Source organism: Hemiscyllium ocellatum, chromosome 28, assembly GCF_020745735.1.
Source record: "Hemiscyllium ocellatum isolate sHemOce1 chromosome 28, sHemOce1.pat.X.cur, whole genome shotgun sequence".
In the NCBI taxonomy this organism is placed as follows: Eukaryota; Metazoa; Chordata; class Chondrichthyes; order Orectolobiformes; family Hemiscylliidae; genus Hemiscyllium; species Hemiscyllium ocellatum.
The window spans coordinates 42383336-42455424 of NC_083428.1; the positions used below are offsets into that span (position 1 = coordinate 42383336).

A 72089-nucleotide genomic window follows, 5' to 3' on the forward strand; every position below is an offset into this window, starting at 1 on the left:
TGTGATAGCAAAATTTGCTGATGACACAAAGACATTGAAGTAATTTGTCAAGAGGTAATGGAGAATCTGGAAAGCGACTTAGATAAACTAAGTGAATGGGTAAAATTTGAAAGATGAAATATAACACAGGAAAATGTGACCTCATCACTGTGGCAAGAAAAATTACGTGAATGGAGAGACACAGCCGTTCTTTTTGGTACAGAAGGATCTCCGTACAAAAAGAACAAAACGTTAATAGTCAAGTTCAGAAGGCAATTAGGAAAGCAAATGGAACGTTGGTGATTATTGCATGCGGGATCGATTATAAAAGGAGTACAAGTTGTTATAGGGTCGGAGCTGAAACTGTACATGGAATACTGTGTACAGTTTTGGTCTTAATACAAAAATGACATATATGCTTCATAATCAATTCAATAAGGGTTCACTTGATCAATCCCTGGGATAAAGGAATTCTCTTATGAGGAAACATTGAAAACATTGATCCTAAAGCCTTTAGAATTCAGAAGAATGAGAGGTGATCTTATTAAAACATGTAAAATTCTAAGGATACTCTTGACTGGATGTGTGTTAAGAGGGTGGTTCCCCTTATACGGAAGTTCAGAATGTGGGGAGACAGTTTAAAAACTGGAGTTCTCCTATTTAAAACTGTGATACGTTTATTTCAAATCCTTACAGGCCATCTGGCCCAATATGTCCACACTGACCCTCCAAAGAGCAACCCATCCAAACCCATTCCCCTACCCTATTACTTTACATTTACCCCTGAATAATGCACCTAACTTACACATCCCTGAACACAATGGGCAAAGTAGCACGATCAATACATCTAGCCTGCACATCTTTGGACTGTGGGAGGAAACTGGAGCACCTGGAGAAAACCCACGCAGACACGGAGAGAATGTGCAAATTCCACACAGTTGGCGGAGGCTGAAATCGAACCCGGGTCCCTGGTGCTGAGGCAGCAGTGCCACTACTGAGACACCATGCTATCCGTTTTCTTTCAGAGGTTGTCTTCCCCAGAAAGTAATGGAGGTTAGATCATCATATCCATTCAAGACAGAGAAACCTTTGATGACAAATTCTTTAGAGGTGGTGGTGGTGGTAGGGGCTGTGCAGTGGAAAGGCAAGAAAATGGAATTGAGGTCACAATCAGATTAGCTATCCAGGCTCGTGGGGCCCAACTGCCAAATACTGCAAGGAAGTTCTTACAAACAAGTGCATTAGGAATGGAAATAGGAAGACATAATTGAAAAGCTCAAATGGGGCAGATGAAGAATCAACACCATTACCCAGGGTGAGCAGTCTGCTTTGATGTTATATTTACTTAACTAACGCCTGTTTACACTGAAAACTTTTAGATTTACACGAAGCTTTACTGCTTTCAAGAAAACAAAAGTGACTTGCATTTGACAATACATTTTATGATGTCAGGGTGATTCAAAGTGCTTTACAGACAATGAAGTACTTTTCAAGTATTGTCAATCATGTATGACAGGAAATGTGGCAGTCATTTTCTGCACAGGCAACTCCTATAAATAACAATATGACAACAGCAAATAATCTGTAGTTTTAATAAAGTTGGCTAAGAGATACATATTGGTTAGAAGATCAGAAATAACTCCCACTTTCTTCGACACTGCATCATGGGATCTTGAAAAGTTACAACTCAGCTGGAAGAGCTTGTTCAGCACTGCAATGGAACATCAAACTAGGGATATGCGCTCAGGGTTCTGGAGTGGAAATTGAACACATACCCGTATTCAGGTGTGATATTGTGACCACTGGCACCAAGTTAACAATTGGAGTTTTCTATTATACATACAAACGCAGTAATTGTAACACTGAACAGAATTCAAGACAATTAAAAACATAGGATTAAGTTCACTCAATTGGAATTGATAAAGTTTGCTTATGATCCAATGCATTAGCATTGAATTATTCAATATTTATTTGGTTTCACATTTGTTGTTAGTTGGGCTTGTCTGCATAAAAATCAGAGCACTTTAATGTGTGAAATCCTTTGAGACTATGACATGATTATCTGCTACATAATTTGAAGTACAGAATCAATATTCACTCATAGCAGATTAACTTTTGGGAAATAAATTTATAAAAAAGTTACTGGCATCTGTAGAGAAATTAAATTTAAATCTGAATGGGAAATATCACAATGAAAAGCACGGTGCCCAGATTATAAATACATGAGTAACCTTCAAATCAAAACCAAAAAGTAATTTTATCAAGCGGATGACTAATTCAGCTTAATTGTACTTTAAGGAAACTGGCTCAATGGGCTGGAAATTAAAGGAGGCATCAAGTCCCTTGTTAGACCTTAATTTCATGTGACTCATCTGAATGAGCAAAATCCTGTCAAATGTTGGTGTTTAACTTTATAATTCACAACACTCCAAACATCATTCTTCTGCAGCACCATACTGTGGCCATGGATGTATGACAAGTGCAGAAAGCTTAAAGCACTGAACAGAAAAAAAAATCTTTGTTACTTAAAAAAGTATCAAACGTACCACCATCACAGATGATGTAGCTGTAAAATCCCAAAGCCATCCTTGACATTACATAAACTCCAGGTCTGCAGCTTGCTATTTAAATCTGTATAAATCATACTAATTAATGCTCAAATATTCCTAACGTCCCCTTTAGCATGCTTCAGAATGAAGGTTCCAGTGGTGCTTTCTTTAGATCTACAATTAAAAAGGACCCTTTTGCCTTAGGGTTCAACTTATTCTTCCTTTAAAAACTGTGGAAAGTCACCAGCAGCCAGATTTGCTGCATTTAGCACAGAGTTTAACACAGTTAAATATAAAGATACAATTAAACATTCATATTTGTAGAAAAAAAGTCCTGAAGTATTGCAAAAACATATTTCACACCATAACAGGTTCGAGTTTGATGCGTTTAGAATCAAAAGTGTTACAGTCCATCTCTTGGCAATCTTGCTTAAAGGAGCCATTGGGCTTTGAAGAGTCCAGCAGCAGTGATTCGGATCCACTTGCCCCTTCTTCCTCAGTGTCTCTACTTTGTCTCCTGACCTTGATTTTAGGTTTACTGTCGAGGTCGGTCTTGACAGGAAGTAGCATTCCCATTTCAGGTTTAATTGCCTCTGCTGTCTCCACCACCTGTGGCCCTTCCCATTTGGGAATTTCGATGCCAAGATGCTTCATTAGTTTGCCCATCACTTCATCAACATAACTGAATATCCGAAGATCTGAATGTCTGTCCTGTGGTTACAAGGAGGAAACAATTTAAAATGCTGTACAGAGGGTGGATTAGGCTAATGAAATAATCAGTATCATGTCATTGAGCATGAGAGATCCAAGATTAAATACTGTAATAATTTTCACGAATTAGGTGACTAAACACAACTCACTTTGATATCTGGCTGAACAACTGAGTGTTAAAGGTGGCACAAACTGCCCAGGAAATCTTCATTTTCACAAAACCCTTCTGATAACTAACGCTATCAGCTTTAGGTTTCAAATTCCACCCAGTTCCCAACTCGGCCACAGATAAAGCATTAAAACCGTAGAAACTTGTATATGACCATTTAGCCCATCATGCAGCAATGACAAACTTTTCTTTTCATGTATCTGTTCAATTCCTTTTGGAAATTACTACTGAATCTGCTTCACTGCCCTTTCAACAAAAGAAACTGAGCAAAAAATTTGTGTTTCTACAGTTATCAAAAAGCACAGTATCTAAACATGTCAATGAAAAATTCCAAACATGCAAAGTGCAATCCTTGATAAATTCAACGAACTAAGGCTGCTCATGGCTACACATAAACTAGCATACAAGGTTCACATTGGACACTGGTGAAGTGACATAATTACAGTATTGACAGATAGGTCAGATAACAAAAGGTGCCATGTCAATCTACATGTTCGATGCAGGAAGGAATATCAGCTTTGTTGCTGGGAACCAACCCTGAGTTTTATTGGTATGTACACTTGCGTCCTGGTGGCTCAATGGTTAGACTGCTGCCTCACAGCGCCAGGGACCCAAGTTTGACTCTAGCTTTGGACATCTATCTGTGTGGAATTTGCACATTCTCCCTGTGTCTGCGAGGCTTTCTTCTGGGTGTTCCAGTTTCCTCCCAAATCCAAAAGATGTGCAAGTTAGGTTAATTGCCTATAGTGTACAGGGATGTGTAGATCAGGTGCATTAGTCAGGAGTAAACATAGAGTAATTGAGAAGGGCATGAGTCTGGGTGGGCTACTGTTTGGAGGGTCAGTGTGGACTTATTGAGCCAAATGGCCTGTTTAGACAGTGTAAGGATTCTATTCCATTCTTATGTTGGATGAATGCACTCAGCATCCAAAAACCTTTCTGACTGGCACTGGAGAGGATATTACACTGAAATGTACAACTTAACTTACAAATCCATATACAGAATGGAAAAGGAGACTTGCATGCACATTTCCCATGATTTCAAAACAGCCTAAAGTTTTTTTAATAGCCAATAAAGCACTTTGAAGTTTAGAACATAGAACAATACAGCGCAGAACAGACCCTTTGGCCCTCGATGTTGCGCCGACCTCTGAACTATTCTCAGTTCTTCCCCTACACTATCTCATCATCATCCGCGTGCTTATCAAAGGATTGTTTAAATCTCCCTAATGTGGCTGAGCTGACTACATTAGCAGGTAGGGCACTCCACGCCCTTACCACTCTCTGCGTAAAGAACTTGCCTTTGACATCTGTCTTAAATCTATCACCCCTCAATTTGTAGTTACGCACTCTCATACAAGCTGACGTCATCACCCAGGAAAAAGGTCTTTCTCTGTCAACCCTATCTAATCCTCTGATCATCGTGTATGTCTCTATCAAATCCCCCTTAGCCTTTTTCATTTCAATGAGAACAGACCCAAGTCTCTCAGCCTTTCGTCATAAGACTTTCCCTCCAGACCTGGCAAAATCCTGGTAAATCTCCTCTGCACCTTTTCCAATGCTTCCACATCCTTTCTGTAATGGGGTGACCAGAACTGTACACAATATTCCAAGTGTGGCCGCACCAGTGTTTTGTATAGTTTAGCTACGGTTGCTAATGTAGGAAACCATGTAGCCATCTTAGGTAAACAGGGGGTTGCTCAAACAGCAATGAGATAATAACCAAGTCATTTTTAACAATTCATTTACTGGGCGCAGCTAACTGAATGGTTAAATCAACTTTCATTGCAAATCTTGAACTGCCCTTAAAGTGGTACTGAGCCACTTAGTTGAATACAGCTCAGTGCCCTGTCTGGCTATTTCTGACTGAAGTCAAGAGTCAAATTGTTGGGGTCCAGAATCATATGTAAGCTAGACTGGGAAAGAACGAGATATTTCTTTTCCCCAAATCATTTGAGTGTCACTGGTAAGCACAGAATTTATTTGCCATCCTTAGTTTCCCTAGACACAACTGACAGGCAACTCTACTTCAGTCAACAGTTGAGAGTGTGGCATTTTCAAATGGATAAGAACGACATGCTCCCACAATCCCGACATATACTTGAACTGGTTATGTTTGTTTCCAGATTTCTTTTAAAAACCAACTTCAAATTACAAATCTTCACAGTGAAACCTGAACCCTCACTCCCTGAATTATTTACACTTACCAGTTTTGTGGCCTGAAGGTTTACAATAACCAGCTTTCCTCCTCTCTTTTTTGTACTGAATGGCAGATTGCTGCTTGGTTTGATCTGAAGAGAACTCCCCAGTGCAATGGCTAGATCAGACTTTCTGTAACAGGGGGAGGGAGAGAAGAGGAAACATAAAATCTGCAAAGATCTATTTTTGCAACAGAGGATTTAAAAACTTGGTATTCACATCACAATTCATACATAACTATTTAACAAAGCACAGCAGCACTCAGACTGAAATATTTGAATTTTAAAATGTTGAACATATTAAAAATACTTTTTAAAAAAGATTTCTATTTTATTTTATGACTTCAGTGGTAAAATTAACTACAGATTTTCAAATCCATTGGTACTTAGTATAATTCCCCACTGCAGTCTTTTATGATTGCTCTGAAAAATACCAACATATTTCCCAACTTATACAAGTTGCTCTAAATAATGTTTTTGATTAAAGTTTATGCTGTCTGAGATTAATTTTGCTAGCTTCTTTCTCAAAGGAAAGAAAGAGTGAAGTGTCACATGTAGTGAACATTGCACAGTTGAGACACAGGATTGAGTGGGGAAGCTGATGACTGCAGTGGGGAATAGCACAACAATCAGCTTAAAGTAAAGGCAGAAAGAATGATTGAATCAAAGAATCCCTACAGTGTGGAATAAGGCCCTTTGGCTCAATATGCTCACTCTGAAGAATATCCCACCCAGACCCATTTCCCAACCCAATTACTTGACATTTCCCATGACTAATGCACCTAACCTACACATCCCTGAACACTATGGGCATTTAGCATGGCCAGTTCACCTAATCTGCACATCTTTGGATTGTGGTAAGAAACCAAAGCACCCAGAGGAAGCCCACACAGACACGGGGAGAATGTGAAAACTCAACACAGACAATTGCCCGAGGTGGGAATTGAAACCATGTTCCTGGCGCTATGAGGCAGCAGTGCTAACCACTGAGCCACCGTGCCAAATCACGGGAAAACAAAAACATCAGCTTATTTATCAAATTGCTGTTTGTAGGACTGCACTGTACAATTTACTGCCTACAAAGCAGTTTGCAATCATTCTGACTTTGGTCATGGAGGGCTATTTAAAAACCCTTCTTTTTTGGAAAACAAGAATGAGATGAAAACAGAGGGTAGCCAGGTCTGAGATAAGATCATCAAAAGAATGGTGAAGTTATACAGTCATAGAGTCCTACAGCAGTGAGACAGGCCCTTCAGCCCAAACTGGTCCATGCCGAACAAAATGTCTATTCACGCTAACCCCATTTCCCTTCACTTGGCCCATATTCTTCTAAACCTTTCCTATCGATTATTTGTCCAAATGCCTTTTAAATGTTGTTAATGTACCCGTCTCAACCACTTCTGCTAGCAGCTCATTCCATATGCGTACCATATTCTGTGTAAAAAAAAATCTTAAACTGATGCCCTTTCGTCTTTAACTCCCCAAAGCTGGGAAAAAGACTGAGTGCATTCACTCTAGCCATGTCTCTCATGATCTTATACATTCCTATAAGGTTACCCCCTCAGTCTTCTATGATCTAAAGAAAAAGAAATCCTAGTTGGTTCAACCTCTCCCTATAACTCAGACTGTCGAGTCTTGGCAAAGTCCTTGTACATTTCTTCTGCACTCTTTCCAATTTAATAACATCCTTCCTACAGCAACGAGACCAAAAGTGAACACAATACTTCAAGTGTGGCCTCACCGTTCCCCTGTACAACTGCAACATAACTTCCCAACATTTATACACAATACCCTGACTGATGAAGGTAAGTGTGCCAAAAGTTTTCTTCGCTGCCCAGTCTACCTGTGACTCCACTTTCAGAGAACCATGCACCTGAACTCCAAGATCCCTTAGTTCCACTACATTCTTTAAGGCCCTACCACTCACCATGAAACTCCTACCTTGATCTGGCTTTCCAAAATGCACTACCTTAAACTTATCTATATTAAACTCCATTTTCCATTTCTCAGCCTATTTTCCCAGCTGATCAAGATTCTACTGCAATTTCTGATAACCTTCCTGGAACCCTGGGCTGCTGACAGTAAACTGGAAACATCCGTTTCCAAGCCCTTTTAGATAGTGGTACCTCCACTGTTCACTGGTGATACAGAATAGTTGTTGGACTCAGAACCATAACTCAATGAATAAAGAAGTGGAGGGGATTACTGGGAACTGAAATAAGCCATTCAGCCCTTCAAACCTGTTATGATCTCTACTAGATCATGGCTAAAATGTTTGTGCAATTTTGTGGTCATCTGAAAAAAGGCAGCAAGAGTATTTTGACTAACATCAGAAGGACCTTCAGGCTTGATTTTGTGAATGAGGCGTTGTTTGAAGAATGGGTAAAATAGCTAATGAATAGATTAAAAGAGGGTTTGGACAAATGTGACATTTTTCCAGAATTGAAATGTTATTTAGTATTTATGCAACAAATTTTATTTTCAGGTCTATGATAAGTGGGTAAGGAAATGCCATGGTAGCACCATCTGAACATTGTAATTGGTACACAGACATGTTGACAATGTACCAGAAGAAAAAGCTTTTGTGGCATGTGACTAGCACATGATGGAAGTCCAGGATAACTAGATAGAAAGATAACAATTAAACACGCGACAAATGAGAAATAGAAAAATTGACCAAAGAGCTCAACTGGCACAACTGACTTGATACACCATTCGAAACAAGAAATTTTAATCCAAATTTCAAACTGCCTGCTGGCTTAGAGAAGAACTAAACCACAGTTTGGCATCACTGTCAGAGAATCATTTGCCCAGAGGCAAACACTCGGGCAGTGATGCATATATTAATCTGATTCAGAATAGAGCTAGTGGCACCAGAACTCTCATCAGTAGCCTGGTTAGCGGTGAGAAATAGAAAAAATATCTCAAGAGTTCACAAACTGCACTGGTCCGCAGAAGTTCTAACTGGGTTGTGTGGATAGCTTCAAAGACGTTATGAGTTCCTCAAGGTAAACAGTCCTTTGATATTGTGGTTAGATTATCTGTTTGAGTTACGCTGGTTAAAAACATAGTCTGCCAATCAGGTGATGTCCACAAGGCACTGGACAAAGTGGATGCTGCTGTTGAATTGGTCTATTAAGTCAGTTTGTTAAAACTGAAAGAACTGTGAATATTCTAAATCAGAAACAAAAACAGATATTACTGGAAAAACAATGGAGTTAATGTTTTCGGTAGCTGACTCTTCCTCACAGGATGCTGCCAAGTCAGTTTGTTCTACAGTGTTACTGGCATCTCAGAACAATGAGAAACACATGAGATTCTTAAGAGGCTTGACAGGGCAGTTGCAGAGAAGTTGTTTCCCTTTATGGGAGGATATATTTTAAGAGTAAGGGGTCACCCATTTAAGATAGAGATGAGGAGGACTTTCTCAAAGGGCAATGAATCTATGGGAATTCTTTATTGCACAATGCTGTCAAGGCTGGGTTGATTTTTAATTAGTAAGGAAATCAAGTGTTGCGGGGATAAGACAGGAATGTGGAGTTGAGGATTATCAGATCAGCCATGATCTCATTGAATAACTGACTAGACTTGATGCACTGAACCTCAAACTGATGCCAAAAATGTTGTCAAGATTTAGCAATGGAACCTGCAAGTTCACCTGTGGGGAATAATACCCAAACTAATTAGGAGAACAACTGCCCTTACTTAAAAAAAGGACCATTCTCTTCAAAATTAGTAAATAAAAGAAAACAGAAGTTAAAAACGTCCCCAACATTCTGGCAATGTCTGCCACTGATTTGTGTTGTATGTACCTGCAAGCTTCATCTGCCAAACTGAGGTCCCGTTCAGGTAATGCATCTTCCCAATCCAAAATTGTATCTCGTAACTTTCCTCTGGAAACAAAAGTTTAAAACATCAATTTCTGCAGCACCATCAAGACTTCTGCTGCTAGAAACACAATGACCATCATAAAAGCATTAATCAAGAAATACTCACAGGCAGCAATAACTATGCTGCATTTGGAACTAATAGGAGTCATAGTAAGTAATGTGGGATTGTGTTCAAATAACGACAGAAATCAATGTTCATCAATCGCAAGTTGCACAAAGTTCAAGGCACAATAGAACCCCGGAATACAGTTCTTACACAAGCCTATTTATGCACAGTTCTTAAATATATTAAAATTCCATTATTATTTTGCAAGGTTTGTAGCTCAGGTTGAGGTTTAGGGTGTAGGTTTGCTCGCTGAGCAACTTCTGTTTTCCGAAGTTCGTCTGTGCTGCAGATTCCTGGACGTCACAGTTGAAAGAAAGGACAATGGAGAACTACAAACCTGTGTATACAGAAAACCAACAAACACTGACCAAATACGTAACTACACCAGCAGCCATCCCAACACACACAAACAAAGCTATATCAGAACACTATTCCAATAAGCTACCACACACTGAAGCACAGACGAACTTCGGAAAACAGAGGAGAACCACCTATACAACGTATTCAAGAAGAACGGATACTCAAAAGATACAGTCCACAGATTCCTCAAGAACAAACCACGACAAGCAGACCAAACACAGCCAGAAACCCTAACCACCTTACTATACATCAAGTAATTTCAGAAATGACAGCCATACTACTAAGACCCCTTGGAATCCTAGTAGCACACAAACCCACCAACACACTCAAACAAAAACTTACAAACTTAAAAGACCCAGTACAACCCATGGACAAAACCAATGTCATCTACAAAATTCCATGCAAGGACTGCCACAAACACTACGTAGGACGCACAGGAAGAAAGTTAGCCACCAGGATACACAAACACCAGCTAGCCACAAAAAGACACGACCCTCTCTCCCTCGTAGCCCTCCACTCGGATGAAAAAAAACATTTCGACTGGGACAACACATCCATCCTGGGACAGGCTAAGCAAAGACATGCCATAAAATTCCTCAAGGCCTGGCACTCCAACCACAACGCCATAAACAAGCACCTTGATCGAGATGCCATCTATCAACCCCATAGAAAACAAACAGGAAATGACATCACCACAAACCCCAGGAACCCCATCCAGGAGAAAGATATAAATAGAAAGCAGGAGACAACAGCTTCGCTTCACTTGGAGGTCGCCACTGATGATGTTACCGAGCCAGGTAATGAAACGTCTGGATATCAAACCTACAGCTCAGCGAGCAAACTTACACCCTATTCCATTACTATGGTGTTACATTGTTTTATTTATAATACACAAAGGTTTGAGGGCCTTCTGTCCTGGGACACAGGAGATGGATTAAAATATGTGCTAAGTGCTGGATGCTACTCCTGATAGGATTAAGAGCGTCTGTCCAGTTTGCTTGCTTAATTAAGAGGTGTTGGTCCTTTTGTCTTTTAAGTTAGTAAATGTTAGTAAAAAATACAGTATATGCTCCACGCGCTAAACAAGTTAGAAATTTTACCTGTACTTAATAAAACAATGAAGGATATTAAACTGATTACTGCAACTGGGTTGTGAGATTTGTTTTTTTATTTGCTGGTGTGAGTTTCATTCATTCATGCATTTTCACATGTTTTGACAGTTAATTTCTTAAAAGAATAATGGCCCAGTTAAAAGGTATTTAACAAGTACATACCAATTGGGGAAAACGTTTGACATTCTGTCATCTATTCAGATCCGAGAAACAGTTGGTAAGGGTTGATTACATTATAATCTTTCATAAAGAAATGATAGCAGGGATGGTGTTGCTCTGAATATGCTACACTTATACAGAGGTAAATAAGCCTAAACCCGGCTTGTAGCAAGGACTGATAGGGTGTAAAAATGCAATAGAGAATTTGAAAGGGTTGTTTTGATTAGAAAGGATTGTTTTAATTCAGTCCATCCTATGATAGTAAAATATACTACAGAACCGCGGTTTTATGAATGAATAAAATCATGTTATAGCAGGGAAATGTGAACAGTGTTTGCTTAGTGAGTGGGTTAGTAAAGGAGTTATGAATGAATGAACATGAAGCACTTGAAACTAGGAAATATAAAACGCTTGTGAGTGGGTTAGTTACGTTAGTTAGTTACTGCTAGTATGCAATATCTCACAGTTACCAATGTTAGGAGTGAGTATATCTGTTTAATTATGGTTTAAGCTCTCTATTAATGACATTTGTCCTGTATGCAGGGATTATAACCATTGAGACTGCACATGCAGGTACAGACATCACCACATATTGTGTTAAGTCTTTGCTGCATCTTGTCATTGCATTTTTTTCAAAACATTTGAAATTAAACATGTCATACAACTACGTTTTGCAGATTTTTGAAACTGTATAAATAAAAATTATTGTAATCATCACTTATCAACCAACAGATTACTGTAGGCACATTTGAGCTATCTTGACTTCTGGTCGGGAGTGTGTAGTGATATGCTACGTTTGATGTATATGTACATGCGCCCAGCTCCCAACGTATATAATAACATCTCTGAACAGGTTGATAGACAACATCTATATTCACATAAACTTTATAAACATAAATTTATACACCCTTAACTTTGGGGACTGAGGCCATGTCCTAGTTGGCTTTGAACGATAAAATTGAAAAACCTCAAATGCAGGCAGAGGGGTTTTGGAAAAAGAAGGAAATGAAAAGACTATTTTGTTTATTAAAGGAAGCTGAAAATGCTTTAAGCTTTCGCTGAAGTGGAGGTGGTTAGAAGTGCTGAAGAATAGTTATAAACCATCAAGAAAGATGGCCGATTCACATGAGAAGGTGAGAATTCTTGTTTTGCTTTTCTTTGTGAAGATAAGTTGTGGAAATGAAATTGAGCAAGTCTAATGGAAATCAAGTATCATCCTCCTATCATTATAGACCAGTTAGTTTAATATCTGTTGTCGGGTAAGTGTTAAAATCAATTATCAAGGAAGCAAGATAAGAACATTTACAAAGTCGAAACTCTATCCATCAGAGTCAGTATGGTTTATGAAGGGAAAATCATGTTTGACTGATTTGCTAGAGTTCTTCGAAGATAAAACAAGCAAAATGGAGAATGGGGATTCTATAGATGTAATATATCTGGACTTCTGGAAGGCATGAAGGTAAGGTACCACACAAAAGGATAATTCACAAGATTGGATCATAAGGGATTAGGGTGAATTTATTAGCTTGCATAGGTGACTGGCTGATGGACAGAAGGAAGAGTCGCAATAAATGGCTTTTTTTTCAGGATAGCAAGTAGTAACTAGTGGGTTTGGTCCTTGGTCCCCAGCTATTTACAATTTACATCAACGACCTGGAAATATGATTAGAAGGCATCTTAGTCAAATTTGCAGATGACACAAAAGTATGTGGGACAGTAAACTGCAATGAGGAAATAAGAACCTTACAAATGGATATAGAACTCAGGATGCTCCAGTGTAGAGGGAGCTGGAAGGTCTCGTTCATGAGTCACAGAAAACCAGCATGCAGATACAGCAGATAATAAAAAAAGCAAAAGACATGTTGGGTTTATAGCTAAAGGAATAGAATATAAAAGGTAAGGAAGTACTGTTGCAACCATCCAAGCCATTGGTGAGACCGCACCTGGAGAACTATGCACAGTTTAGGTCCCCTTATTTGAGAAAAGATATACGGGCATTGGACGTAGCTCAGAAGAAGTTCACTAGATTGAGCTCAGAGAGGAAGAGTTTGTTGGATGAAGAAAGGTTGAACAGTTCAGGCTTATACACTCACGAATTTAAAAGAATGAGGGGAGATCAAATTGAGCTATCAAGATGATAAAAGATATGGATAAAATATACATGGAGCAGATCCTCTTCAGTAGAAGAGTTGAGGAGAAACTACTTCTCCCAAAGGGTTGTGAATCTGTGGAATTCGCTAGCCCAATATGCAGTGGATGCTGGGACAGTGGGTAAATTTACGGAGGAGTTAGACAGATTTTTAATTGATAATGGGTTGAAGGGTTATGGGGAGATGGCAAGAAAATGGTAAGGAGCATATCAGTCATGATCGAATGGCGGAATAGTCTGAATGGGCCAAATGGCCTAATTCTGTCCCTATTACCTTATGAACTTATGAGGCAGTGATGCTCTCTACAGTTAATGAACCTGCCAGCATTCAACATTTAACCTAACTTCCAAATGTGCCCTTTTTAGGTGCGTTTTAGGTAAATGATCGATATCTGTAGAACTCTACACTAGCAAGACTAACAGTTTAAGGTGGATGCAAACAAAAAAGTGCAATGAAATGAAGTAAAAATTAACTGAGATATGAAAGGTGACCTGCCAAAGTACCAAAATACACCACAATTATTCAACATATGAAGACAATATATTATATAACATGAACAGGAATCCCATACCTGCACGCTCGAAGACCACGTGCCTTTTTAACATCGCATAATCGGCCAGTTGTTTTCAATCCCATTGTTCCCACTACTGTCTCTCGAACATACTGCCTGCAGGAGAAGAACCAGTGGATTGTCAAACTACCTTGTGGGAAAACTCGTGTCAAAATATCATATCTTTATGCACGATACTGTTGGCCTTCATTTCCATCTGGCATTCCACCTGGTAACAAAGTTTACAAATCGTTCTTAAAACCTAAAAAAAAGTAAACAAATTACTTTACGAACAGAATAAAACCTAGACAAGAGGGTCAAACGGGTGATCAAAATGAACACTTTAAAAGATTTGATAATGAGAAGGAAATACTTTTAATTGGGAGTACAAAACAAGAAGATGCATCTTCAAAAGTAGAGTAGGGCATTGAAGTGCAATGTCAGGAAAAAGTAGCAAACATCTGGAATGTTGTTCCCAAAAAGCTGATGTTGGGACTCGACAGAAAATTGAGTGACAGGTTTTTGTAACAAAGGAAGTGAAGCCAAGATACAAAATAGAGTGAGGATGAAGATCAGCCATGATCTAAATGAATCACTATTTCCTGTTCAAAAACAGAAATTGCTGGAAAAGCTCAGGAAGTCTGGCATTTTTGGGAAGAGAAAGCAGAATTAATGTGTTGGGTCCAGTGATCCTTCTTCAGAACAGATGTTGCTGCTCTCCACAGATGCTGTCAGACTTGCAGAGTTTTGCCAGCAATTTCTGTTTTTGTTTCCGATTTCTAGCATCATTTCTTTACATTTTTGAAAACTCCTGTTCAAAATTGTCTCTCTCTAACTCTTGCCAACAACTACTGATCTACAGGCTTTCTGTCTTTAGTTCTGCAAAAACAACAGGGCTTGTTAACATCCCACCTCCTAACAAACAGTGAGTGGTAAATGCATCCTGAGAAGTAGCTAATTGGAATAGATGGTGTTTATGTGCAGGCTGTGCCTAGCTCACATGAACACAGAAACCAACAGACCTTGATAAAAATATTACATGCTGAGTTATTGACTCACAAAAACACAAGAGATGCACATACTGAATGGATAGTCCCACCAGGAGCATCAGTTAGCTGACTTAACTGTAGCTGAAGTTATTAAAGCCAATTTAACACATCTAGAAACAAACAAAACAGATTTAAATTCTTTCAAGTGTTTTCCTTTTACTGTCTCTATTGCATTACTCTCTTGCCTCACCTTAACATTGGTGGCAGCGTTTCAGTACTCTTGGGCTCACACTTTGAATTTTCTCTCCCTAAACTTATCCACTTCATTATCTCTCAATGCTGAAACCCTCCACCTTTCCTAATTGTTTGATCATCTGTTCTGCTATCTCTTTACATAACTCAATGCCAAGTTTTCTTTGGCTAATGCTTTTGCAGAAGGCCATGGAATATTTTACCACATGATTGGGCTGTATAAACACAAATTGTTTGTTTATATCTGCAAACAGTAAAGGTACAGATTTTGGGTTCAGAGACAGTTGTTTATGAAAACTACAGTGGAAGCAAGAACACAAGATGCTCAAAGAATACTCAAACCCTAACAAACATCCTGGCTACTCTCTGATAACTCACTCAAGATAATTTAACAGTTACACTTCATTGAAGATAAGTGTCGTTTCTATGAACAGACTTTTGATAGAAACAGGTTGGAGGCAAGAGGCATTGTTGGAACAATGTTAAAAATCACACAACACCAGGTTATAGTCCAACAGGTTTAATCGGAAGCACACTAGCTTTCGGAGCATCGCTCCTTCATCAGGTGGGTGTGGAGGACTCAATCGTAACAGAATTTATAGCAAAAATTTACAGTGTGATGTAACTGAAATTATACAAGAAGTGAAACTATCAGTGTTCTAACAGATGAAAGACTTAACAGACAATCAACTTTTCAATGTATAATTTCAGTGTATAACAAAAACTTCCAGCTCGGCGAACAGAACCACTGAACAGAATATATAATTTATAAATGCTTTTGGAGCTGTCGGTCAATGTAAAACAAATTTATGCTGCTCAGGTAGCACAAACACAATCATTATAACCCAGCCAACAAGAGAAGCTGCCCCTTTGCACTAGATATTTCTTAACAGAATGGAGCTCAGTGGTCATTTAAAAATAATAGCAGCAAGTGGCTACTAAAAAACAGATATTTTGATATCCAAAGTAAAAATGAAAAGCTCTCAGCCTTTTAAAGATGTAACTGAAGCAAATATTCAGCTGCGCATTCAATCTTTCCCATGCACGATTTTCCTAACAGCTGTACCAGCTCTGGCAATATGCTGTCCATTCGTTGAAGTTGTGCATCATGATTAAAGCCACCAGTTGTGTTTAAATGTCATAACAGTTCAATTTTACAACATAAAGCTTGAGTAAGGAATGTTATTGGGCATAAATAAATAAATAGAACAATCCTGCTGGGCTGGACAAATCCAAAAGAAATTTGGAACCAAACAAAGACCAACTTAAAAAATTGCTTAAATAGTTCTATTTGAGGGGAGAAGGATCCCAATCAAAACAGCTAAAGCTGCAGATTCTAATTTCCTGCCCCTGGTGTGTGGAGGAGCGATGGGGGCGGGGGTGGTTAGAATGGACACATAGGATTGAAAAAGGTTATAGAAGACAACAACAGATACTTTTTTGCTGGCCTCCAAAATGTAATGTGTCACCAGGGTAGGAGCAGGGAGAAAGATTTTAAAAGAAAAGGTAAATTAAGTTTGATTCTACAGAATGGGATCTTCCTTCCCCTCCAGAAATATCTGCAGCAGATGTACACTGTACACAAAAATCATACAGCATAGCTTAAAATTCATAAATCACTCTCGAGTTGAGAGATCAGATTAGAAGCAGAGCACAGATAACCTACTCATTCACCAGTGGTTTAGAGCAGAAGAATGGTTTAGTTATGATAAATGTTTAGCACTGAATTTGTAGAAATAACGTGAAAGAAGTCCCAAGGCACGCTGCTTAGGTGTACAAAGTTAAAACTCACAATACCAGATTATAGTCCAACAGGTTTATTTGGAAGCACTAGCTTTTGGAGCGCTGCTCCTTCATCAGGTAGCTGTGGAGCAGGACCATAAGACACAGAATTTAGAGCAAAAGATTACAGTGTCATGCAACTGAAATTATATATTGAACAAACCTAGATTGCTGTTAAGTCGTGTATCTTTTAGAGTGGGTTGCAGGTTTCAGTTCATTAATATGTAAATCCTAGAACTTCTTTTAAGTCACAGTCTCGAGATAACTTAAGGTTTTATATTAAAAAAGTGACATCTCAGCTCAGACAATGCATTAAAGGTATAAGGTTAAAGCCTGTCTGCATCCTAATCTTGAGTCAAACTAGCTCTATTTCCAAAGCAGAATTTACAAAATATTACATGGATTGAATGCTTGCATTGACTACCTGCAGTTTGTGCGCTTTTTGGGCTGAATAAAATGTATTTGCAAATATAATTCTGTAAATGCAAATTCACCCCATTTATATGTGTACGTGCATCCTTCATTACAAAGGTGACATATTGATGGCCTTCTTCATTACAAAGGTGACATACTTTCACCTCTGGAATACTATCTGCTTATGGACAGGGATACGTGGAAGCAGGCGAGGACAATCTAATTGAGCTGAAAAGCGAAGGAAGGAAGGTTCATGAGGACAGTGTGTTTGACCATATCAAAGACTTCACAGAAAGTGAGGACGACAAAGAGGAAAATTGCACCACAAATTATTAGGAAATCTTTTGAATCAAATGCTAGCCTCTGCCCCAACATTAATAGCTCTAAGGGAGGGAGATTTGATCAGGAACCATGAATATGTTGCAGCATGGGTTCACCTTTTAATGTGTCCAGTTTTTGAATTAATATCCACTAAATCTTAAATTCCACAACATTCTGCAACTTTCCCCAAAGTAAGCTAATATATTAATCAGTAGACTGTCCAATGGTAGTACAAATGCAAAATTATATTTGATCTCCTCAGAACTTTAGATTTTTCAATAGCTCATTAAAATGAATTTTAAAAATAATTAATTCAGTTTCTGAATAAAGCATTGCACAGACTGGGTAACGATACACAGATCCTTTGAGATCTATCCAGCTGCTACTGCAGCATCAGAACTACTAAACCCTGGGGGAAGAGGTTACGGAAATAAAGAGAAACTTACTTGCCACATTTCATGCATTCTTCCACAAACATGTTGCCATGGAGTTCTGACAGTTTATCTCTGTGGAAAGAAAACTCAGGTGAAAACACATCATCTCAGTTTTAGCCTGTACTGACATAAATTTACATTTCAGAAACAGATCATTTAGCCCGCCTGGTCCACAGCACTGTTTATACTTCACAAGTGTCACCTCCCATCCCTACTTCAAATAACTCCATCCACAGATCTGATTTACTGTCCAGCTTCTTCTGGACCATTTCCCTTCAATAACTCATTCTTTACATTCTAAACACTTTCCAGGCAAAAAGTTTCTCCTGAATTCCTCACTGGATTTATTCCATACAAACTTATATTCATGGCCGTTACATTTGAATGCTCCTAAAAAGCTGTGACTTTGTTTTCAACAATACAGATGATTACAAACATTGTAGTGATACAAGGACTTTAAATGGGCTTTTTGTTTTTAATTAGAAGACAGCATATGGCCAGTAGAGTGAGTAGGTCACACTTGGGATCCAGCTATGACTCAGATCTGGACTGCCGAAGACTCAGACATGGAGCATGCTACTGGAGGAGCCTCATTGAATTATTGCAATACATCATATAGATAGTACACACTGTTGATGCTATGCACAGGTGGGGGAGGCATCGCATGTTTAAGATGATGATGTGTGCTGGCCAAATAAGACTGTTTGTTTTGAATAATGTAAAGCTTTTCTAGAATTGTTGGTTCACTACTTGTCCAGACAAGTGGAACATATTTCAGACCTGGTGTCTTGTAGATAGTGGATAGGTTTTGGGGAGTCAGGTGGTGAATTCCTTGCTACAGAATTCCCACCCTCTGACTTTTCTCGTGAGCCATGGCTGCTCCAGTTCAGTTTTTGAAACCGCAGTATATTGATAATGGTGGATTCAGCAATGGTAGCAGCATTTAATGTCAATTGGAGATGGTTAGATTCTATTTTGCTGGAGATGGTCATTACCGGATTCTTGCTTGGTGCGAATTTCACTTGCTACTTATCAGCCCAAATTTGAATGAAAGTCTTGAGCTTATAGATAGAGACTGCATCAGCATCTGAATTGTAAACATGCAATATTAAGCACTAATCATGTGTTCAACCAACTTTTGACCAAATAGTGGTGTAATGGACCCACATTTTGTGAAGCACACTGATGCTCCTCACCAACTGCACAATCTTGCCTTTGCCTATCTCTTTCAATTGGTGTTCAACATGGAGGAACAGTAACTCATCAACTATTCTATGGAGCTTCCAGCTAGACGCATGCTCAAATTGAGCAGGTCAAGAAAGGGGTTGGTCAAAAGATGGTAGTCATTAGGACAGTTTTTTGACCATGTTTGATGGATAGTCTTTGATAGGTGCAAAGTCAATACTGAGCGCTCTCTGAGCTATTCCCTCAACTGTATACCACTATGCTGTGTCCTCGAGCTGTTAAAAGGTTAATTTGTTCTGCTGACATGTAAGAAATCGGATGTTCCAGGAGGTGTGTTAATTTGTCTTGCAGGCAGGATGCAACAATCTAATCACACACTGTAAATGCTGCAGTTTAAGGAATAACCTAATCATACATTGTTGCTGGAAATAATCTAATAATTTTACATTTTTGCGTGGCATGTGACTATGGGAGAGTGGCAGGGGGTTGTGTCTTACGTGCATGACTGACTGCGATGTAAAACCCTGTATAAAGGGAGGACGGTTCCCTTGTTCAGGGAGCCTCGCTTGACACACTCTGCAAGCACTGCAAGGAATGTTAAGTGATCCACCAAAAGCTAATACTTGCTGAAATAAATCGAGGCTGTTCACAGAAGTTAGCATATTGTAGTTGCATCAACCTACAACTCTGGTTGCTCCCTCCTGGCAGTGGGACAGCATATACCTTGGGCCGGATAATGAGAAGCTGGGACATTGGTTTTATACACTGAACTGCCAACTGTGACAATGTTGAATTGCTATCTGTCTAGTCTGATGGACAGGTCTCTCAATATTAGCATAAATTGCACAGCTTTGTCATTTTCTGTGTGTAACTCAATGCTGGGTGTTTTGTCCGGTTCTAATGCTATTTGATATTTTTCTGTGGTGCTTGGATGTCGCCAAGCTAACTTGAGGGCAGTTAAGAGTCAACCACTGTATCCAGATTGGATGGAGATGGCACATACCTCTCTTTGAAGGTCAATGGTGAACCATCAGGGTTTTTCCAACTATTCAGTCATTCCTTGGGCATTGTTAATGAGGCTATAATTTTTTTTCAGATTTAATTAATATATTAATTACGTGAAGTTTTGTTCCTTTAGTTGCAGTGGTGACATTTGAATTCCTGTCACACTCAGTGGGTCTTGGGATTGTTAGTCCAGTTGCAGACATGATGTTACGATTTATAATCAAACTGTAGAAATTGGTGCCTGCTTCCTCAGGCACAAGGAAGAGAAAAAGAACAGTCAAGTTGCCAGTACACAACATATTCTATGGAGCTGTGTGGTGCTGGAAAAACACAGCAGATCAGGCAGCATCTGAGGAGCAAGAGAATCGATGTTTCGGGCATAAGCCCTTCTTCAGGAATCCTGAAGAAAGGCTTATGCCCGAAACAACAATTCTCCTGCTCCTCGGATGCTGCCTGGCTGCTGTGTTTTTCCAGCACGACACTTTTCAACTTTGATCTCCAGCATCTGCAGTCCTCACTTTCTCCATATTCTATGGAGCTTCCAGCTAGATGCGTGCTCAAATTGAGCAGGTCAAGAAAGGGGCAGGTTTTGGCAACGATGCCCATTCCTCTCCCCCATAGTGACAGGAATGTGTAGCATGACGGTGGACTAAATTTTGAGATATATTATACATGATTGATTCAAATATAATGCGCAATAAAAATGGCCCATTTTGCTCCCATGCTATGTCAGTGTTATAATATACAATGCGTGAACCTTAGAAGCGCAGGTATCTTTATGAATCCCCTTCAAAATAACTGACTTTTGTCACATTGTCAATCCTTCTTTAAAGTTCTTCCATTAATATTTTTGTAGGTTAAAAACAGACAATTCCTTAATAAGAAATATACTTCAATATACTCATTCCTGCCGAAAAATGTAACAGGTCCTTCCTCCTTTCAAATCTTACTTCACTTAATTTTCTAGATTAGTGTCGTAAAAACTGGAGGGCAGAAGCGAATTGTCAAAACTACGTGAAGTGCTTTGGGATGTCCAGAGATTATGGAATGAACAAGATGAATGCATGTTGCCTTTCTTTCCCATCATACAGTTGTTATCAAGATGGAAGTGCTCACACCCCTCCAGGATATGGCAGTGGTTGCACTAACACAACAGCTTAAAAGTTAATACACGCACAGAAGATTACAAGACCCCCCTTTAAAACCCACATTAATAAACCTTTTGTACAACTACTACTACTACTTTAAAATTACGCATACAGCCATTGGGTGACCAGCATTTCAAACTGTATTTGTTTGAAGATGTGAAGCTTCTGAATTAATTTACATGATCCTGTTTCAAGGTAATAAAGTGATTGAATTTAATGCCCTCATTCAAAAGGGAGGGAGGTAATACGTGGGAAATTACAGACCAGTTAGCTTAACATCTGTTATTGGGAAAGTGCTAGAATCAGTTATCAAGGAAGCAAAATCTGGACATTTGGAAAGACAACATGCTCTCCATCAGAGTTGGCATGGTTTTATGAAGGACAAATCATGTTTGACTAATTTGCTAAACTTCTTCAAAGACAACAGGATTCAGAAAAGATTTACATGGATGTTGCCAGGGTTGGAGGATTTGAGCTACAGGGAGAGGCTGAATAGGCTAGGGCTGTTTTCCAATAAGCAACAGAGGCTAAGAGGTGACCTTATAAAGGTTTATAAAATGAGGGGCATGGAGAGGGTAAATAGACTAAGTCTTTTCCCTGGAGTGGGGGAATCCAGAACTAGAGAGCATAGGTTTAGGATGAGAGGGGAAAGATATAAAAGAGATCTAAGGGGCAATTTTTCACGCAGAGGTTCGTGCGTGCGTGGAATGGGCTGCAGAGAAAGTGGTGGAAGCTAGTACAATTACAACATTTAAAAAGCATCTGGATGGGTATATAAATAGGAAAGGTTTGGGGGGATATGGACCGGGTGCTGGCAGGTGGGACTAGATTGGGTTGGGATATCTGGTCAGCATTGAAGGAGTTGGACGAAGGGTCTGTTTCCGTGCTGTACATCTCTGACTCTGCAGGTGGATAATGGGGATCCTGTAGATGTAATATATATTTGGACTTCTGGAAAGTGTTTGATGAGGTACCGCACAAAAGATGAACAGACAAGGTTGAATCATATGAGATTAGGGGTAATTTATTAGCTTGGATTGGTGACTGGCTGATGGACAGAAGACAAAGTTAGGATAAATGTTTTTCCCTAGAACTGGCTGGAACTAACCAGTGAGGTGCCACAGGGTTTGGTCCTTGGGCACCAGCTATTTACAATCTACATTAGCAACTTGGATACAGGGACCAAAGGCTCTTTAGCTAAATTTACAGATGACACAAAAATAGGCGATATGGTAAACTGCAATGAGGAAATAAGAACCTTTCAAATGGAAAGATGGGCCAAAAGTTAGGAAAATGGGCCAAAATGTGTCAATGGAGTTTAATGTGGATGTGTGTGAGGTCTTGCATTTTGAGTTGTAAGTTTGCTTACTGAGTTTAGTCTCAGACGTTTCATCATCATGCTTGGTAACATCATCAGTGAGCCTCTGGTGAAGCACTTGTATTCTGTCCCACTTTCTATTTATGTTTCTTGGTCTGTTGTGGTGCATTTCGTTTGGAAAAATGTGAAGGCAACCTATTATCTTAATGGGGAGAAACTCCGGGCTGCGAGGGTACAGAGGGATATGGATGTCCTTGTTCATGAGTCACAAAAAACTAGCATGCAGGTACAGCAGATAATAGAGAAAGCGAATGGAATGTTGGCTAAAGGAATACAATATAAAGGTATGGAAGTATTGTTGCAACTATACAAGACATTGGTGAGATGCACCTAGAATACTATGCACTGCCTTGGTCCCCTTATTGGAGGAAAATTGAAGTGGTATCAGCGGTACTTCAGATGAGGTTCACTAGATTGATTCCAGAGATGAGGGGTTTGTTGTAAGAAGAAAGATTGAACAGTTTAGGCCTATACTCTCTGGAATTTAGAAGTATGAGGGGAGATCAAATTGAGGTTAAGATGATAAAAAGCATGGATAAAATAGACATGGAGCAGATGCTTCCTCTTGTGAGGCATTCTAGGATGAGATGTCATAGTTTCAGGATAAGAAGTAGCAAATTTAAAACAGAGTTGAGGAGAAACTACTTCTCCCAAAGGGTTGTGAACCTGTGGAATATTTTTTAAGTGTTAATGATTTGAAGGGTAATGGGGAGAAGGCAGGAAAATGGTGGTGAGTAGCATATCAGAAATGATTGAATGGCAGAGCAGAGTCTATGGTCAAATGACATAATTCTGCTCCCAAACCTTAGGAATATTCAAAATGCTGCAACTTTTGTGAAAACTGAATTATAGGGGTTGAAACGACGAACTGGAAAAGCTACCTGTTGATGGATTTGCATTCATTATGACGGCAATACTGAAATATTACTCATAAAACCTTTCTAAAAGTGACTCAGTTATTCTACACAAACACTCATTCTTGTTAATAATTAAAAGCTGAAAAGTTGATACAAAGTCAGTGGGACTGTTAAACAGAAATTCAAAATTCCAGTTGACAGCTGAAAGAAATAATATGTTAAGATTTCACAACATCAAAACTTTTACTGAATCAAATGTTTATGAAATTTTGATTAAACTGCATCTTTGGTCTAAACTACAAAAAGCAGACTTAGTTTTTTGAGCTGTCTTAAGCCTTGTGGGGACAGAAATCAAGTCTAACATATCCACAAGTCATCACAAATGTGAAATATGACCAATTTAATTTCTAGGATCAACATGCCCACTACCAAAGATAAAAGAAACTTACACCAAGCTTTAAAGAAAAAAAAAGTTTATGACCAATAATGGAAAGTACACCAAACACCTTCTTCACAACGCTATCTACATGTGACTCCACTTTCAGGGAACCATGAAACTGCACTCTCAGGTCTCCGTTCAGCAACACTCTTCAGGACCTTACCATTAAGTGTGTGTTTAAGTCCTGCTCTGATTTGCTTTTTTAAAATGTAGCACCTCACATTTATCTAAATTAAACTCCATCTGTCATTTCTCAACCCATTGGCCCATCTGATCAAGACCCCATTCTACTCTGAGGAAACCCTCTTAGCTGTCCACAACACCTCCAATTTTGGTGTCATCTGTAAGCTTACTAACTATACCTCCTAGGTTCACATCCAAATCATTTATGTAAATGACAAAAAGTAGAGGGCCCAGCACTGATCCTTGTGGCACTCCATTGGTCACAGGCCTCCAGTCTGAAAAGAAACCTTCCACCAACACCCTCTGTCTTCTACCTTTGAGCCAGTTCTGTATCCAAATGGATAGTTCTCCCTGTATTCCATGAGATCTAACCTTGCTAACCAGTCGGCCAAGAGGAACTTTGTCGACCACCTAACTGATGTCCATATAGACCATGTCTACCGCTCTGCCCTCATCAATCCTCTTTGTTACTTCTTCAAAAACTCAATCAAGTTCATGAGACATATTTCCCACGCACAAAGCCATGCTGACTATCCCCAATCCTTGCCTTTCCATACACAATTCAGGGGAATGGCAACCAGTCTCTACATTAGACAAAAGGAATGTTAACTAGGCAGTAAAAGGCTTTTCGTGCACTGTCGAGAATGTGAATTCTGCTTTCATCCAACCCTAGATTCTCCCTGACACCTTTTGCCCCACTATTGTTGGCCATGTTTTCTTGCTATTGAGACGACAGGTGAGGTATGGGATTAGGCAATTAGGGGATGGAAAGGAAAGCTCATTGTAGAGGGGGGTCAGATGTACTAAGTCAGTTCTTTCCTGTCCCAGTGGCTGAGTGGTTAACATTGCCAGGGGCCTGGATTTGATTCCAGCTTCAGGAAACTGTCTGCTTTCCCAGATGTAAAGACTTGCAGTTCATGTTTAGGTACAATTTACACAACAGACTTTAAGCACTTTCCAGTCAGGGGTTCATGCCGTCTCCTCAAACTAGCCCATACGCATTTTCAGAATACTCAGAAATATAATCAAAGGCAACATTACTTCTGAATTCCATTACCTAGGAACTACTATACAGATTCACGGTGACTGTTTCTTATTCAACTATACCACTTCTTGCTTAATCAAGAAACCAACTCATGGTTGAATACTTCTAGGATACCTGAACTTAAGGCATTTATCCTGATGTCCCAAACCTGTGACCTCCAATGTTGAGAAAGCCAGGGTCAGTAAGTGCATGGGAACACCACCACCTCCATGATGTCCTCAAAGTTACACAATTTCACAACTATGATGTGCATCAAAGCTCCTTTCATCACTATTGGGTTCATATATTGGGAAATATTGGGTTTCTCTAATCAACAGCACAGTGAGGATATCGACAGCATTGCGGTCCAAGACGGTCCACGAATACCTCATAGCTCAAAAAGCGAAAAGTACTGGCTAGTATGAAACTGCAGTTACTTGGGCATTGCACATTATTTACAATTTCAAGTCATGTTATTATATTATGTAAAAACAGAACTTATTCTTCAATAACTTTGGGACAGGGATATGTAAATGCTGAAAAGGGAATTTGTAAATTTACATATAAGCATTTGCAATCTTGAGCAATTAGCACGGATTTAAATGCAATTGTTGCAAATAAGTTGTTATATTTTAATTACTGCTTCCATTTGATCTTGGGTATTCCATACACCTCACTGAAAACAAGCTTTATTTCTCTAGCTGTTCCATCACTACATTCTTTTGTCTTGCATCACCCTTTGTTAGCTAGTCATTTCAGCTCTCTACCCTACCGTTGTTCCCTTTATACCTACTCTACACTTACTGTTATGCTGCTTCTGCTTAAGACTTCCTCCAGTTTGATGGGGTTTTAATAGACAGCAAGCCACCTTGCCCAATTCTGGTCCATAAGATATAGGAACAGAATTAGACCATTTAGTCCACTGAATCTGCTCTGCCATTCAATCACGACTGAAATGTTTTCAACCTCATTCAGCCCCCTTCTTTCCTTTACCCTCAATTCTCTTACTAATCATAGTGGCTCAGTGGTTAGCATGCTGCCTCACAACTCCAGGGACCCAGGTTCAATTCCACCCGCAGGCAACTGTCTGCGTGGAGTTTGCACATTCTTCCCACATCTGTGTGGGTTTCCTCCAGGTACTCCAGTTTCTTCCACAGTTCAAAGATGTGTGGGCTAGGTAGACTGGCCTTGCTAAACTACCCAGAGTGTCCAGGAACGTGCAAGCTAGGTGGTTTAGCCATGGGATATGCAGTGTTACAAGGAGGCTGGGGGAGGATGCTCTTTGGAGGGTTGGTGTGGACTCGATGAGCCAAATAGCCGGTTTCTACACTTTAGGGATTCTATTAAAAAGATTCTCTGTTGCCCATTACAATCTCTTTCACTCCAGCCCAGTGTTGAACCACTCTTAAAAGATTCCCCCAAAAAAAGGTAGGCCTTCTGTCACTAGTCATGCCTTCTTTTCCCATCTGATGGTGTTCAGTCTACTGCCACTCAGATTGGAGGGGTGAAACACGCATCCTGTCAGCACCAGTCACCTCTCCATCATGATAGATGCCTCTGAATATTCATGTGCTACACAATCCTAGGTGATGCTGTTCTAACTAATGCCCTACCTCTAACACTGGTGGAAGACATCCAACTTAAAGTGACAATTTTGCTGCTCTCTTTCTTGACTCAAGGACATGGATTCCAGAAATGCATATCAGGAGTATGTCTGGGATAGTTTCCAACAGCAATATGTCCTGGATGCAACAAGGGGACAAGCAATTTTGCATTTACTAATAAGGCAGATTTAATTAGTAAGTCACTGTGTGTGAACACTTATCCAAAGAGAGATCATAACTTGAGATTTTGAAAACAAAGGCATGATTCAGCTGCGAGATTTAGACTTAGGGAAGGCCAATTTTAATGATGTGAAACAGAGACTGTCCACAGTAAACTGGAAAAATCTACTTAGGGTAAAACAACTGAAAAACAGTAAGGAAGTTTAAAGAAATGTAACACTATAAAATATCAGTTTATAGCCCTGAAAGGAAAAAGCTCCATCTCACAGAGAAAAATAAACAGCCAAGGTACAACCAAAGAGATAAGGGATAGCGTAAAACTAAAAGGAAGGGCTTAAAATGTAAAAAAGAAACAGATTCTGTTGAATGGAAAGGATACAAAGACCACAAAGCAGCTTATAAGAACTACTAGAAGAGATTATGAAAGGAAACTTACCCAGAAAATCAGTAAGAAGAAATTTTATAGTCAGATAAAGGGAAAGTGGGTGGTCAGCCACAAGTTTGGCTCATTTAAGAATGAAAATTGGGATATCATCAATGACTACGGGAAATGCCAGACACGTTAAATAATTAAGTAGTAAAAAATGAGGTCTGCAGATGTTGGAGATTACAGCTGCAAATGTGTTGCTGGTCAAAGCACAGCAGGTCAGGCAGCATCTCAGGAATAGAGAATTCGACGTTTCGAGCATAAGCCCTTCATCAGGAATAAGAGAGAGAGAGCCAAGCAGGCTAAGATAAAAGGTAGGGAGGAGGGACTAGGGGGAGGGGCGATGGAGGTGGGATAGGTGGAAGGAGGTCAAGGTGAGGGTGATAGGCCGGAGTGGGGTGGGGGCGGAGAGGTCAGGAAGAGGATTGCAGGTTAGGAGGGCGGTGCTGAGTTGAGGGAATAATTACTTTGTCTCAAAATTTACAATAGAAAAGGAGACCAATTTTCTGGAAGTCCTCAGGAAATTAATAGTGGATTGGGAACCAGAACTGGATAAAATTAAGTTGAACATTGGTAATGAGGAAATTAATGGAAGCAAAGAAGGACAAATCCCTGGGATCTGGCAGTTTCCATCTGAGGGTATTAAAGGAAGTAGGGGAGCACACTATAGATCCCCAAATTCTAATTTTTCAGAGATCCCCACATACAGGAGTCATCGCACTGGATTGGAAAACTGCACATGCCACTCCATTTTTAAAAAGTGCAAAAGAAGAAAACCAGGAAATTACAAGCCACAGTCTAACATCTGTGTGGAGATATAGTCTATAATCAAAGACGCAGTAAGTGAATACTTTGAACATTTTCAATTAATCAGGAAGAGCCAACATGGATTCGTGACAGGTAGGTCATGTCTGACAATGTCACTGAATTTCTTAAAGAGGTGACTAAGGCAGTGGACAGAGGAACATAAATGGATGCTGTTTATATGGAATTCCAGAAGGAAGGTGATAAAAGACACTGAACTAAAGTCAAACGCCATAGAACTGAGGATAAATTATTGACATGGCTGGGAAATTGGTCGAGTGGCAGTTAACAGAAACTAAGGATAATAGATAGGTACTGAAATTGGCATGAGTGACCAATGGTAGCCCACAATGATCTGTGTGAGGGCCTCAATTACTCACATCATTTACTAACCATTTTGATAATGGCATAAAAAGACATATCAGCAAGTTTGCTGATGAGACCAAGAAAGGTGACACGACAGACATTTTAAATGATATAAAATTACAAAAGGATAGTTAAGGACTATGTGAATAGGCAGATAGAGTTAAATGTAAGCAAGTGTGAGGTTATCTATTTTGAATAAAAAAGGGTTAGATCAGAGTACTTTCTGGATGGTGTGACATTAAATGCAGTGAATGTCCACAGAGACTTGGGGGTTCAGGTGCACAGATCTTTAAAATTTCACAATCAGGTACAGAAAATAAAACAAGAAAGTTAATGGAATGCTGACTTTTCTATCGAGATAACCAAAATATAGAGATACAGATGTTATGCTGCAATTATACAAAACCTGAGTTAGACCCCACTTGGAATAGTGAGGGCAGACTTGGCACCAGACCTTTTGGTGGCCTTAGAGACAGTACAACGTAGTTTTACAGGCATAGTACCTGGGCTTTAAGGGTTAAGTTATGAAGAGCGATTGAACATAGAACATAGAAGGATACAGCGCAGTACAGGCCCTTCGGCCCTCGATGTTGCGCCGACCGAATCCTACCTAACCTATACTAGCCCAATAACTTCCAAATGCCTATCCAATGCCCGCTTAAATGACCATAAAGAAGGAGAGTTCACCACTGATACGGGCAGGGCATTCCATGAACTCACAACCCGCTGTGTGAAGAATCTACCCCTAACATCCGTCCTATACCTACCACCCCTTAATTTAAAGCTATGTCCCCTAGTAACACCTGACTCCATTAGCGGTAAAAGGTTCTTAGTATCTACCCTATCTAAACCCCTAATCATCTTATACACTTCTATCAGATCTCCCCTAAACCTTCTCTTCTCCAATGAGAACAGCCCCAAGTGCCTCAGCCTTTCCTCATAAGATTTTCCTACCATTCCAGGCAACATCCTGGTAAACCTCCTCTGCACTCGTTCTAAAGCTTCCACATCCTTCCTATAGTATGGCGACCAAAACTGCACACAATACTCCAGATGAGGCCTCACCAGAGTCTTATACAACTGCAACATGACCTCAGGACTCCGGAACTCAATTCCTCTGCCAATAAAGCCCAGTACACCATATGCCTTCCTCACAGCACTATTTACCTGGGTGGCAACTTTCAGAGATCTGTGTACATAGACACCAAGATCCCTCTGCTCATCCACACTACCAAGTAGCCTACCATTAGCCCAGTAATCCATCATCTTGTTATTCCTACCAAAGTGAACGACTTCGCACTTAGCTACATTGAATTCCATTTGCCACATTTCCGCCCAGCTCTGCAACTTATCTATATCCCGCTGTAACCTACCACTTCCTTCCTCACTATCCACAACTCCACCGACTTTTGTGTCATCCGCAAACTTGCTTACCCAGCTTTCAAGTTCTTCCTCTAGATCATTTATAAAGATAACAAAAAGCAATGGTCCCAAAACAGATCCTTGTGGTACACCGCTAGTAACTGCGCTCCAAGATGAACATAATCCATCAACTACTACCCTCTGTCTCCTTCCAGCCAGCCAATTCCTAATCCAAACCTCTAATGTATCCTCAATGCCATACCTCCGAAGTTTTAGCATTAGCCTACCATGGGGAACCTTATCGAACGCCTTACTAAAATCCATATACACAACATCTACTGCTTTACCCTCATCCACTTCCTTAGTCACCTTCTCAAAGAACTCAATAAGGTTTGTGAGGCACGACCTGCCCTTCACAAAACCATGCTGACTATCCCTGATCACGTTATTCCTACCCAGATGTTCATAAATCTTATCCCTTACCATTCTCTCTAAGACTTTGCCCACCACTGAAGTCAGACTCACTGGCCTATAGTTACTAGGGCTATCCCTACTCCCTTTCTTGAACAATGGGACCACATTCGCTATCCTCCAGTCCTCTGGTACTATTCCCGTTGACAATGACGACATAAAAATCCAGGCCAATGGCTCTGCTATCTCCTCCCTAGCTTCCCATAGGATCCTGGGGTAAATGCCATCAGGCCCAGGAGACTTATCTATATTCATCCTTTCCAATATTCCCAAAACCTCTTCCCTGCATATTTCCAGGGCATCCATTCTAATTATTTGTGATTCCATATTCACATCAGCAACAGTGTCCTGTTCCTGAGTGAATACTGATGAAAAGTACTGATTTAATGTCTCTCCAATCTCCTCCGCCTCCACACACAACTTCCCACTACTATCCTTGACTGGACCGATACCTACCCTAGTCATCCTTTTATTCTTGACATACCTATAGAAAGCCTTTGGGTTTTCCCTAATCCTACCAGCTAAAGACTTTTCATGTCCCCTTCTCGCTTCTCTTAGCTCCCTCTTTAGCTCCTTCCTGGCTACCTTATAACTCTCAATCGCCCCTACTGAACCTTCACGCCTCATCTTTACATATGCCGCCTTCTTCCCTTTCACAAGGGACTCCAATTCCTTACTAAACCACGGCTGCCTCACAAGGCCCTTTACACCATGCCTGACTGGTACATACCTATCGAGGACACACAGTAGCTGCTCCTTGAACAATCCCCACATCTCATTAGTGTTCTTCTCTTGAAGCCTGTTTTTCCAATCCACACATCCTAAGTCATGCCTCACTGCATCATAATTTCCCTGCCCCCATCTATAGCTCTTGCCCTGCGGCACAAGATTATCCCTCTCCATCACTAAAGTAAAAGTCACCGAGTTGTGGTCACTGTCCCCGAAGTGCTCACCTACCTCCAAGTCTAACACCTGGCCTGGTTCATTACCTAGAACCAAATCCAATATAGCCTCCCCTCTTGTTGGCCTGTCGACATATTGTGTCAGGAAACCCTCCTGCACACATTGTACAAACACCGACCCATCTAATGAACTCGAGCTATAGCTCTCCCAGTCAATATCTGGGAAGTTAAAGTCCCCCATAACAACCACCCTGCTACCTTCACTCTTTTCCTGAATCATCCTCGCAATATTATCCTCTACTTCTCTAGGACTATTAGGAGGCCTGTAGAAAACACCTAACAGGGTGACCTCACCTTTCCTATTTCTAACCTCAGCCCAAACTACCTCAGATGGCAAGTCCTCTTCCATCGTCCATTCCACTGCTGTGATACTGTCTTTGACAAGTAATGCCACGCCTCCCCCTTTTTTACCCCCATGTCTGATCCTACTAAAACATTTGAACCCTGGAACGTGCAACAGCCATTCTTGTCCCTGTTCTACCCACGTCTCTGTAATGGCCACAACATCGAAGTCCCAGGTACCAACCCACGCTGCAAGTTCACCTACCTTATTCCTTATACTTCTGGCATTGAAGTATACACACTTCAATCCACCTTTCTGGTTACAGGCACCTTCCTTAGAGATCGCTGCATTATTCCTAACCTCCCTACACTCAAGGTCCTGTACCCTAAAGCTACAGTCCTGGTTCCCATGCCCCCACGGAGTTAGTTTAAACCCTCCCAAAGAGCACTAGCAAACCTCCCCCCAAGGATACTGGTGCCCCTCAGGTTCAGGTGTAGCCCATCCTTTTTATAGAGGTCCCACCTTCCCCAGAAAGGACCCCAGTTGTCCAGAAACCGGAATCCCTCCCTCCTGCACCATCCCTGTAGCCACGCATTTAACTGCTCTCTCTCCCTATTCCTCGACTCTCTATCACGTGGCACGGGTAACAAACCAGAGACTACAACTCTGTTTGTTCTAACTCTGAGCTTCCAACCTAGCTCCCTGAAAGCCTGTCTGACATCCTCACCCTTCTTCCTACCTATATCGTTGGTGCCAACATGGACCACGATCTGGGGCTGCTCCCCCTCCCCCTTAAGGACCCGGAAAACACGATCAGCGACATCACGTACCCTTGCACGTAATTGCAGGAATTAAGTCTGTTTGCTCTAGAATTTTGAAAGGTTAAGCAGTGATCTGATTGAAGTCTTCAACATATTGACAGGAAAATACAGGATAGATAAAGATTTACCATTTCCACTGGTTCGGGCTTCTAGAATAATGGAGCTAGACTGTTCAGAAGAGGGTTAAGGAAGCACTTCTGCACACAAGGGTTCAGCAGATGTTTATAATTCTCATCCACAAGCAGCAGTGGATGCAAGGTCAGTTATTAATTTTAAATCTGAGATTTGTTTAGCAAAGGTATTAAGGGATATGGGCCAAAGATAAGTATATGAAGCCACAGATCAACCATAATCTCATTGAATGTTGAAACAGGCTTGAGGGAATGAATAGCCTACTTTCTACGTACACCGAAGACTGCCTTCATCTCCAATATTTTACAGTTGTAATGAATTGAATTGAATTTATTGTCACGTGTACAGAGACACAGTGAAAGACAAGCTTTGTCTTGCGAGTAATACAGGCAGATCACATAGTTAGGTAGCGTCGATAGTAAACAATAGGTAAACAGCAGCAAAAAACAAAAACACAAGTACAGGCAAATGTTAAGAGTTTGAGAGTCAATTCAGTACTCTAACAACAGTAGGGTAGAAACTGTGTCAAAACTGGCTGATGCGTGTGTTCAGGCTTCTGTTGCTTCTCCCCGATGGTAGAGGTTGTAGAAAAACATTGCCAAGATGGGATGGATCTTTGAGAATACTGGCAGCCTTTCCTTGACAGGGAGCCCGGCACATCGAATCTATAGATGGGAGATTGGCCTTTGTGATCATCCTGGCCGAGTTCACCACTCTATGTAACCGTCTCTGATCTTGAATGGTATATTTCCCATACCGGATAGTGATACATTCAGACAGAATGCTCTCGATGGCGCACCTATAAAAGTTGACAAGGGTATTCGCCGTAATGCCAAATTTCCTTAGCTGAGGAAGAAGAGATGTTGTTGGGCCTTTGTAACCAGTGCGTCCACACAACGAGTCCAAGAAAGCTTGTTGTGGATGACCACTCCCAGGGACTTGACACTCTCCATTCACTCCAGCTCGGTGCTGTTAATGTGTAGGGGAGTAACATCCCGCCGAAAGTCAATAATGAGAGGTCACTGACCTGAAACGTTCACTTGGCGTTCTCTGATCAGCTGAGGATTTCCAGCACTTTCTGATGTTTATATGCTAATATTTTAATTCTGAGCTTGCTTAACTTTTATGTTGGCCCCTTGGTTTCACTAAACTAGATTGCGCATCCCCACAATAGTAGAACTTACTGTACTTAAAAAGTGTGTACAGCTAGTCACATACATTCTGACAGACTGAGGTGATGAAAGATATGCTATAAAATTCAAGTTTCTTGTTTGACTTAGCCTTACCTTGTAATGGCACAAGTGGTTTTATATTTGACAATTATTACATCAACTATTGGGTTCCCGACAAAGAGGAAACAACTTAAAACTTTAAAATGCATCATAGGATCTCAGCTGTGATACCAAATTTGGGAACTGGATGAGTCACACATGGAGGAGGTAGAAAGAATTATTTAAGAAAAACCTTGTAATAGGCTGACACAGGCAGCGGGGTTGTTATACAAAAAGCATAGCAACAGCCATTTCATAGGGATTAAAAAACCCAATGAGTGAGTGAACAGAGTTTACACAGAACAGAGATAAAGTTAATTTTCTGTTTAGTTTTTGAGAATTAAAGGTTGAAAGACAAGAAGGGCTTAAAAAAAAGCAAATTAATTTAACAGACAATAGGTGCAGGAGTAGGCCATTCAGCCCTTCTAGCCAGCATCACCATTGATCATCCACAATCAATATCCTGTTCCTGCCTTATCCCCATAACCCTTGATTTCACTATACACAAGTAACACTTCTTTCTAAGATTTGAAGGAAGTTTTCAAAATCATGAGGGGTCTCGACAGAGTAGATAAGCAGCTAAAACAAAAGAATTTTGCAAAGCTACAGGACAAGGGCAAGGGGGTGGGACTAGCTGATTGAATTTGCAGAGAGTTGGCAGGAGCTCAATCGTTTTTGATTCAACAGCAAACTTTGTTTTAATCGGTGCCTTACAAACCAGCATTCTTGATAAATCAGCAAAAATCATATACCTGAAATATCAGATTTACTGTATAGTTGCGATCTTCACTATGTCTGAGTAGTCAGTTAAGGGTGCAAGTGAGAAGGCTCTCTGCTGGTAAGTTTTACTTAAGACAAAACAGCATTAATATTTAAGGGGTTTATACTGTCAATAAAGTATAACTGTGCATATACCCCTGTGTTGTGTTTCTCTTAATTAGTGTGCATTTTTACATTGATTATGTGAACATCTTACTCAACTGGAATATTTAATCAACCAGTACAATCCTGATCCTATAGGTGTTCATTAATTAAACGTTTGCTGTACTGGCCTATTCAGTGAAACAGCCAGGAGGATGCATCTGAAAAACTTCATTCTGCGTAAGTGAAAGTCTCAGATTTTGTCATTTCAAACTTTTCAGTGCTGCTTAATCCAACTTTTGCCTTAAATACTTCACCTCTGATTAGTGTATTGAACAACTTTGTTGCCAATTTGACCTTTCAGTCCCTGACTATTTCTTCTTAAATTGGTTAGGTGGCATCAAACATGCTTTATACAACATATCTCAGGAGGCATAGGCCAAAGACTCCCATATATTTTCCAGACTTTTCTGGACCATTTTTGATTAAAAGTGAATTTTTTTTCCAAGAACAGAAGTTTGCCCTTTCTCAGAACCTTTAGTGACTGATTTCTCCTGCTGGAGTATTCTCAAACTCTTCTTTTCCAACTCTCAAAGTCATTTCCCCTCTAATAAATTGTTGTGGCAAAAATCAACATGCTTGACTGTTTATTGCCATGGAATGTGGCTACCTCCAGGTACTTGAATCCAGAATGAGATGACAGTGGCTGAGGCTTGATTCAAGCTAAAGCCGAGCTCTGATCCTTTGTGGAACACTACAACTGAACTGAGAAGCATTTAAGATTAGAGTCCACCTTTACCTCAGCTTCTCAAAGAATCTATTCAAATAGACACCAACTAAAACCGACAAGGAGGGAAGGTTAATAGTACAGTCATACACCATTAGCAGGTTTCAGCATGCACACAAATAGATCACAAAAGACCAACCAATGCTTGGCACTCTGAACGCTTTAAATAACCTAAAACCAATATCCACAAGATGCTATCAGATTCAACCACTGCAGGCAAATTCACATTTCACCACAGAATAATGTTTAATACAACAAATGTACTGAAAAGAAAAGCGCTTTTAAAAAAAGAAAGATATAATAAGCGAGAAGTAAGGTCCATTAAACTCTGACAAACTGGGACCAGAAGCTGGAAAATCCAAGGACCATTATTTGTTTTATTCTTTGTGGAATGAGAGACGTCACTGACAAAACCAGCAGTGCTTACTCAACCTCAACTGTCCTTGGGTAAGTATCAACAAGCAGCCATTTGACCCACTGTAGTCCATTTCATGCAGGTACTCCAGGCTTGTAATCCAGCAATAGTGAAAGCAAACCAACGGATTGCCAACTTAGGATGATAAATGACTCGGTGAGGAAGAAGCAGATGGTGGCTTCCATATGTCTGCTCCATCTGCCCTTTTCAATAGCACTGCATGTTTAGAAGGTGTCGCAGATAATTATCCTGCTTTTCAATATAGTGCAGCATTGTCACAGTAGTTGCTTTCTAGATGTGGCAATCGATAGAGATCCTGCCTATCAAAATCAGATCATAATCATAGAAGGTTACAGCCACAGAAAAAGCCCTTTGGCCCATTGATTCTACACTGGTCAAAAACAAGCACCCAACCATTTTAATCCCTTTTTCCAGCACTTGACCCTCTGCCTTGGCATTGTGAGTGCACATCGAAATACTTCTTAAATGATTGAGCCTTGAAGATTCTAAGAGAAGTTGTAAGCTCTTCTCGTATCTTGTACACCATTTCTGTTGTCAACAGCCTGGTCAAAACATTTAAAATGAGCATTATACTCTCATGCTATCATGCGGAGGCACCGATGTTAGATTGGGGTGGACAAAGTTAAAAACCACAAAACAGGTTATAGTCCAAATAAACTTATTGGCACTTCCAAATAAACCTGTTGGATCATACTCCGGTGTTTTGTGATTTTTAACATTGCTCTCAAGTTGACAGATATGTTTTTTTAAAATTCATTTGTGGGACTTGAGTGTCGCTGGTTGGCCAGCATTGATAGCCCAACCCTATTTGCCTTGAGAAGGTGGTGGTGAGCTGCCGTCTTGAATTGCTGCAGTCCACTTGCTGTGTGTTGACCCACAATGCCAGTAGGGAGGGAATTTGAGGATTTTGATTTAACAACTGCAGAGGAATAGTGGTATATTTCCAAGTCAGGGTGGTGAGTGGGTTGGAGGGGAATTTGCAGGTGGTGGTGCTCCCAAGTACTTGCTGCCCTTGCCCTTCTAGGTGGAAGTGGCCATGGGTTTTGGAAGGTGCTGTCTAAGGATCTTTGGTGAATTGCTGCAGTATATCTTGTAGATTGTACACTTGCCCTTGGGTAAGTATCAGCAAGCAGCCATTTTGACCCACTGTAGTCCATTTCATGCAGGTACTCCAGGCTTGTAATCCAGCAACAGTGAAAGCAAACCAACGGATTGCCAACTTAGGATGATATATGACTCGGTGAGGAAGAAGCAGATGGTGGCTTCCATATGTCTGCTCCACCTGTCCACTCCACTGTAGTGACTGAGCGCCGATGGTGGAGGGATTGAATGTTTGTAGATGTAGTGCCAATTAAGCGAGTTGCTTTGTCCTGGATGATGTCAAGTTTCGAGTGCTGTTGGACTTGCACCCATCCAGGCAAATGGGGACCATTTCATCACACTCTTGATTTGTGCCTGGCAGATGGTGGATAGACTTTGGAGTCTCAAGAGATGAGTTACTCGCCGCAGTATCCCTAGTCTCTGACCTGCTGGTGTAGCCAGTGTGTTTCTGTGGTGAGTCCACTTGAGTTTCTGGTCAATGGTAACAACGAGGATGGTGACACTGAGGGATTCAGTGATGGTAATACCATTGAAAGGTGGTGACAGTGTCTCTTATTGGTGATGGTCATTGATTGGCATTTGCGTGGTGCGAATGTTACTTGACACTTGTCGGCCCAAGCCTGGATATTGTCTAGATCTTGTTGCATTTGAGCATGGACTGCTTCAGTATCTGGTTGACTGTTGAATGGATTACAGTTAGAGAAAGACTTTTTTCAAAAAAAAAGCTAGACTCATCCTTCCAGTGCAAATGCAAACAAAAACTTGTCACAAACTTATCTGAAGAATGCCAGTACTGTTGTTGTTAAATTTTTCTCAAGTACACATGGAAGCTCCCAATTTAGAGGCAGAGCAGCTCCACAGATAAACCTGGAGAAGATTGCTGAGAACGGCAGCTCAAGCCAGAATGTAGAGCCTTGACACCGCTATTGTTCCTGGCAGCATAAACCCAGTAAGTTTACAGTAACTCCAGTTGAAGTGTATGAAACCCTCATTCATAGATTTGAGAGAGATATCCCAGAGAATACTGAACCTGTAGTATAAGCTGCATGTTTATATTGTGAACGCAAATTTGTCAATTTTTTCATTTTGAAATAATGACCTGTTCCTGGTTGGGACGGAAATCACTCTGTACTCAGGATTTTAAACAGAGCTAGGACTGCCAGCTGGACTTGCTTCCATTACTTCCTTGGACTGGAAAGAAATTTTTACAGAATTTTCTCTCCCCTCAGCAGCCTGGGTTTTTCACCTCTTCTAGATCACTTGGGTTTGGGTAGGGTGGAGCTTCTACTTTGTAATGCACAAGACATCACTTACAGTAGTTCTGGTGTAAAATTAGCATCTAAAACCTGGCACAAACACAAAGTGTTGGAGAAACAAGTGGAAATGACATTTAAACAGTGCTCACTTTGAATAAGACTGAATTCATTCCCAAAAGCATTGAAACTGCAGAATAATTTTTCTTGGACTGAACTGGACAGGGTTTTTAAAAGGTCAACCTCTTCAGTTAGGTGTTTGGAAGACTTCACAGCAATACTGAAATGTATTTATTTGCTTCTAAGATTGGACTAGTTGTCCATTGACCTCAATCCAAAGGGAAATCAAAGTATTTTTCCATGTTCATGCAACCTCATCTCCCTCATTTACTATGTTTGGGCTCACAAAGAAAGTCATTCTTATCCATAAATCTCAGGGCAACTCAGAACTATCTGGCCAATTGCCATGCCATTAACCTACTCACAATCATCAGTAAAGGGTAGTCACTCAATGTTAACAGCCGAGACTTAACAATAACCTGTATACTCTGGTCTGGTTGGGATTAGCAGAACCACTCTGCTCTTGAGCTCTTTGTAGCTTAGTCCAAAAAAGACCAAGAGCTGAATCCCAAAGGTGAGGGTAATGCCTTTGTTATCAAGTCATCATTAGACTGACTGTGACATGAAGGAGCCATGGCAAAAATTAAGTCTATCCTTTTCCATCGCTATTTTAAATCTATTAGAATTATGGTCGCTGGCCCCAAAGTGCTCCCCCACTGACACCTCAGTCACCTGCCTTGCCTTATTTCCCAAGAATAGGTCAAGTTTTGCATCTTCTCTAGTAGGTACATTCACAAACTGAATCAGAAAATTTTCTTGTACGCACTTAACAAATTCCTCAGCACAGCTGTCATGCTATCCCTTATCAAAAATGCCTTTCTCCCTCCTCTCTTGCCTCCCTTTCTATCCTTCTTGTAGAATTTGTATCCTGGAACATTAAGCTGCCAGTCCTGTCCATCGTTGAGCCATGTTTCTCTAATTGCTATGATATCCCAGTCCCATGTTCCTAACCATGCCGAGTTCATCTGCCTTCCCTGTTAGGCCCCTTGCATTGAAATAAATGCAGTTTAATTTATTAATCCTACCTTGTCCCTGTCTGCCCTGACTGTTTGACTCGCTTCTGTTCTCAACTGTACCAGTCTCAGATTGATCTCTTTCCTCACTAACTCCCTGGGTCCCACCCCCCACCTTACTAGTTTAAATCCTCCCCAGCAGCTCTAGCAAATCTCCCTGCCAGTACATTAGTCCCCTTCCAATTTAGGTGCAATCCATCCTATTTATAGAGGTCACTTCTACCCCAAAAAAGATTCCAATGATCCAAAAAAGTGAATCCTTCTCCCATACACCAGCTCCTCAGCCATGCATTCCTCTGCTCTATCTTCTTATTCCTGTCCTCACTAGCTCATAGCACCAGGAGTAATCCAGATATTACTACTCTCGAGGACCTCCTTTTTAAATTCCTGCCTAACTCTCTGTAATCTCCCTTCAGAATCTCAACCTTTTCCTTTCCTATGTCATTGGTTCCAATGTGGACAATGACCTCTTGCTGGCCCCTCTCTCCCTCAACAAACTTCTGTACCCTTTCTGAGGCATCCTTGATCCTGGGACCAGGGGAGCAACACAGTTTTCTGATTTTTCGCTGGTGGCCACAGAAATGTCTGTCTGTACCTCGGACTAGAGAGTCCCCTGACACAACTGATCGCTTGGAACCCAACGTACCCCTCATCGTATTACAGCCAGTCTCAATACCAGAAACCTGACTGTTCCTGCTACGTTCCCCTGAGAATACATCACTCCCTACATTTTCAAAAACAGCATACTTGTTTGAAATGGGGACAGCCACAGGGGGCTGCTGCACTAGCTGTCTACCTCTCTTACCTTTCCTGGAGTTAACCCATCTATGTGACTGTATCTGAGACATCCCCCCTCCCTATAACTGCTATCCATCACATACTGTTGCAAATTCCTCATCACTTCTGTCTCTCCACCCAATCCATTCGATCTGAAAAGATTCACAACCAACAGCATTTATTGCAGATATAATCCGCAGTAACCCTTAAACTCCCACATCTGACAAGAAGTGCCCATCACTTTACTAAAGATCATTTTTGCTCCTTCACAATCTGCAGACCCAGAAAATAACACCGTCTTATTCCTCTACAAAACACTGCTCCAGGTTAAATGAATAGTTAGGGCTTATATTTTATTTTAAGTTTAACAAGAGACATATCTCAAAAAACATAATCAAGAAAGAACCCATGAAACTGCAGACTTTCTATGGGTCACGCTTAAAACAATTAACTTATCTGCTTCGGTGCTGTGAAACAGTTCCTCCAAGATTAATTGTGAATTTTACTGTTTATTAATTTTCCCAGATGCACTCCAATGTTCAGCGAAACATGAATTCAAGGCAATAACGGTGCAGGTTCACTGTGGCGTCAGTTTCTTTCTCTCTCTCCTGCACTGACCTCACCGTGTGCTTCCCTTGTCTGTCCTTCTCCCTTTTAAAACTGCTGTTGTTTGGACTTTTTCCCCCCCAAAGTTCTAAAACTATGCAACAGTATATAAAACAGTAATTGCTCCTGGAATTCGAGGAAATCACCTCCAACATCTAAAATACCTCAAAAAGGAACAGCTGTTACAGCCAGAAATTTTCCTGTCCTCCATCTTGGGTTACCCAGAATCCTTGGCAACCCTAGCCCAGCTTCATTACGTAAAATTAAGTCCATCAACACTGTTTCCTGCGGGACTTTCTACAAACTTTGAGGGAAACATTTTAAGGATTCTGACCATTCCAAATCCGCTATTATTATTGCCTATTATTTTTACAGTTCTCTGAGACTTGTCTACATTTCTGTCCTCCTGTCTCTCCCTTCCAGTTTAGGGGTCTGTGGTATACTCCCAGCAATGAGATTGCATCTCTCTTTGTTTTGATTTCTTCGCGTATGGCCTCATTTTTGAAATCCTCTAAGATAACATCCCTCCTTGTTACACCTTGATCAAAATTGCAACACCACCACTTTTATATATACCTCCCTGTCTCAACTGAAAAGTCAATGCCCTGGAATACTGAGCTGCCAATCCTGCCCCTCCCTATAGCAATAAGAACATATCCCTATACATTAATCAGCACCTTCAACTCATCTGCCCTTGCTTGCAGTAAAATAAAGGCCTTCCAGCCTTGAAGGAGAAAACTGCAATCCTTGTAGCTTGACTGCATGCAGTATATTAGGATGAATAAATTAGGGTTATTTTCATTAGGAAGATGGAGGTTGAGCGGAGATCTGAGGTCTACAAAATCATGAGGGGTACAGAAAGGGTGGACGGCAAGAAGCTTTTTCCCCAGAGTGGGGGACTCAATTACTATGGGTCACAAGTTCAAGGTGAGAAGAGAAAAGAGATATGCGCGGAAGGTTCTTCACGCAGAGGGTGCTGGGTGCCTGAAACGCATTGTCAGCAGAGGTTGTAGAGGCATCCACAACAGTGTCATTTACGATAAATCTAGACACTTACATGAATGGGCAGGGAGCAGAGGGAAAAGGTTCCTTACAAAAGAGGCAACACATTTAGATAGAGGATCTGGATCAGCACATGCTTGGAGATCGAAGAGCCAGTTCCTGTGCTGCAATTTTGTTTGTTTGTTGTTGAATATCTAATTACTTACAGATATGGATTAAATAATTGATTCGGGGGGACATGTTGAAGATGTCAGGGCACAGTTGGTTGAAGCTGTCAAGAATATAACCTCAGGTTTTATTGTGCTGTTGCTGCTATTGACTGAAGAGCTTTTGGATATCTTCCCATTAAAAATCCTTTACTGCCTGAGTGGTGGGTTGAACGTGAAACGGACAATTCGATCACCAGTGTCTTCCCTACAAACCAGACAAATCCCAGATGTATTGAGAAGACACCAGATCATACATGAACGCTTATTGAAAGAGGCTGAAACATGACAACAACTCACCTACTGTCTCACATTGTTTTCAATAAAAGGTTCAATCGCTGGCTCATAACATTCAGGATGAGCTAAGTAATATTCTAATCTACATCTACTAGACTGTGACAAAGCAACAGTATACCTTGCCTGTGAGAATTAACTTATAAATTCTTGAGCTGAAAATGTGTTGCTGGAAAAGCGCAGCAGGTCAGGCAACATCCAAGGAGCAGGAGAGTTGACGTTTCAGGCATGAGCCCTTCTTCTTGAACCAATGTTCATAGCAGAAGCATGGCTTGGTTAAACTCGAAATTACTTGTGGGTTAAATAGCAATACAAGAGACAAACAACTGATTGGTCAAATAGACTTAACAGCTATCAACTGGGCTCTGTACCATCATGTTGTTATTTTTAAAGTAAGATAAGAACTCCAGAGGTTTAAACACAAGATGCTGCACTATGGGAGCAGCTGCCTTTAGGCCAAGGCCTAAATTGAAGTTTCTCTCCCTGGCCGGACAGAAAAGGTCCAATTCCCTTATTTTGAAGAGGGGTTAGGGGGCTGCGGTTTATCACTCAGGTATTCTTGAAGATATTTATCACTCAACCAATATTCCTAAATAGATGATTGGATTGTTAGATTGTTAGTTGTGAAATTATGCTGCATACAAATTAGCTGTTACATTTCTTCATTGGTTTAAGGAATGGGTTATGTCCATTTTATTAGATTGTCTATCTATTATCCCTGTACATTTGAATTCAGGATCTCAATGTTAGACTAATTACCAAACAGAGATTCAAATTTTAGGGTTAACTGGTTATCAAATATTACAGATAAAATTTATCCTTGTGCTTTTGAAATAAATTCTCATGTTTATTTTAAGGTTATCCATTCTCCCTGCAATTCAATCATTGTAAAAGACAAATCTTCAAAATATTTTTAGTAGCGCATTCATGGAACTAATCTCTGTCCAGGTCTGCAGGTCAGATGGTATCAGCAGCACTAATATGTTTCTTCGGTATGTATATAAAGCATATAGCAGAGACATTCAAGGTTTATGAATTAAAATAAGAGTTAACCTGTCAGTAGGAATAAACAACAGCTCAAACATTTTACCTGGGAAAACCTGACCGTACATGAAGTCCATCCACATTCTGACTGACCACATACTTCACCAAACCGGCTCTCTGAAGTGCCACCAGTGCCATATGGGTCTTGGAAGGTCTGGCTTCCTCGAAAGTGGTGTCAAACTTGGGTTCCAGGCCTTGCTCCTCCATCGTCCACACACCCCGTGGTCCCCTGTCAACATCACCATTTAACAGTTTACAAACTGGGCTGGCAAGCTTTTGTTCTGAGAATGCTTGTAGATATCTAGCTGTGGCTTTCATATTTGGGCAGTACAAGACTGCACCGTGATACCACCTCAAATGGAAGTGCCACTACATCGGATAAGTTGATTCACCTTTTTGCTTTACGTCGGCTTACCCAAGGAATTTTATGTAAAACACTGCCAGATGACTCTTCCTCCAAGAGCAAATGCAGCATTGATTCTACCTTGAAGAAGGTAAGACACTATAGGCAATGTGGTGTGCTAACCAGGTGGCAGTGATCCCTACCAGTAGACACTTTTAACCAAGTTTAAGGAAAATGTTTAACACTGCAGAAAAATTCCCAAGATTAGTAAGAATAGGCATGTAATTGTTGAATTAATTTAAACATAGGAATGAGTTGGAGACCTCACACTTGCTGCAGTTCTCTGAATAATTACCAAGGATTTGCTTTCGTACAGAGATCACAAAGAAACAAAAAGCTGAAATTGTTTAGCTTGCATTGATCCTTTGTTAGACCATCCCCTTGAGTATTATGAACAGCAGAGGCTTCACAATAAACTAGAAAATATAGAAGCACTGCAGAAAGGGGAAAAAAACATTCAATTGATGATATGAGAACTGAGGAGATGTGAGTAATATGAAACACTGGACAGCCTGGGCTCTGAACTAGATGGCTGAACGGGGACCTAACAGAGCTTTTTAAAATTATGAAGGGTTTGATTATGTATATTTCACCATGTAGAGGAGACACAAACAATGAAAAATAAACGATGATTGTGGTAGCACAGTGGCTCAGTTGTTAGCACTGCTGCCTCACGGCACCAGGGACTTGAGCTCGATTCCCACCTCAGGCGACAGTCTATGTGGAGTTTGCACATTCTCCCCATGTCTGCGTGGGATTCCTCCGGGTGCTCCGGTTTCCTCCCACAATCCAAAGATGTGTAGGTCAGGTGAATAGGCCATGCTAAATTGCACAGAGTGTTAGGCGCATTCGTGAGGGGTAAATATAGGGCAGGGGAATGGGTCTGGGTGGGTTACACTTCGGAGATCGGGGTGGACTTGTTGGGTCAAAATGGACGGTTTCCACACTGTAGGGAATTTAATCTAATCTAATCTATAACAGCCACCAATAATTCTAGTTAGGAACTCAGTACTTCTTCACCTGAAGAGTGACAAGAATGTGAAGCTTGCTAACATTAAATGAGAGAGATGAACAGTATGAACATATTTAAAACAAAATGAGATAAATACAGGAGACAAAAATTGGAAAAAATTATATTGTAGGTTACTAAATGTTGAATCCTTCCATTCAGATGTTCGCACCTAACACATCCAATTGGCTATAATCAAAGTCACAAATAACACCCTACTTACCTTCGACAAAGGTAAATTATCATTCCATTCTAGATCTATAATCTTTTGTGTAGGAGTGGACTCATCTGGCCCTATGCTGCCCTAACTAATAATAGCCAGAGGATCACCTGCAATGACTTATCTTCCTTTTCCAATGCTTGACGTATGCCTGACAGTTTTACTATGTTAAAGGTACTATATAAATACAAGTTACTGATGATGTTGAGTTGGATGAAGTATATTGTGAAGTAGTGTCAAGCTGATGTGGCACATAAACATTACCACAGACCAGATGGACTCAATTGCCTGATTTTGTGCTCTAATTTCAATGCAAAAGGCACAGGCACTAGGGATATGGGTGCTTTTTCAGTTAAACACAGATTCTTTGCAAATCACAACTTCGCAATTCCAAGTTGAAACAGTCAGCTGCATACACCACTTACATTTACATTAAATCTCTAAAAGGTGGACAAAGGTTTTCAGGAACTTTACAAAACTACAGGTCAAAATTAAACAGAATATTGAAAGAATTGATGACAAACTTGGTCAGAGGACAGGTCTAAAAAGGAAATTCAGTAGTAGGCTTCTGATATAGACTTCTAGATTTTGCAGTCTAGAGACTGAGAGATTGAGAGGGAAATTGCAGAAGAGGCCAGCGATAAGGAAGAGTTATGAAGGGTGAGGAAGGAAGTTAAGCACAAGAATGAAAATTTTAATTTGCTGGTGGTCTGGGAAACCGATAGCAATTACAGGTCAGTGAGCACAGAAATAATAAATGAATGAATTTGGTACAAAGTGGATAGAGTCAATAGAATTGTGGAGGATGCAAGGTTAATCAAGAGGTTAGAAAAGGACACGTGAAGATGTCATGAGATGAGCTGAGACAGGAGTGGGCGCAGATGAGATTACAGAACTGAAATCTATTATCTCTTTAGTTATGGTTGGCTTTGGTCTTGCTCACATTTAAATGGAAGAAAAAACAACTCACTGGAGTCTGGATGTGAGAAAAATGGCTGGACAGAGGCAGTGGAGGAATAGAGGGAGGTGGTGAAGAGGTGAAGCTGGATGATATCAGCAATTTTGTGCAAGCTGATCCTATACTTTTAGATGACGTCACTAAGGGGAATATACAGCTGAGTAAAAAGATAGGGACCAGGTTGGATTCTAAGTAATGATGTAATGGTGAGAAAGAAGGTATTGCTGGCCATGAAAGGAACAATATGGAAAATAAAAACAATCAGCTTGGAACAGTGTCATAGAGCATTTTTATCATGATCCTATATTACTTCATTTGGAGAATGAATGCTGCTTTGTCTGGAAATGAGATATTGGACACAGGGAAGGTCTAAAAGAAGCATAATACCATCAATAGGTCAAACTGATTAAAGATCTGCTTCGCATGGTATAATTTTAGAACCTGAGTTAGAATGATACAAACTAAGTCTTGAGAGAATTCTTCACGATCATTAAAACATTGTTTAGTTTCCAGTTTATTTGAACATGAGTTTGGGAAATATTCCAAGGTGTACAGATCTACTGTCATGTTGATCTTTGCACCTTGCAGCCTAGGACACTACCAAGAGATAGTTGTTGCTGACTGGCTGCAAATGGATGGGAGGCAAACAAACAAAAGATTCCCTTGCTCTGCTTGAACAGCACCATGACAAGGCAATTGGAGAGAATTCATGCTGCCACACAGTTTCCTTGACACCCTGAAAACCAGCAACTCATTTCAAACCTGTAAATGTCATTGGATGGAGGCTCTGATGACATTGTGGTAGCATCCCTATCCATGAGCAAGCAGGGCTCAAGTCCTACCTGTTACAGAGATAATAATATCACTGAACAGGTTAATTAGAAAATAGTTATACATTCCAGATTCTACTAGAAAGAGGAACCTGAATAATCTAGTGCCAATGACCTAATAAACCCTGTTGAGCCTACAAACCCCAAACTGTACTTCAATTATCAGTGATCTAACTATTTGCTACCACAATCAATACCCTGGAGTGAATATTCACCATTCAAATAAGTTTTTTTTTGGGGGGGGGGGGGGGGGGGGGGGGGGGGGAGGGTGGAATCACATGGTGAGGGTATTTTTTATAAAAATTGCATTTATGCATATACTGTCCCAAAATTCTCCCCAAAGCTATAAACAGATAAAAACTGACACTAATATCAAGAGTGCCGACGAAAAACTATGGTGAAAGTGGTTGCATCTTGTGAAAACAGGGAGGCAGAGACTTGGATTCTGTATTTCAGAGAATGATACCTACACGGCAGATAACATGGTTATCAATGATAGAGACAATGGGGTGGGGGGAGAGAATTCTCTACAGTTCAGGAGGAGGAGTGGAGGAGGGGTGGAGGAGAATGAGAATGAGAATGAGGAGGAGGAGAATGAGGAGGAGGAGGAGGAGGAGAATGAGGAGGAGGAGGAGGAGGAGAATGAGGAGGAGGAGGAGGAGGAGAATGAGGAGGAGGAGGAGGAGGAGAATGAGGAGAATGAGGAGGAGGAGGAGGAGAATGAGGAGGAGGAGGAGGAGAATGAGGAGGAGGAGGAGGAGGAGGAGGAGGAGGAGGAGGAGGAGGAGGAGGAGGATGAGGATGAGGTGGCGGAGGAGGGCGAGGCGGAGGAGGGTGAGGCGGAGGAGGGCGAGGCGGAGGAGGGCGAGGCGGAGGTGTAGTAGTAGAAGAAACTGAAGGTATAGATATTGAGTCAGTGAAGATTGGAAGAAGTTTCATTACGAATACACAGTATTTACAATGCAGAAATACAATATTTGACCCAACAGGTCCGAGCATCTGTTTATGCTCCACATCAGCCTTTTCCCTTCTTATTTCATCCATTAATGCTCCCTTTTATTTACTACTCCCTTATTTATTTATCTATCTTCCCCTTAAATATATTTATGCCATTCACCCCAACTACCAGAAGAATTGAATTCCATATTCCAACCATTCTCCAGGCAAAGAAGTGACTGTTTCATTCATGTCCTCTAGTTTTTTAACCAATGGAAATGTGAAACATTTAATTTTAATTAAAAATTAAACATAATTCTGCATCTGATCTAAGTGTTGAGGCTTTAATATTAAAAAAAAATCAATGCCTCAGAAATACTGTGTGTGTGAACAAAGTAGGACAATTCTGAGCAAGCAATTCAGATACATCAGCAAATTGCATAAGTGGCACAGCTCTGTTTTAGACAAAAAAAAACTGTGGAGCCAAGGCAGCGTACCTGAAGTCAGGAATTCCCGAAGAAGTGCTGATGCCAGCCCCAGTATGCACCACCACATACGAGGCATTTCGTACAAGATCAGCCAGTTCCAGCACCTTTCTCTCCAGCTCATCAGGAGGATCAAAATTCTGTCATAAACAACAAAGTGAAGTTTGGTTTCAATACAAAATGCAACTAGGATGTCTATGACCAGGTTTTGTGTTTTTTTTCTGCTGGCCCAGTTTGCTGTGAAGCGGAAATTAAATTGAAATATCAGCTTTGATAATTTGGTAACATTCTCACCAGAGCCTGAATGATTTTCCAAGCAAGAACTACCAGACTCAACTGCATAATCTTTAACTCTCACAGCAGTGAACAGAGAATGCTGTTTTTCTAGTAAGACACGAGACACCTTCCTGCTTAAAGTGTACAATTTGAGACAACTGGAAGATGTTGACCGGAGTAAAAAATGAGGTCTGCAGATGCTGGAGATCACAGCTGCAAATGTGTTGCTGGTCAAAGCACAGCAGGCCAGGCAGCATCTCAGGAATAGAGAATTCGACGTTTCGAGCATAAGCCCTTCATCAGGAATGAGAGAGAGAGAGCCAAGCAGGCTAAGATTAAAGGTAGGGAGGAGGGACTAGGGGGAGGGGCGATGGAGGTGGGATAGGTGGAAGGAGGTCAAGGTGAGGGTGATAGGCCAGAGTGGGGTGGGGACGGAGAGGTCAGGAAGAGGATTCAGGTTAGGAGGGCGGTGCTGAGTTGAGGGAACCGACTGAGACAAGGTGGGGGGAGGGGAAATGAGGAAACTGGAGAAATCTGAATTCATACCTTGTGGTTGGAGGGTTCCCAGGCGGAAGATGAGGCGCTCCTCCTCCAGCCGTCGTGTAGTTGTGAACAACTACACGACGGCTGGAGGAGGAGCGCCTCATCTTCCGCCTGGGAACCCTCCAACCACAAGGTATGAATTCAGATTTCTCCAGTTTCCTCATTTCCCCTCCCCCCACCTTGTCTCAGTCGGTTCCCTCAACTCAGCACCGCCCTCCTAACCTGCAATCCTCTTCCTGACCTCTTCGCCCCCACCCCACTCCGGCCTATCACCCTCACCTTGACCTCCTTCCACCTATCCCACCTCCATCGCCCCTCCCCCTAGTCCCTCCTCCCTACCTTTTATCTTAGCCTGCTTGGCTCTCTCTCTCTTATTTCTGATGAAGGGCTTATGCTCGAAACGTCGAATTCTCTATTCCTGAGATGCTGCCTTGCCTGCTGTGCTTTGACCAGCAACACATTTGCAGATGTTGACCAGAGACCTAGTTCATGGACCTCCGTCAAACTCTGCCACCAAAAACAGATCATTTAGTCATTCATTCTCGTCATTTACAGTCATAGAGTCAGAGATGTACAGCATGGCAGTCCAACCAGTCCATGCTGACCAGATATCCCAACCCAATCTAATCCCACCTGCCAGCACTGGGCCCATATCCCTCCAAACCCTTCCTATTATATACACATCCAAATGCCTCTAAAAATGTTACAATTGTACCAGCCTCCACCACTTCCTCTGGCAGTTATTCCATACACATACCACCCTGTGTGTGGAAAAGTTGCCCCGTAGTTCTCTTTTATATCTTTCCCCTCTCACTCTAAACCTATGCCCTCTAGTCTTGGACTCTCCAACCCCAGAGAAAAGACTTTACTTATTTATCCTATCCATGCCCCTTATAATTTTGTAAACCTCTAAGGTCACCCCTCAGCCTCCAATGCTTCAGGGAAAACAGCCCCAGCCTGTTAACCTCTCCCTGTAGCTCAAATCATCCAACCCTGACATCTATCCTTGTACATCTTTTCTGAACCCTTTCAAGTTTCACAACGTCTTTCTGATAGGAAGGAGACCAGAATTGCATGTAATATTCCAACAATGTCCTGTTCAGCCACAACATGACCTCCCAACTCCTGCACTCAATACTCTGACCAATAAGGGAAAGCATTCCAAATGCCTTCTTCATTATCCTATCTGCCTGAGACTCCACTTTCAAGGAGCTATGAACCTGCACTCCAAGGTCTCTTCGTTTAGCAACACTCCATAGGACCTTACCATTAAGTGTATAAGTCCTGCTAAGATTTGCTTTCCCAAAATGCAGCACCTCGCATTTATCTAAATTAAACTCCATCTGCCACTTCTCAGCCCATTGGCCCATCTGGTCAAGATCCTGTTGTAATCTGAGGTAACCTTCTTCGCTGTCCACTACACCTACAATTTTGGTGTCATCTGCAAACTTACTAACAATACCTCTCATGCTCGCATCCAAATGTAGAGGATCCAGCACCGATCCTTGTGGCACTCCACTGGTCACAGGCCTCCAGTCTGAAAAACAACCTTCCAGTACCACCCGCTGTCTTCTACCTTTGAGCCGGTTTGTATCCAAATGGCAAGTTCCTCCTGTATTCTGTGAGATCTAACCTTGCTAATCAGTCTCTCATGGGGAACCTTGTCAAATGCCTTACTGAAATCCATATAGATCACATCTACTACTCTGCCCTCATCAATCCTCATTGTTACTTTTTCAAAAAACTCAATCAAGTTTGTGAGACATGATTTCCCATGCACAAAGCCATGTTGACTATCCCTAATCAGTCCTTGCCTTTCCAAACACATGTACATCATGTTCCTCAGAATTCCCTCCAACAACTCGCCGACCACCAACGTCAGGGTCACTGGTCCATAGTTCCCTAGCTTGTTCTTACCACCCTTCTTAAACAATGGCACCACGTTAGCCAACTTCCAGTTTTCTGGCACCTCACTTGTGACTATCGTTGATACAAATATCTCAGCAAGAGGCCCAGCAATCACTTCCCTAGCTTCCCACAGAGTCCTCGGGTACACCTGATTAGGTCCTGGGGATTTATCCATTTTTATTCATTTCAAGACATCCAGCACTTCCTCCTCTGTAATCTGGACATTTTGCAAGGTGTCACCATCTATATCTTCCATATCCTTCTCCACAGTAAATACTGATGCAAAGTACTCAATTAGTATCGCCCCCATTTTCTGTGGCTTCACACAAAGGCCACCTTGCTGATCTTTGAGGGGCCCTATTTCCTCCCTAGTTATCCTTTTGTCCTTAATGTATTTGTAAAAACCCTTTGGATTCTCCATAATTCATTTTGTCAAAGCTATCTCATGTCCCCTTTTTGCCTTCCTGATTTCCTTAAGTATACTCCTACTTCCTTTATACTCTAAGGATTCACTCGATCTATCCTGTCAGATACCTTACATATGCTTCCTCCTTTTTCTTAACCAAACCCTCAATTTCTTTAGTCATCCAGCATTCCCTATACCTACCAGCCTTCCCTTTCACCCTGACAGGAATATACTTTTTCTGGATTCTTGTTATCTCATTTCTGAAGGCTTCCCATTTACTAGCCATCCCTTTATCTGCAAACATCTGCCCCCAATCAGCTTTCAAAAGTTCTTGCCTAATACCGTCAAAATTGGCCTTTCTCCAATTTAGAACTTCAACTTTAGATCTGATCTATCCTTTTCCATCACTATTTTAAATCTAATAGAATTATGGTCACTGGCCCCAAAGTGCTCCGCCACTGACACCTCAGTCACCTGCCCTGCCTTATATCCCAAGAGTAGGTCAAGTTTTGCACCTTCTCTAGTAGGTACATCCACATACTGAATCAGAAAATTGTCTTGTATACACTTAACAAATTCCTCTCCATCTAAACCTTTAACACTATGGCAATCCCAGTCTATGTTTGGTAAGTTAAAATCCCCTACCATAACCACTCTATTATTCTTACAGATAGCTGAGATCTCCTTTCAAATTTGTTTCTCAATTTCCCTCTGACTATTATGACTTGTGTGAGTTTACTGCAGACACACTGCTTGTTGCGTCTGTCCTTATTCTAATGATGATATTTCAGAAGTAATGCATTAAAATGCAAACATTTTAGACATCCTGCTACTGTACAAGACTGCATTTAACCCAAATGTCCATTCACACCATAGGACGAAACCAAATTAATTACTAGGAAGATGGGAATTGCTTTCTCTTCCATTATCTGCAAACAGTCTGCACAAAATTAGTTTTGTCTACAAATTAATTTGCTGAATGGAAATTCTTAACTGACATTCTAACAGAAAGAAATTTCCAGATTCAATAAATGCTCATTCATCTTTCAGTTTCTACGTGTGTTAACTTACAGTATGTTGCTTGTATTGAATATGGTTGCTTTGGAAGCTTTGAGCAAAAAGGTAACTTTGTAATTAAACAGTGGTTTTTACAATAGTCCAGAGTTACAACAAAATAGTTCCAACGTTTAATCACTATTACAGTGTAGACAACTTCAGCTGTCAATTTGCAGACAATATACATAACAAGGTAAAACAACCAGAATATCTATTTTACATTGTTGCTTCAGTGATAAATATTGGCTGGAACATTGAAAATTCTTTTTGTTCATCCTCAAACAGTATTGCAAAACACTTATTTTCTATGTGAGCGAGGAGAGCTGCATCTCAAAAAATGCCCAGAAAAATGATCAAGCCTAACTACATTGATTCAGTTGCAGACATGACTGAGCAATGATATATTCAAGGAAGTGGGACCAGTTTGAGGGATGTGTGTTCGCACCCATGCTTTTTCCAATTTGTATAAATTACTTAGAGATGGATATTGAGAGCTAAATCTCTAAATTTGCAGATGAAACTAAGCTAGGGAGAATCGTGAATTGTAAGGGTGACGCCAAGTGACTTCAGAGGGACATTGACAAGTTGGCCAAATGAGCAGACACCTGGCAGATGAATTTCAATGCAGAGAAATGGGAGGTAACTCATCTTGATGAAAGAAACATGGACAGACAATATTGGCTCAACAGAACAACTTTGAGGGGAGTACAGGAGTAGAGGGACTTTGGGGTTCAAGTGCATAATTTTCTAAAGGTAACAGGCACATTGAAACAGTTGTTAAGGTGGCTTATAGGATCATTGGGTTCAGGCATAGAGTATAAAAGCAAGGAAGTGATGCTACACCTCTACATGACAGACATATTGAAGCATTGCATTTTGTTCAGTGTACCTAGAGTCATAGAGATGCACAGCATGGAAATAGACCCTTCAGTCCAACCCGTCCATGCCGACCAAATATCCCAACCCAATCTAGTCCCACCTGCCAGCACCCGGCCCATATCCCGCCAAACCTTTCCTATTCATATACGCATCCAAATGCCTCTTAAATGTTGCGATTGTACCAGCCTTCATCACTTCCTCTGGCAGCTCATTTCATACACGTACCACCCTCTGCGTGAAAATGTTGCCTCTTAGATCGCTTTTATAGCTTTTCCCTCTCACTCTAAACCTATGCCCTCTAGTTCTGGACTCCCCGACCCCATGGAAAAGACTTTGCCTATTTACCCTATCCAAGCCCCTCATAATTTTGTAAACCTCTATAAGGTTACCCCTCAGCCTCCGACCCTCCAGGGAAAACAGCTCCAGCCTGTTCAGCCTCTCCCTATAGCTCAAATCCTCCAATCCTGGCAATATCCGTCTAAATCTTTTCTGAACCCTTTCAAGTTTCACAACATCTTTCCGATAGGAAAGAGACCAGAATTGCACTCAATATTCCAACAGTGGCCTAACCAATGTCCTGTACAATCGCAACATGACGTCCAACTCCCGTACTCAATACTCTGCTTATTTAAGGAAAGTTGTTAAAAGCCCTGGAGAAGGTACAATGGAGAATAAGATGAGGAATGAGACATTTTTGATAAAGAAAAGGTTAAAGAAATTAGGCTTATTTGCCTGGGTGCAGAGAAAATTAAGAGGTGATCTTATTGAGGTGTTCAAAATTATAGAAAATTTTGACAGATATTGCATTTCTACTAGTTGGTATGTCAGTGACTAAGGGTCAATTTCAAGACTGTCAGCAACAGAGCTGGAGTGAGGTAAAGAAACTTTTTTACTCAGTTATTAGGATTTTGAATGGGTTGCTTGAGAGAGGGGTAGAGGCGGATCTCATAGGTGGTTTTAAAAGGGAGCTGGATATACATTTGAATGATGAATTTAGACGGTTCAAATATAAGGCTGGAGAACAGGATGAGCTGGGTAGCTCTTTCGGGAGCTGATACAGACATGATGGATCCAATGGCATCCTCTGTACTTTAAAATTCCAAGATTCTATGACCTGTGGGATCACAGAGTTGGGTGTTTGGACTAGAAAGAACTATTTGGTGCAGGCACTTGCTTAGTTGTGGGCTGAAAATTATAACAGTATTAGATTGAGGCTAATTGTTCACAAGATATTTTAATGGTTTCATTTGATAATATTTACTTATACTTTGATCTGCCAGGTAAGGACATTGAGCAAGAGGTTAGGACAGCTCAGCAACAACATTCGAGTCAAAGATGTCAAGTGCACACAAATTCAACTAGGTTTTCAGTGTCAGACCTCAGAACAATAGACAATAGACAATTGGTGCAGGAGTAGGCCATTCTGCCCTTCGAGCCTGCACCACCATTCAATACGATCATGGCTGATCATCCTTAATCAGTATCCTGTTCCTGCCTTATTTCCACAACCCTTGATTCCACTATCCTTGAGAGCTCTATCCAATTCTTTCTTAAACGAATCCAGAGACTGGGCCTCCACTGCCCTCTGGGCAGAGCATTCCACACAGCCACCACTCTCTGGGTGAAGAAGTTTCTCCTCATCTCTGTCCTAAATGGTCTATCCCGTATTTTTAAGCTGTGTTCTCTGGTTCGGCACTTACCCATCTGCGGAAACATGTTTCCTGCCTCCAGAGAGTCCAATCCTTTAATAATCTTATATGTCTCAATCAGATCCCCTCTCAGTCTTCTAAACTCAAGGGTATACAAGCTCAGTCGCTCCAGTCTTTCAGCATTGATGAGACACTGGCTTGACCATTTACATTTGGGACAATTAACACTGAAAATACTTTTCACAACAATACCTGAAGACTAGTTGAGCAGGTAATTGTTGACACTTTTATCTATTTTTGACCAGAGTTAATAAGGCACATGCATCTCTATGAATTTTGCAATGGAATGCTAAGATCAACACAGTAATTACATAGACATTACTTCTAAAATATTGACATCCTCAGTGACAGCGACCTTGGACAGTTGTTGCTTCTTGAACTTTCTCAATCTTTGACATCAATCAACCTACAAAATTACAATGACTTCAAGAACCTCTCATCAACTAAGCTGCTTGAAAGGGCTGACTGCCTTCCTTGGTGTCAGCCATTATAGAGTTAGAGTTTTCCTCTGCCCATTCAAAGTCACACAGTATGGAAACAGAACTTATGCCTCAACTCATCCATGCCCACCAGATTTCCCAAACTAAACTTTGCCCGAGTTTGTGTCCTACCCCTCTAAATCTTTCCTATTCATGTAGCTGTCCAAATGTCTTTTTAATGCTGTAACTGTACCACTTCAAATGGCAAATCAATCCACATACAAATCACCATTTGTGAAAAAAATTGCCCCTCAGGGTCCTTTTAAACTTTCTACCCTCACCTTAAAATTAAGGTTTTGACTTCCATACTCTAGGGGAAAGACCTTTGCTGTTCACCCTATCACCTTATTTATGTGCCTCGTGATTCTATAAATCTCTAATGTCATCCCTTTTAAATAGTTGTTTCGCCTGCATGCTAGCTTTTAGTGACCAGGAGAAAGCGAGGACTGCAGATGCTGGAGAGGCCCTGGAAAAGCACAGCAGACCAGGCAGCATCTAAGGAGCAGGAGAGTTGTTGTTTTGGGCATAAGCCCTTCATCAGGAATGGGGAGGTAGGCATTGAGGGATAAATAGGGATCTCACAGGGATCATTTTATGAGAGATAAGGAAACCAACAATCAACTCCCATTACTGGATGTCATGGCACAAAGAACACAGAACGGTGAGTGCACCACAAAGGTGTACAGGGAAGCCTCCTGTCCCTCCCTGGCCCCAGCAAGGTCCCAGTCCGGAGGGGGCCGCCGAGGCCTCCCGAGCCTGCCCAAGACCAGGTCCAGGATCCTTCCCCACTGCCGCTCGCCCTCAGCGGCCCAACCTCTTACCTCCGGAAGGCCACACTTGCCCTTGTGCTCATACTCGGACAGTCCAGCCGCGTAGTTGACGGACATGGCGGCAGTGGCAGCAACACCACAACAAGCTGGGCCGCGGTCGCGTGACGTCACCGGGCCGTGCAGGGAGGACCTCCCGGACTCCAGAGGGCGCTGCAACACGGGGAGAGGCGGGACCTGGGGGGAGGGGTGGGACCTGGGCGGGGAGGGGCGGGACAGAGAGAGAGAGAGATTGTTGCTGGGGCTGGGGAGGAGCAAGTAGGCTGTTGAGGAATGGAGAGAAAGTGGAGGGGCTGAGGAGAGGAGGGAGAATAAAGATGAGGAGGGGTTCGAGCTGAGGAGAGGGGCAGAAAGATAGAACACAAGAAGCCTTCATCTCTGAACTATTCAATTTAGCCCCACACCTCTGTCCTATCTCTATTGTCCTTCTCCACTGAATTGAAGTTCCTCCTTCCTGGTGCCATTCTCATAAATCTTTTCTGCAATTGCTCCTGGGATTGGCACCTGTCATAAGGCACAGTAACTAGAATTCATAACATGGATGCTCAAAATACACAGGACTGTGGACAAATCTGTCTCTGAAAGTAGAAGGTGCTGGGAGAAGGGGTATGGAACAAAAAAACTGCAGATGCTGGAATCCAAGATAGACAAGTTCGAGGCTGGAAGAACACAGCAAGCCAAGCAGTGTCAGGAGGTGGAGAAGTCAACTTTTCAGATGTAACCCCTCTTCAGGACTGGTTATGGGGGGAGCTGCTAATAAAGGGGGTGGGGGTGGGGGTGGGGTATGGTGGTGAGGTTGGGATAGATGAACAAAGGACACTACCTGGTTGGTTGATGGGAGGAATGAATCCGGTTGGTGGCTGGAAGGAAGGGTCAATAAGAGGAATGTAAGAGAGAGAGGTGCGAGTAGGGGTAGGGAATCAGGTGATGGGAAGGGAGGTATTAGAAATTGGAAAGTTCAACATGGAGCTCTCTTAGCTGAAGGCCAAGGGATGACCCTATTGAGGTTAATAACATCATGAGGGACATTGATAAGATGAATAGTCAAAGTCTTTTCCCCAGGATTGGGTAGTCCAAAGCTAGAAGCCAAAGGTTTAAGGTTAGAGAGGACATTTAAAAGAGACTTAAGGGGCAACCTTTTCAAGCAGAAGGTGGTGCGAATATGGAACGAGTCGCCAGAGGAAATGGTGGAGGCTGGAAAAATTTCAATATTTAAGAGGTTTGTACAGGTATATGGATAGGAAAGGTTTAGAGGAAAATAGACTAAATGCTGGCAATGGGACTAATTCAGTTTAGAAAAATTGGTCAGCATGGATGAGTTGGACAGAAGAGCTTGTTTCCATGCTGTATTACTCTCTATCCAAAATGGCACTGCAGTAGCAATTACCCGTCTGGATCTGTCTGCTATCTTTGATTTTTCACGTTGCTCTTTTCTTTTGCTATTTTTTCTTATTTATCTTTTTAAAAGCCTTTCAGTGTCTTTGGCAGGGTGGGAACAGACCCGGCCTCCCGAGCACGTGTGACAGCGGCAGCAAGCGTTGGCTCCTCGGGGAGAAAGAGCCTTCAGGTGTTTGTGACGATAGCGAGTGTGGACCCAGCAGTGAGCAGTGGCACCAGAGCGTGGTGACTTTGATGTTGGTGGACCCATCACCCAACAATTTGAGGCGGTGGCAGCGATACCAGCTTTCAAGATGGTGGCAACAGTAGGTTGGCCTCTGCAGTCACCTTTGGACTCAGGATGTTGGGCTTCACATGCGGTGATGCGGTAGGCCTGAATCAGTACTCCTGGCAGGTCAATGGGAGCGGTGGGTTCATTGCTGGTGGCGTGGTAGGTGCTCCTGGAATGGACTGTGATGCAGAGGCATTGGAGACCATGGAGTCCATTGACGAGACCCCACTCATGTCGAGTGGAGCATAAGAAGGAAGAACTCTGTTTTTAGTTATGTGAGAAACGAAGCTCACTCACTTCAATAATTTCAGTCCGAGACAAGATCTGAAGCAGTAGTATTGTTTATTACGCTCTTGCAAGAGGGGTGTGGTGTCTACTGTTTACAAAGGCAGTCACACACACACCGAGTTTAACAAGTAACATAATATTTATGTAATTAATTTCTCTTACCTCCTCCCATTGCTCCTCCTCTGTTTACATTTCCCACAACTCTAAGCCTGACGCCCACTACTCTCGTTTATCTCTGAACTCATCTGGCCTTGTCCGTGACAAAATGTTTATCTCTGGCCTCACAAGGCCGTTTGACCACCTCCCTCTGTGGTCTTATTGTTATATATCCTTCTTCACTGCCATCTGTTTCCCTTGCTAACCAAAGCAACATTTCCTTTAATTCTTTATTTACACTGAGCTTTATGACCTTTTCTTGGTAGTCCTTTTTTTTGTTTTTGCAGAACCAGGAAACAGATGCTTATAACTACTGTTTGTACAGGCATATCTAACTTAACCCCTCCCCTCACAGCACCTTATCTATTTGTCTGTAACATCCACCATTGTTTGCAGGCACATTTCATTCTTGTATGTACATTTTAGCTAATACAAAAACAATTATATATTTCCTTCACATAGTTTTCATTCTTGTTAACTTAGCTCTTGGCTGAAACAATTATACACTGGTGTGTGTTCAGTTACCTTACATAAACAATTTTGATTGCAAAAGTAACATTGCTTTACCTATATCCCACAGTTATATCTTACTATCCTCTGTGACTCAAATGGTGCCGGAGTATGGTGACATATGGTACATATTACTATTTATTTGTCAAATACAAGTGACAATAGATGCCTGACCACTTGTAGTGGTGTGATTAAAGTTAGGCCTCCCAGAATAATTGGAGGAGTACAGATACCTTCGAGTTGTAGGACTGGAAGACTGGAGAGAGGGAAGATGGGATTTTGAAAATAATGAAGAAAGTCAGAAGGGAAAAGTTGATTTTTTGAATGTTTTTTTTATCCAGATTTACAACCATTAAATGTGCATCTTGTTCAGTCACCATCATTCGAAATGAGCACCAGCAGTCCAGCTGATTCAGTCCCACCCACACCCTCAGGCATAATCAAATAACCACATTTAGTGTTTATACTCTTAGTCCTGATTGGTCTGTCACCTGTCAGTCATTCATGGGTATCTGTTTACACAAATGACTTGAGGTGATATGCCAGCAGTTACAATGTAACAAAGATAAAAGCAAGACTATTGAAATGTGCTCATTTTTTGAGGAGGACTCTGGAATTACAGCACATTATCAACAAGTCTAAAGGAGACTTGTTGTGAGTTTAAAACATTGGTGAGTTTTACCTGTGGATATTTAATTCAGAAGGGAACTGTTGATCTCAGATAAAAAGAGGTATTGATTGCCTAGCCTGAGGCAGGTTTAGTCATCACATTTACTGAAAGAATTGTTCTCTAATTGAAGTTGTTCTGAGTGGATTTTCTTAAATCGCTAAGGAAGGGTTCTGAGGAAGGGTCACCGGACCCAAAACATTAACTTTGATTTCTCTTCACAGATGCTGCCAGACCTGCTGAGCTTTTCCAGCAACTTCTGTTTTTGTTTTTTAATTCACTGACTTGCTTCACATTTTTGAGATGGTGTGGGGCAGTAATTGTGGGGAGTTATAAATCAAGTAAGAGGTTAATTTATATACTGAATAATGAGTAAGTAGAATATAGAACATAGAAATGGGACTTTTAATGAAGAGTAAGTATAGGGGACAACTAAGAGGAGAATGGAATATTGAAACATTGGTGAAAGTAATCTGTTTCTTGGAGGAGATGAGGGGTCAGAAATTCAGCTCAGAGTTGAAAGACCTTGCATTGCCTTAAGATGGTGGCCGTGGAAGTGAATGACCAGGGAGACATGGAATAAGAAACACAGATTTTGGGGTAGGATGGGGTAAGTAATGGGCTGAATCTCACTTTTTTTGGCTAAGTGCAAGTTGTGTCAAGTTCTTTGGCAGGATTCTTACCACAAACCTCAATGAGATTTTTCTCTGTATTTTTTGAGTTGCACCTCATTAATTACCTACCCCACCCCATGTCATCTCTGATGTCGGATTATATCCCTGTTTTCCCATGTGCCATTCCTGGAGAAGTGCATACACCTGCACTCCGTATGGCACAGGAACATAATCCTAGAGCCTCTTTCTCACAAGGAACTAGGACATTACGGAGACATCCAGCCAGAGGAGGAACCACACACACACCTTCAGAAAAATCTCCATTCAGGACCCTCCAGAAGTGCCAGACCTTCAGCCTCCACACTGCCCCCCCTCTCCAATTCTTGGAAGTTGCAGCCATGAGGGTTAACTTCCCTCAGCATTTCTGGTCCATCTAGACACAAACTCCCATGGGGTCACCTTGCTATGCCAGATATGTGGTAATACCCTGCCCTGTCCAACCTTCCTCTGAAGGGATTAAGAGTTCAATATAAGCAGCAGCAGAGAAACTAATTCTATGTGATGGTGTTTTGCAATTTAATAATGGAGTGAAACTGCACCGTCTCCTTGCTAGGCTTTGCTCAATATTTTATTAACATGGCAGGTGGCACGCAGGCAGCGTGTTTCTTTCAGCTTCTTGCCACATCTATAGATTCAACATTTAATGTATACTGTGTCTTCTTTAGTGGCAAGCTGTAAATGGAATGGACCAAAAACAAAGAGGAGGAAAAGCAGTATCTTACCAAATTTTCAGCAAAATCACCTCTCTTGGTTAACATGATGAGATCAAAAGTTACCTTTTGACAGATTCAGTGTAATTCCAAATTGAATGAAAAACAAAGCAACAAGAGTTGGCTATCCTTTTTATGTGGAGGCAAAAGTCAGTGATAGCTCTAACAACTACTATAAATTCAGAATTCAGCAAGGGAGGACTAAAGAGAGAGAAATTAAACTACAAAGACAAACTAATGAGGAATTAAAAAATACTAATAATAGCTTTTTAAAATATATAAAAGGAAGACAGAGGTCAAAGTGACAAGAAGCTCCTTAGAAAATGAAGAGACACAGTTGGGAGACAGTTATGTTGAATGGGGATAGAAGGCTCTATAGACAAATTTGTGAACAATGCAAAAATAGGTGGCACGGTAAATTGCAATGAGGAAAAAAGAACTTTACAAATGGGTACAGACAGGTTAGGAGAATGGGCCAAAATGCAGCAGATGGCATTTAATGTGGATAAGGGTGAGGTTATGCATTTTGATAGGAAAAATGGAAAGATGACCTATTATCCAAATGGGAAGAGACTTCAGGGTGATTTAGGTGTACTCGTTCGTGAGTCACAGAAAATTAGCATGCAGGTACAGCAGATAATAAAGAAAGCAAATGGAATGTTGGCTTTTATAGCTAAAGGAATAGAATATCAAGGTAAGGAAGTATTGTTGCAATGATACGAGGCATTAATGAGACTGTAGCTGGAGTACTGAGCATAGTTTCATCCCCTTATTTAAGGAAAGACATAGTGGCATTGGAGGCAATTCAGAGAATGTACACTAGATTGATAGCAGAGATGTGGTGTTTGTTGTATTAAAAAAGATTGAACAGTTTAGGTCTATACTCTCTGGAACTTAGAAGATTGAGGGGAGATCAAATTGAGGTATTCAAGATTGTAAAAGGTATGGATAAAATAGATGCGGAGCGGATGCTTCCCCTTATGGGGCATTCTGAGACGTAAGGTCATAGTCCTGGGATAAAGGGTAGCAAATTTAAAACAGAATTGAGGAGAAACTTCTTCTCCCAAAGGCTTGTGAATCTGTGGAATTTGCTACCCAAAGCGCGGTGGATAATGGGAAAGTGAGTAAATTTTAGGAGGAGTGAGACAAGATTTTTAATTGGTAATGGTTGAAGGAATATGGAGAGAAGGCAGGAAAATGGGGGCGAGTTGCATATCAGCCATGATCAAATGGTGGAGCAGACCTGATAGCCTGAATAACCCAATTCTGCCCCTACATCTTATGAACTTATAAACCAAGAAATCACGTAGGAGTTAAACAGACATATTGCGTCAGTCTTTATGGTAGAAAGAATATCAGTGAGGAATTAAGTACCATCAGCATCCAGAAAAGACCCCTGGCTCTGAAACCTTGCATCCTAGAATCTTAAAAGAGGCTAGAAAAACTCAGCTTGTTTTCTCTGAAGCAGCAGAGACTGAGGGGAGATTTGATAGAAGTTGATATAGTTATGAGGTGCATAGGTAGGGGTGACCATCAGAATCTTTTTCCCAGAGTTGAAATATCTAATACTAGGCGCGTGCATTTAAGGTGGGGGCGGGGGGGTGTTTGAAGGTGATGTAGGGGCAAGTTTCTTTGGGCAAGCCAGGGTTGATGATGGAGGCAGTTATGATAGAGGCATTTAAGGGACTCTTAGATAAGCACATGAATATGTAAGGCATGAAGGGATTTGGATCAATGGTAGGCAAAAGACATTGGTTTAATTTGGCGTCATGTTTGGCACAATATCGTGGGCCAGTTCCTGTGCTGTACTGTTCTATGTTCTAAGATGCTACAGAAATAGTCGATGCATTGGTTGTAATTCTCTGAAAATCTTTGGATTCTGGAGAAGTACCAGAGGATTGGAAAATTGCTAATCACGATGGGACGCCCCTACTTACAAAAAGAGAGGGAAGCAAAAACCCGGTAGCTATAGGCAGATTAGTCTAGCATCTTATTGGAAAAAACTTTAAAAAGTATTAGCAGCACATTTGGAAAGCCATAATCTAATCAAGCAGAGTCAGCGTCGCTTCATGAAAGGGAAATTGTGTCTGACTAATTTGAGTTTTCAAGGAAGTCCCAAACAAAGTTGATAGAGGGGAACCAGGTGATGTGTTGGATTTAGTCTTCAAGAAAGTGTTCGACAAGGTACTTCATAAAATGTTTTCATGGTGTTTGAGGTAGTATATTGGTGTAGATAGATAATTGCTAATGGCAGGAAACAGCGAATGCAGATAAGTGTCTCTTTTCTCATGTTGGCAACATATAACCAGCAGATTTCCTCTGAGATTGGTTACAATATAAATGATTTGGAGGCAAATATACTGTAGCCAAATTTGTAGATAAAGCAAAAATGGGTGGAAGATTAGATAAGATTCCCTATAATATGGAAACAGGCCCTTCAGCCCAACAAGTCTGCACCGACCCTCCGAAGAGTAACCCACCCAGACCCATTCCCGGACCTGACATTCATCCCTGACTAATGCACCTAACGCTATGGGCAACTTAGCATGGCCAATTCATCTAACCTGCACATTTTTGGACTGTGGGAGGAAACCAGAGCACCCGGAGGAAACCCACGCATACATGGGGAGAATGTGCAAACTCCACACAGACAGTCACCCGAGGCTGGAATCGAACCCGGCTCCCTGGCGCTGTGAGGCAACAGTGCTAACCACGGAGCCACCGTGCCGTCCCACTGTTTGGAAAGGCAAACTGTTTACGGGGAAATATTGATACATTAAATGAGTGGGCAAGAAGTTAGCAAATAGAAAATAATATAGGAAAGTGTAAAGTTATTCATTTGGAAGGGAGAACAAAAGACTAGTATATTCAAATGGAGAAAAACTGCAACGCAAAAGGACTTGGGGGTACTTGTGCATGAAACAAATAAAACTAGCACATGAGTGCAGCAAGTAATCATAAAGTCTTTGGGAGCCAGGGTTTGAGAATACACGACAGTATAGCACAGGAACAGGCCTGTTACCCACTCCTCCTCCCCCCCCCCCCCCCGTGTTAGTGTCAACAATTACACCATTGTAATCATCCTATCTACTTGCACATGGTCTGTATCCCTCTATCCTTTGCCTCTTCATGTGTTTGTCTAAATGCCTCTCAAAGGTTGTTATTGTATCTGCTTTTATCTCTTTCCCTGCCAGCACATTCTAGGCACCTACCACCCTCTGCGTAAAAAAACTTGCCTCACGCTGGCCTTGAAACTTTCTGCCTCTCACTTTAAACCTATGTCCCCTCATATTTGACAGTTCCATTCTTGCAAACAGATTCTGACAATCACATCCATCCATACTTTTCATTATTTTATAAATTTCTATCACGCCACCCCTTTAGCCTTTGATGCTCTTGCGAAAACAATCCAAGTTTGTCCAATCTCTCCTTATAGCTAATACACTCCAATTCAGGCAACATCTCAGTCAACCTCTTCCATACCCACTCCAAAGCCTCATGTGGCAACCAGAACTGCACACAATACTCCAGATATGGCCTATCTAAAGTTTTATACAGCTGTAGCGTGAGTTTTATACTCAATGCCTGGACTGATGAAGGCAAGCATACTGTAACTTCTTAACCACCTTATCTACTTGTTCTGCAACTTTCAGGGAGCTGTGGATTGGCATCCCAGCATATCTCTGTATATCAATGCGCTGAATGGTCTGCCCTTCACTGTATACTTTCCTCTTGGATTTGACCTCCCAAAATGTATCACCTTGTACTTATGCACACTAAACTTCATCTGACGTTTCTCCACTCCTATTTCCAACTGATCTGTAATCTGCTGTGTTCTTTGTCAGCCTTCCTCATTGTCCACAACTCCTCCAATTTTCATGTCATCTGCAAACTTATTAATCAGACTACCTATATTTTCATTCAAATCATTTATATAAATTATAATTCAGAGGTCCTCGCACTAATCCTTGTAGAACATCACTGATCACAGATTTCCAATTAAAAACAAAACATCCACAACTACCTTGTGTCTTCTTTGACCAGGTCAGTTTTGTATCCAACTTACCATCTCCCCCAGGATCCCATGTAACTTCATTTTCTGGATCAGCCTACCCAAAGGACTTTGACCAATGCTTTAGTGAAATCTGTGTAGACAATATCCATTGCCCTACCCTCATCAATCATCTTTGACATATCCTCAAAAAGCTCAATCAAGTTTTTGAGACAGGACCTCATTGCACCAAGCCATGTTTACTATCATAATAAGTCCATTCTTTTCCAAATGCAAAGGATCTTCTCCAATAATTTCCTTATCACTGATGTAACACTCACTGACCTTGGATTATCCCTGTTGCCCTTCTTAAACAAAGGAACAACACTGGATATTTTCCAGTCCTGTGGGACCTCACCTGTGGCTAAGAAGGATACAAAGATCTCTTTCAAAGGCCCAGAAATTTCCTCCTCTGCCTCCCTCCGTATCCCAGGATGGCTCCCACCCACCTCGGTGACTCACCTACCTTAATATTTTTCAAGACACCCAACACCTCTTTCTTCCTAATATCAACTTGTCCTACAATATCAACATACTCCTCCCTAACTTTACCATTACCATGTCATTCTTTTTGATGAATCCCAATGAATAAATACTCCTTAAGGACCTCTCCCACTTCCTCGAACTCCATGCATAAATCTCTCTTTTGTCCTTGAATAGACTTACCCTTTCCCTAGGTAGTGTCTTATTCATTACATACATACAAAATGCCTTGAGATTCTTCTTAACCCTACTTGCCAAGGTCATTTCAAGGCCCCTTTGAAGCCTTTCTAATTCCTTGTTTAAGTTATTTCCTGTATTCTAATCCTTACATATACTTCCTTTTTTTTATAGATATTTTTATTGGGAATTTAACATTTTGACAAATTTACAAAAATAAGCAGAATTTTCAAGCACAAACATTAATATAAAAATAGATCTTAAATATATAATCATCAAAATTCAACTAATCCACAATCATCCAGAGTGTATAGTTGAGTCGCTTACATCCTTCAAATAAGAGAAAATGTTCTCTAATACACTCATAACAGTATGATAAAAAAGGAAGCTATTTCCAAACAATAAGAACAAAAAAAAATTAAACATGTTTGAATGGAGATCTTCCCCCTTGTTCTCAGGGGGCCTTACTACCTTTCCAACGTTCCACCATATCCTCTCCCAAACAGTGTCCCACCCTCGACCCGGGCGCTCCTTAATAGGATTTAGATATAATACCGAGCTAGAGTTAACAGTGAGCGCCGCACCCCCACCCCTCCCCACCCATACCTGAGTATATCTAATAGCATCAATGCCACATACAAACACACATAACTATAAAATTACAACTCCAACAGATTACAGTTAAGTATGATAACATAGCAAGGAAGACAACCCCACTCCCAGAGGCAAAAGTAAAGTAGAATAAAGTATCCATTTCTCCCCACGGAGTGTGGGAGAGGCAAGCCAACATAAATTGTCTCTTACGATTTATTTAACCGAGTCTAAAAGTTTCTTAGCCTCTTCCGATGATCTAAAATTATACTCGGATCCTTCGTGGGTAAAGCATAACGTCGCTGGGTAGCGTAAGGTGTATTGAATATCTAAGTCCCTTAAACATTTCTTCACCTCATCAAACGCCTTCCTTCTTCGTGCCAAAGCCAGGGAGAAGCCCTGAAATAACATAATCTTGGATCCTTCATGAATCATAGCTTTAGGATCCTTTCCAAGCTTTCTGGAGGCATCCAGGAGTATCTGCCTCTCCCTATAACTCTGCAGCCGGAACAGGACCGGGCGTGGGCGCTGGTTTGGGCTAGATCCGCGTGCTGCGACCCGGTAGGCCCACTCCACCCTTACCCGGTCAGTTTCAGCCCCCAGGTTTAAAAGCTGGGGCAGCCATCGCTCCAGAAATACTACTAACTGTTCTTTCCCTTCTTGCTCTTGAAGGCCCAGCAACCGAATATTTTTTCTCCGATTTCTGTTGTCAATATCATCGATGTAAATTTCAAAGGCCCTGATTCTCTGCTCCAGAGCTCGCACCTGTTCTGCAGCTGTTTGAGCTGCAGCCTCGGAGGTCGTGGCCTTTAGTTCCGCCCCCTCCACTCGGCCCTGCAGCTCCTCCATGGTTTGATTCTGTTTCTGCAGCTTTTCTTCGAATGCATTCCATCTCTGTCTGGATTCTGCGATGAAATTGACGAGTGTCGATTCCAATCTGGCAATCATCTCTATAAGGCCTGTTTTTACATCAGCTGCCGCTGGAGGAGAGGAGGGTGGGGGAGGGGTCTTTGTTTTCTGAGAGCTGCGGGGTCCCTTTGATTTACTCATTATCCACTCAGTATTAGACTATTTAAGTATAATATTCAGCAGCTAATTAAGATTAAAGAAATTTTTTGGGTGGTTTGGCAAGTGTGGTGGGGACAGGAAACCCACTTTACCCAGGTTTTGGGAAGGGCTCTGTAGACTCAGACTTGCTGAGTCGCCGCCATCTTGGATCTCCGTATACTTACTTTTAATTTTGACTAATCTTTCAATGTATCTGGTCATTCCTGAATTTTGCCATCCTTATCTTTTGTCCTCAGAGGAACATGCTGTTTTAAAAGACCCTCACTTGTTGGATGTGGATTTACCCTCAGCTGCCCCCAAACTAATTTGTCCAGTTTCTGCCTAATACTGTGGTAATTAGCTTTCCCTCAGTTTAGCATTTTCACTTGAGAGCAAATCTTACCCTTGTCCATTATTATCTTAAAAATGTATGGAATTATGATCACTGTTTCCAAAATTCTCCCTCACTGAAACTTCAATCACCTCACCAAGACAAGGTGCAGTACGACCCTTTTCATAGTTGGACAATCTATGTATTTTTTTCAAGAAGCCGTCCTGGATGCACCTAACAAATTCTGCTCCATGTTAGCCCCTAGAACTTGGGGAGTCCCAGCCAATATTGGGGAAGTCAAAATCACCCTCTACAATATTTTTACATCTTTCCATGATCTGCTAACATATATGTTCCTCTATCACCTGCTGGCTACTGGGAAATCATAGAGTCATAGATATGTACAGCACGGAAACAGACCCTTCGGTCTAACCTGTCCATGCTGACCAAAATATAATCCCATCATAGTGATTACGCCTTTCTTATTCCTGAGTTCTATGGCCTAGCTGGGTGAGCCTTCCAAAACATCCAGCTGATTCGATTCACTCCACGTGATGTGAAGAAATGGATACTGCAAAGACTACAGGCCCTGACAACATTCTGGTAATGGTACTGAACTTTTGTGCTCCCAAACGTACTGCTCCCCCAGCCAAGGTCTTCCAGAGCAGTTACATCATGGCTTCTGCTCAACAATGTGGAGAAATTCCCAGGTATGCCCTGTTATGGAGCAGGCCAGACCCCTTCAAAACATTTTAAGAAGGGAGCCAAGACCCTAACTTTTCTTATTTTAAATGCAAATGTAAAGTGGATATTCCAGGAGTGATGCAATTGGTCAAACCTCTTGGCTTTAAGCACAACAGAATTTATTTACACACTATGCTTGAAACACAAACAAAAGAAAGCAGAATTTAGATTAACAACATATTTGAAAACCCAACCGACATGATATCACAACTTAACAAGACTGATCCAATCCCTGCAACATCCCATAAACACCCCAGGTTCTTACAGGCAGAAGGGATTTCGGAGATAAAGTCCAGGTAAGATCTCTGTTGAAGCATGGAACCATTCTTCACCGTGGCTGCTTCTCTAGGTCCCCAGCAGTTTTCGACTGCTTGCTAAAACTAATCAAACTATAAAACAAAACCTGAACTGGGAGAACTGGCCACTCCCCTGCCATTGTTTTCAGTAGCCATTTCTAGACATATCGGAACCTCTGCCTTTACGACCCCTCTTGAAAAAACGCCATAACCTTGTTAAATGGGCAGCACCGTCATAGCCCTGTACAGAAAAAGCAGGACAAATCCAACTTGGCAAATTACTGCTCCATCACTCTACTCTCAATCATCAGTAAAATGATGGAAGTTGTTATCAACAATGCCAACAAGCAGCATCTGCTCAGTAATAACCTGCTCAATGCTGCCCAGTTTGGGTTCCATTAGGGCCACTCCTGACCTCATTACAACCTTGGTTCAAATATGGACAAAAGAGCTGAAACCAGAGATAAGGCATTGTCTAACTACAGTTCACCATTATGTTCTGATGTACAACTAGTAATGATCATTAAATACTGGCTAGCCAATCACACCCACATTCCGTGAGAGAATAAAAAGTAAAGTCAGAGATCTGAAGATGGGGTTGTGGTAAGTGTTACCACCATACACACAATTACTAACAAGTATGTCAGTATATCCAAATATGTACAAAATTAATAATGAGAGCAAACAAACTGGGGAGAAGTGATGTTTGTGGATCTGAAAGGGTTAATACTGAGGAGTGCTGTGTCGATGCCATTTTGTGATGTAGGTTTAATAGTACATTGCTATTATTTAGGATCTCTGATTTGAAAGTGGAGGAAAATGGATTTTGGTTTTCAGTTCTGTGAATATGACATTTTTTTTAGCAAGGATCAAAACGTCATTTTGAGCAGTGAATTAAGAAAAACACTTTTCTCAGAATTCATGTGATTTAAGTGTGACTGCTCCATCAGTTACCCGGTAAGTTAATTACATAATGTCTACAATGTGGTCTCATCAAATATACAAACAAACGATCAGGTACAAAAAGGTCAGTTTATTTAGCTGTGAAAATTGGTAACATCTGCAGACAGTCAGAATTGGAAAGAAGTATTTAGATTGTTAAAGGTAAAGAGAGATCTTGAGCCACTTCAGAAGTCTAAGAATAATTACTGGAAAATGTCGGCTGGTTAAGAAAGTGTTAAGATCAGACACTTTATTGGAATTGAATGATGGTAAAGAATGTTGCTGGGGAAAAATGGGTTGAATCTTCCTTTTTGCATTGGTGTAGAGGTCTTTCTTGCTTTATTTACACATAGCTGGTTGTTTTTTCTCTTTTTGTGTAATGCATTGTGATTTTTGTTAAAAGAACATTGACAACCTCATTTGAATATGTTCAGTGACTTACCACTACAGTGATCAACCTGCAAACAGTGAAACTTCTACTTGATCAAGTTGGGTTCCAGTCTGAAATATCATCGTCAGCTGGTATCATAACAATGGGGACTTCGAGTAAAATAACTTTGGATCTTGAAGTAGTGAGACCCAACATCTGTTTGCCCTCATAATCTCTGTAACAATGTCTATTATATTAATGTAACCTGTAACTAGTTGCTAACATGCAGTCAAGAGTGTCTTGTTCAAAATTAGAGCCGCTGATTTGTTCAGGAAGTGCTTTTTTTCTCTTTTACACTTGACCAAGTGGGCCCTGTAGAACCCTTCACTCTGTGAGGTGCAAAATTTGTTAAGCAGTCATCAGTCAAGTTGCTGTATGGCACAGTGCTGCACAAATGTTGCATTTGCGTCATGTGTCAATAGTGTAAGAAGTAAACACATACATGTGCTGCAAGTAAATTGCTTTCCTCAAGTTTGAAGGGGAGTAATCTTCAGCCAAGTCAAAGGAGACACCCTTCAGTCAGAAGGTCCCAGCACAGTAAGTCATGTCAGCTTCCTTTCTTAGTGCAGGAGCTTAGGTATGGTCATTTTGCTGCTTGTGGTGGCCATGGTCAGGGATCTGTACCTCTACAGAAACAGGGAGCCCTGAAGCTCCAGTGAGATCCGTTCAGGGAATCAAGTTACTTATCATTCAAGCCTGTCTAGTTAAGTCAGTCAAGAGTGGGCCACAGTCAGTTCTGGGAGTCTGTCAATAAATGTCAAGGCGGTAGGGGGAGGATTATCAAGGGTCATTGCTGTGGGAGGGAAGCTGTGAAACTCAGTTTTGGGGATTGGAGGCTCATGATGGAATGCAGAAGGGATAGCAACTATGAACAAGGTCCATTCAATGTTTGAGGGGGGTTGAAGAGAGAGGTGTAACGTGGGAGGTAGGTGACATCGACAGTCTGCAATATCCTGGCTACAATGGAGGGGGGTAGGCAGTGGACTAAGAAATTTGGGTCTGAGCTGTGGTAAAGATGAAGATTTAGACAGGTTGATTGGGTGAGAATGTAGGAATGTTCAAAGCCCATTGGGTTAATAGAGAGAGATTACCAACAAAGGAATGTGTAAGTTTGGGGCTTTATAGAGGGTGAATATTATGACGAAGTAATTGATTCCTTTTATATATTACAGAGCAAGAAATATCTTCTGCTGATTTGAGTTAATGCTTTGTGTGTATCAGAATAATTGGTCCCCCATGTATTACAGAGTAATTACTATATTTAGTAGTTATATATAACATATATACGGAAGGTGTAGTTAGGGATAAGTTGAAGTATTATCTGCATCTCCACATCTCTGTGAGTGGTTTAACTTGTTTTGACACTGATTATTGTTTCTTTCCTTGCCTGTCAGCTCACTGAACTCTGAAATCAGGACCATAAAAGACTGGAAATGAAGAGTTTAAAAGTGAAATTCAAGAAAAGTGAGGTGAGTTTGTTCATTCTCTCAGCTTACCATCTGTCAGGATGCAGCAGCAATTCACAGGAGGGTTAAACATGACACAATCTGAATTATTTCTGTACTGAATGTGGAGTTAACATCTGCTGCACTGCTGGCATAGGCTCACTTTCTGTTCCCATTATACTGCACGCTGAGTAATTGTTGAGAACAATTCCTGTTCCTGCCTGTTGGTCACAAATCGGTGTGACAGTAGGAGATTAGATTAGATTAGATTCCCTACAGTGTGGAAACAGGCCCTTCGGCCCAACAATTCTATACCGACCCTCTGAAGAGTAACCCGCACAGACCCATTTTCCCTCTGACTAATGCACCTAATACTATGGGCACTTTAGCATGGCCAATTCACCTGACCTGCACATTTTTTTTTTAG

At 41.2% G+C, this 72089-nt stretch overlaps 1 protein-coding gene across 1 annotated transcript; it reads right to left on the minus strand.

The window, feature by feature from the left end:
• Positions 1 to 1548: 1548 nt before the first annotated feature.
• sirt6 (sirtuin 6) lies at positions 1549 to 56555 on the minus strand. The gene is made up of 8 exons (XM_060846088.1): positions 56446 to 56555; positions 48381 to 48508; positions 43574 to 43756; positions 18138 to 18197; positions 13955 to 14050; positions 9419 to 9499; positions 5616 to 5739; positions 1549 to 3239 (listed from the first exon to the last, which is right to left on the minus strand). Exons 1-8 carry the CDS (start codon positions 56509 to 56511, stop codon positions 2886 to 2888), a joined length of 1092 nt encoding a protein of 363 aa, XP_060702071.1. The 5' UTR covers positions 56512 to 56555; the 3' UTR covers positions 1549 to 2885.
• Between the last annotated feature and the right edge of the window lie 15534 nt (positions 56556 to 72089).

What these genes read in the sequence shown, in the direction of transcription:
- sirt6 (XM_060846088.1), bottom strand. Translation starts at nt 56,511, where the DNA reads ATGTCCGTCAACTACGCGGCTGGACTGTCCGAGTATGAGCACAAGGGC. An exon ending in CGTGGTCTTCGAGCGTGCAG is followed by an intron (nt 9,500 to 13,954) that starts GTATGGGATTCC and finishes TTTTGTTTCCAG; the next exon opens with AGGAAAGTTACGAGATACAA. An exon ending in ACCTTCAGGCCACAAAACTG is followed by an intron (nt 3,240 to 5,615) that starts GTAAGTGTAAAT and finishes TTGTAACCACAG; the next exon opens with GACAGACATTCAGATCTTCG.